This window comes from Lathyrus oleraceus, chromosome 5, assembly GCF_024323335.1.
Source record: "Lathyrus oleraceus cultivar Zhongwan6 chromosome 5, CAAS_Psat_ZW6_1.0, whole genome shotgun sequence".
Taxonomy (NCBI): domain Eukaryota; kingdom Viridiplantae; phylum Streptophyta; class Magnoliopsida; order Fabales; family Fabaceae; genus Lathyrus; species Lathyrus oleraceus.
In genome coordinates, this window is record NC_066583.1 from 243,794,892 (window position 1) to 243,866,980 (window position 72,089).

Genomic DNA, 72,089 nt, shown 5'->3' on the forward strand with positions numbered 1-72,089 from the left:
CGCTCTGATCTAGAAGCTTCTTTATCATAATCTCTAATCCCTTATCAGAAGCTTCAGCAGAAATTCAAGATTCTAAAAAGGGCCCATGAAGAAACTATTGAAGAATGTGATAAGCTTGAAATAGAAGTTTCTGAACTAAAAGGAAACACTTTTATTATAGAAAAAGAAAATGAATTTTCAACCAAAAAATGTTTAAAACTTGAAGAAACTCTATCCAAAGCTCCACCAACTTCTGACACCATCATATACAAGTATGAAGAGGCGTTTCAGAAATTTATGAAAAATGGGCTTGAAAGAAGCAAAATGACTTCTATGATTTATGGTGACAGTCACAATAATAAAAGAGGAATTGGATATGACTCTGATGAAGATAAGGAAATACCTTCTGCAGAGGATAATCCAAAAATCTCCTTTTTCATATCATTACACACATGCACAAACACAAAGTTTTACCAATGCTAGAAAACCCAAAGTTTCCAGAAATTTTGGGAGAACTAATCATAAAGGAACCAAAAGATAATGGGTACCAAAAGATAAAATAGTATATGTTGCAGATATCCTGTGCAGTGGAGTTAAAACATGAATCATGGTACCTGGGCTCTGGATGCTCGCGACACATGATGGGAAGAAAGCATATGTTCCAAATCCTAGAACTTAAAGACGCTGGCTTTGTAGGATTTGTAGGATTTGGAGGAAATCATAAAGGAAGAATTAGAGGATCTGGAACGGTTGGTAATGGATCTCTTCCCTCTATTTCCGATGTTCTCTACGTATAATGATTAATGCATAACTTGTTACCCATAAGTCAATTAAGTGATAATGGTTATGATATAATCTTTAATCAAAAAATGTGCAAGGCTATTAATCAAAAAAATGGCACAGTTCTTTTCACTGGTAAGAGGAAGAACAATATTTACAAAATTAAACTTTTAGATTTAAAAGATCAGAATGTAAAATGTTTAATGCCTGTAAACAAAGAGCAGTGGGTATGGCACAGACGCTTGAGCCACATTAGCATGAGGAGGATTTCTCAGCTAAATAAACTTGAGTTAGTCACAAGCCTACCTAAGCTGAAGGTTTTTTCAGATGCTCTTTGTGAGGCATGTCAGAAGGGAAAATTTTCTAAAACAACTTTCAAAAATAAATGTTGTTTCTACCTCTAAACCTCTGGAACTTCTTCATATTGACTTGTTTGGACCTATTAAAACAACCTCAATCAATGGTAAGAAGTATGGACTGGTCACTGTTGATGATTATAGTCATTGGACATGGGTAATGTTCCTTAAACACAAGAATGAGTCACACTCTATGTTTACTAGTTTCTGCTCAAAAGTGAAAAATGAACTTAACTCTAAAATCATTAGAGTCAGAAGTGATCATGGTAGGGAGTTTGAAAACAATTTTTTTTGAAGAACTGTTTGATTCTAATGGGATATCCCATGATTTCTCCTGTCCTAGAACTCCACAACAAAATGGAGTTTTATAAAGGAAGAATAGGGCCCTTCAAGAAATGGCCAGAACCATGATCAATGAAACAAATGTAGCTAAGCACTTCAGGGATGAAGCAGTGAATACAACTTGTTATATTCAAAATAGAATATTCGTTAGACCTATTCTGGAGAAGACTCCTTATGAATTATGTAAGGGAAGAAAACCCAACATTTCTTATTTTCATCCTTTTGGATGCTCTTGCTTTATCCTAAATGCTAAAGATTATCTGAACAAGTTTGATTCGAAAGCACATAAATGTATTATGTTGGGATACTCATAACACTCTAAAGGCTACAGAGTATACAATACAGAAACATTAATTGTGTAAGAATCAATACATGTCAGATTCGATGATAAGCTTGACTCGGAAAAGTCAAAGCTAGTTGAGAATTTTGCAGAATTGGAGATAACACTTGCAGGCTCTGAGGAAAAGGCTAAAAAAATTGAAGAAGCAGAAAAGGGAACTTCATAAGCACCTAAAGTCAAATTAAATAAGAAAAGATCAATAACTAGACAAAATGTATCTGAAGAAATAATTTTGGGAAACAAAGATGAACCTGTCAGAATAAGATCAATATTCTGGGATCTGAAGAAATGCGTTTGGGACTAGTATCTCTGATAAAGCCAACATCCTGTCAAGAAGCACTTCAAGACAAAGAATGGATTCTGGAAATGAAATAAGAACTTGATCAATTTGCAAAGAACAATGTCTGGGATCTTGTACGAAAACCTAAGGGAACCCGTGTAATTGGAACCAAATGGGTGTACAAAATTAAACTGAATGAAAAGGGTGAAGTGATCAGAAACAAAGAACGACTGGTAGCACAAGGTTATAGTCAACAAGAAGGTATTGACTACAATAAAACCTTTGCTCCATTCACCAGGTTAGAATCTATCCGCTTACTTATATCTTTGGTTGTAAATTATTCCATCAAACTATATCAGATGGATGTCAAGAGTGTGTTTCTGAATGGATATATTTCTGAAGAGGTGTATGTTCATCATCCTCCTAGTTTTGAAAATTCAAAATGTACAGAACATGTTTTTAAATTGAAAAAATATCTTTATGGTCTAAAATAAGCTCCCAGAGCTTAGTATGAAAGACTAAGTGCCTTTCTTCTCGAAAATGATTTTATCAGAGGCAAAGTTGATTCTACACTCTTTTGTAAAAACATCATAAACGACATCATGATATGGCAAATATATGTTACTAACATAATTTTTGGTTCTGCTAATCCTTCTGTCTGTCAAGAATTTTCTGAGCTAATGCAAGCTGAATTCAAAATGAGTCTAATGCAAGAACTAAAGTTCTTTCTGGGAATACAAATCAATCAAACATCATATTCAACTTATATTTATCAAAGCAAATACATAAAAGACATTATGAAGAAGTTTGAAATGTCAGAAAGCAAACCAGCAAAGACTCTTATGTGCCCCACTTGCATTCTGGAGAAAGAAGACGTAAGTCAAAAGGTTTGTCAGAAAATATCTCATGGTATGATAAGTTCTCTTCTCTACTTGATTGTTACACGTCCATATATATTATTCAGCGTTTGTCTCTGTGCCAGATTCTAGTCAGATCTAAGGGAATCTCACCTAACAATTGTTAAGAGAATCCTAAGGTATCAGAAAGGAACAGCTAACCTTAACCTGATGTATAAGAAAACATCAGAGTATAGGTTTTCTGGGTATTGTGATGCAGATTACACTGGAGATAGATTGGAACGAAAAACCACATATGGAAACTGTCAGTTTCTGAGAGGAAGCCTCATTTCATGGGCCAGCAAAAGACAATCAACCATTTCACTCTCAACTGTAGAAGCATAATACATTTTAGCTTCACTATGCACTACTCAGATGCTCTGGATGAAGAATCAACTAGAGGACCTTTAGATATATGAGAGTAACATTCCTATCTTTTGTGACAATACTGCTGCCATATGTTTAAGTAAGAATCCTATTTTGCACTCCAGAGCAAAGCACATAAAATTAAACATCATTTTATTAGAGACTATGTTCAGAAAGGGGTAATAACTTTAAAATTCATTGATATAGACCATCAATGGGCTGATATCTTCATAAAACCCCTAACTTAAGATAGATTCTCCTTCATTCTGAAACATTTAAACATGGAATATTTCCCAGAGTGATTCTAAACTTGTGCTCCTTCTCTGAAGCGTCAAAATAGGCTCTAACTTAAAATCTATCTGGCATCTGGTTCTGATTCTGATACTTCTACCAGTTAGATGTAATCTGAATTAGAAACCCTATGAATCAAAAATCTCTTGGTATTCTCAATTTCCGAAACATCAACACGTGGCCTCTCTAGCGTATCATCTTGGATCTTCTAGACAACTGTCTAGCACAGAACTCAAGAGTCAGACTATTGAGATCCCATCGAGTAGTGTGCATATTTTTGGGATTATACATCCATCATTAGCTACAATTAATTCTACTCTAGCATGTCAACTCAAAATTCTATGTCAATTTTTGTTGTTGTTTACTAATCTCTAATAACGTTGTTGTTTTGCATGCTAACTAATGTGTGTGTGTGTGTGTGTGTGTATATATATATATATATATTATATATATATATATAATATATATATATATATAATATATATATATATATATATATACATACTTGTCACAACTCACACTTTCATACTTTGCACTCACAAACGTACACAAATCCCTTGTACTCAAACTCTCTCCCAGTTCTTCAACAATCTTCATCTTCATCAACATTCAACAAATTATTCATCTTCTTCAAATGGACTCCCAACAACAACAAGTATACAACTACTCACAACAGATGGAAGCTACTGAATAACTTGCTAATGCTCCCCAGCAAACCTCTACTGAAACTGCTACAACATTTATCGCGGTCTACAAGGAACCCCGCGTTCTTTATTGTCCAGCTCACATCAACCTTGCAACACCCTTTGATAAACTCGAAGTTCTTTGTGAGTCTCTCGTGGATTTCGAGAACATGAAATGCAATGGTGTTGATCTCACTGAGGAACTAAAGCAACAAGGCTGGGAAAACTACTTTCACAGACTCTATGGTCGCATCTACAATTTCCTTGTCAAAGAGTTCTGGAGATTTGTAGACTGTGATGACCACTATATAGTATCATATGTTCGGGGTGTGAAGATGGTCATCACTGAAAAATCTATTTCCAGACTTTTGAACATGGAGAAAACTAGGGGCAGAAGGATTTAAAACATTAACCCTAAGGCAAGATACATGTCCTAGAAGATTGTTCCCATTATCTTTAAACAAAGTCTTGAAGGAAGATCCTCTAAGAACAAGGAACTTCACACGAATCTGAGAGTCTGGCTGCAGATCATTCTAGGTACCATCCACCACCGTCCAACCTCAAACTGAAGTGTACATCAACATAAATCAGAAGTGTATTTTGTACTGCCTCCACAAAGGACTCAAGCTGAATCTGCCATCACTACTATTCAAATATCCGAGGGATTCAGTTCGGGATACTAAAAATCATATGAAGCCCATAAACTACATTCCTTTGGGAAGACTCGTCTCTAATGTTCTAATTGAAAGTGGGTTGGTGGATCATCTGATATCCTATAATCTGATGGAAGATGTGACGGTAAACACTAGAAAGCCTCTAAACGCAAGAAATCAGAAGAGTATGGGAATCATTGGAGGAGTGTTGGTCAAGCTAACTCTGGACACCTCCTGGGAAGCATTGAAGGACCAGAGAAAGATACCCAATGGTCTCTATTTGTTCTCCAAGATAGATCCTCCAGAGGTTATCGCCCATTATCTTCAGGACTTGGCATCTCAAGGGGTGGATATCTCAGAGTTCTTAGTGGACTGACTCCTAGAGCATCCACCTAACTTTATGAAGAGGAAAAGAGAGCCTTCTAATAAGTCCAATAAGTCAAAGAATCTGAAGTTGGGTGAACCGTCCGCAGCCAGATCACTTGTGCCTCTGGACTCTTCTATCCCAAGTAAGTCTCATCCATAGGGACCTCCTTCTACTTCGATTTTAAAGCAACTATCTTCCTCCTTACCTCAACCTTCTTCCACCTATACCCACTCTGAACCTACTATATCAAATCTACCTAACTCTAAACATCACAACTCTAACTCTTCCTCACCCTCTCCAAGACAAATTAACCTTACTACCATAACATTCCTCACATCTGATCTCTCACCTCTAAATTAATCCTTCTCATCCCTCGCATCAACTCCCTCCTCGCCACCTTACTACAATATATCCTATGACTCTAAAAACATTGTCCCTTCTTCCCTAACACTGGCCCAACTTCAAGCCACTGCACTATCTAAATCACCTCCATCTATCCCAGATACCTTTGTACCTTCTCCTTCTGCACCTCAAGCAGAACCACCATCTGAACCCCAAACAAAACCACCCTCTAAATGTTCATATGAACCCCCAATTAGACATCCCTCTGAACCTCCCACTGAAACAACCCCCACCTCACCAGAACCCATCAATCCATCTTCTGACCCTAAACCAAACTTCCCCACCCTGGAAGAGTGAGTTGCTTTATTTTCTGAGTCCTCAGCTGTGAAGCTCAGATCATTGTCTGAAAAGTCCAAACTAAGTGATAATCTCTCTAAAGTGAGGAATCACTAGAATGGATTTCTCAGATGGATGACATCTGAAGTATTCAAGATGAAAGGCCTATCTGAACAAGTCAGAAATGACTACATCAGAGAAGCTGGGGAGAGGCTAGAGGCTCGTTTGGCCAGAGAAGCTGAAGAGAAAGCTTGTCAGGAAGCTGAAGAAAAGGCAAGACTGGAAGTTGAAGAGAAAGCAAGAAAATAAGCAAAAGAAAAGGTTGCCCCTGAGGCTGTTGCTACTGCTGAAGCTGAAGCCAAAGCCAAGGCTGACGTTAAAGAAGCAGTACCCATTATTGCGGAAGAAGCTGCCAAGGCAAAGGAAGTGGCTCTGACTCAAGGTGACTCATCTAACTCTAATCTTGCTCCATTGGTGCTGAAGACTCTAGAGGAACTCCAGAAAGAACAACCGATTGTAAGAGCCAAATTGGATCAACAGGACTCTGTCAACTCCAGGATTCAGAGTCTCCTGACTCAACTTCTTCAGAGGATGCCGCCTCCTCCAAACCCTTAGGTACCTTAAGATCTCTGTTATGTTTTTTGTTCTTCTACGTGCTTTTAGCTTCTATGTTTCTTCTTGTATGTGCCTGTTTACCTTATCCAATGAACTCTTATCTTGTTAACTGTTTCTTGATTATGTCTTTTTGAGTCTGACAAAAAGGGGGAGAAATAATTAAACAACCTTCTGATGAAATTAATATCTAAGCCTCATAATGCCTTGCTTACATTCTAAAAATATTACGCAGTCTAAGTTCTCGTTGGAAGTATCCGAGTAAAACATCTGAGAAACAAGCTAAGCAACATAAGAAGATTTGGTAAGAACCTCTAAACCTTTTGAAGTATCAGATTTAGGGGGAGATTGCTTATCTCAGGGGGAGTCACATTACATCTGACTCTGTAACTACTTTCCCTTTATTGTTATGAAGTATTATTGTTTCATCAACAGTCTGAAGTTTTGTCATCATCAAAAAGGAGGAGATTGTTAGAACAAGATTTTGGTTCTGCAATTTATCCTTAAGTTTTGATGATAACAAAGGATGAAACATTTTGGTACCCTGATAAAATTCTCTAAGTGTGAAGGGCTCTGTGTTAAATGCATCTGATGTAATAAACTCTAAATACCAAACAAGTCCATGACAATTGACTGAAAGCTAAAAGTGTTCGCTCTGACGACTCAAGACTCTAACATTCTGCATCTAAAGGATCCCTTATCGGAAGTTTCTAAGGATCACTACATCTGAGGAATGTCAAGATAAAGATCAATCAAGAACTTCTAATGAAAACTTCAGGCAACTATCTGAAGAATACAAGATCTGAGTGAAGTATCTGAATTCCGCGCACTCTGACTCTCACCAACCAAATCAGATCAAGACTTAACAAAAAAGTATTCCAAAAATGGTACAAATCTAGATATGTTGAAAATTGAGTATTTCCTAAACTGCTATGGAAAGGACAATAATTTTAATGTCAATTAAGTCCCGTCATTGGCAAGATATCAACATCAATGCTTCATCCAACGGTATCATCTCCAAGCACTATAAAAAGGTCCAATCATCATAATACTAATACACGAAGTTATTCAATAAGATATTTGTTCATCAAAATTTAATTATTCACTAATTCTTGCTCCACATATTCACACGAGTTGTTTCTCTTAGTGTGAGATTCAATTGTTCTTATCTTGTTCATTTTGCTTACCTAGAAGCACTTAACACCTTCTTGTATTTATATGATTGTTGTTGTACAATTCCTCAAGTGACTTGTGAAGTATGTTGACTTGAGAGGGCTAAGATACCTTTGTACTCTTAGACGTTGTTGTAATCTTTCAAGATTAGTGGGTTAAGTCCTTTTTGAAGGCGAAATCACCTTGGTAGGGTGGACTGGAGTAGCTTTAAATTTCAAGCGAACCAGGATAACTTATGTGTTGTTTATCTTTGAATTGTGTGTGTAGAAACTCCAAAAGTTTTTGTTGATTCTAAGTGTTGGCAGCAATTTTGGAAAAACAAAGAGTGTTCACAAGATGTCATGTGTGATGTCTTAACATGAGATATCCTATGTACCTGCTGGAGTTAAAGAACATGTGCAAGCAGGATTGTTTCAGAATGCCACATACAATGACAAGGCTTCTGATATTGGTTGTACCTGCTGGAGCTTATATGGAAGACATGTTCATGCAGGATTGTTTTAGATGACATACACAATGTCATGGTATCTGATATGGCTGTACCTGCTATAAAAGGAAAATGGATTATGCAGGATTTTTCTAGGATGTCAGACCCGATGTCATGACATCCTGTACACAGAACATTCAGTATGAATGTCTGGTGTTTTGTGATTGCACAAGTATTGGCAATCATTGGTTGATTGAAGATATGGCTAGCTGGCGCATTCAATCAGGGATTTCAACCAGATTTGATTATTTTCCAAGGAGATCTATACAGCTGTTATAAAAAGATTTGATTGGAAAATATATTTAGGGTTTTCAAGATATCCAAGCCCAGCAGATTACTTCTATAAAAAGGGGCTTAGAAAACCTGTTTGAACACACAACCAAGACTGAGCGAAATTTAGAGAGAGAGCTAGGGTTTGTGTCTGTAGGTCATTCAAGTCATCCATTGATGATTGAATTGGACTAATTTGTTTTCTTGATCAAAGCTTTAAAGCAAGATCAAGAGTGTGTCTTCTTGATTGAAACTGTGAAGTAAAATCAAGAGTTTGTAACTGAAAAGTATTTTCTTTTCACAAGGATTGTTGTTTAAAATCACGGGTGTGTGATTGTAAGGGAAGTGAGTGGGTTCTCATATCTAAGAGTGCTTAGGTAGAAGTTTCACGGGTAGAGATTAGGTGAGAAAGACTGTAACTTGTTGAAGTGTACGGATAGTCTTTGAACTAATTATATTATAGTGAACTTCCTTCCTGGCTTGGTAGCCCTCAGACGTAGGTGAGTTGCACCGAACTGAGTTAACAATTGCTTGTGTGATTTGCTTTACAATTCTGTTTTTATTTCCATTGTGTATTAACAGATATTAGTGTCGTAACATCACCTTCGACATCTTATATCTGATACCAGAATTTCAATTGGTATCAGAGCAGGCATCCTGCTCTGGCTCTGGGTGAGATCTAGGGAGAATACTTTCTGGTACAATGGAGAGGGATGGAGGATTTTTTCATAGGCCACCAATTTTGGATGGTTTTAACTATGACTATTGGAAACCAAGAATGGTAGCCTTTTTAAAATCCCTTGATAACAAGGCGTGGAAAGCTGTCTTGACAGGCTGGTGCATCCTTTTGTTACTAAAGAAGGAGAAGCCATTACTGAGAAAAAGCCTGAAGAACAATGATCCAAGGAGGAGGATGACCTAGCCCTTGGGAATTCTAAAGCTTTGAATGCCATCTTCAATGGAGTGAACACGAACATCTTCAGATTGGTTAGCAATTGTGAAATAGCTAAAGATGCTTGGGACATTCTCAAGACCACTCATGAAGGCACATCCAGGGTAAAGATGTCTAGACTACAACTACTCACCTCCAAGTTTGAAAACTTAAGGATGAAAGAAGAAGAGAATATTCATGAATTTCACAGGAGTATCCTTGAGATTGCTAATGCCTCAGGAGCCCTGGGAGAAAAGATGACAGATGAAAAACTGGTAAGAAAAATTCTCTGGTCACTCCCCAAGAGATTTGCTATGAAGGTAACTACAATAGAAGAATCTCAAGACATCTCCAACATGAGGGTAGATGAGCTAATTGGTTCCCTCCAAACCTTTGAGTTAGGGTTGAATGATGGTGTTGAAAGGAAAACAAAGAGCATTGCCTTCATGTCAAACACAGAAGAGGATAAGAGTCAGGAGGGTGATGAAGATCTTGTCAATGAAGTAGCTATGTTGGGAAGGCAGTTCAATAAACTGTTGAAAAAAATGGATGTAAGATCAAAGGCAAATGTCAAGAACATCTCATATAACATCAGTAAATCCATCAATGCTGGAAGAAGAGCAAGAGAAGATGAGAAGCTCAAAGAAGGAAAAGAGGTTCAGTGCTATGAATGTGATGGGTATGGACACATCAGGACTGAATGTGGTACCTACCTCAAGAAGCAGAAGATGAGTCTTGCTGCCACCTGGTCAGATGAGAGTGATACAGAGGAGGCTGTAAATCTTGTGACTGCTTTGACAGGAAGATGTGAATCTGATGAAGAATCAAGTGATGGTGAAGTAACCTTTGAGGAATTGGCCTCTACCTACAGAGAGTTGTGTCAGAAAAGTGTAGAGTTGAACAAGCAGTCTTTAAACCAGAAGAAAGACATAACTCAACTTGAGAATGAGAAGGTAGAATACTTGGAAACCATCTCCAAATTGAAAACAAAAGTTGTGGCTCTAAAGGTCAAGCTAGATGAAGATCAACAAGTTGAGAGCCAGAAGATAGTTCAACTGGAGAAAGAAAAAGCAGAACAAGTAGAAACCATCTTCAAGCTAAAAACTGAAGTTGTGCTTTTAAACTCAAAACTAGAAGAGACAACCAAGTATGTAAGGATGCTGAACAATGGATCTGACTCCTTAGACAGGATTCTTCAAACTGGACAAACCACAGGAGTCAAATCTGGAATAGGGTACCATAAAACTAAGGCTGAAAGTAGTTACACTGGCTGCAAACCTAAAGCTAAACCCAAATACAGCAATAGTAAGAGCAGTTCTAAGATGTCACATCATATGTCACATCATCAGAAGAAAGAACAGCAGAAAGACAAACACCAAAGATGGAGATGTCATTACTGTGGGAAATTTGGACACTCAAAGCCCTTCTGCTATAAGCTGTATGGTTACCCTACCCCCTTTCAATACTGTGGGAAATCTGGACACTCTAGGTCTTCCTGTTATAAGCTGTATGGTTATCCTAGCCATGTTCATCAACAGAGTCACTATCAACCCAGACCCACACATTACAGGCTTATCAACAAGAAGCAATGGGTTCCTACGACTAATGTTACAAGTCTAATGGCTCACAAAGAAGAGTGGTATTTTGATAGTGGATGCTCTAGACACATTACTGGGAACTCAGACTTGATAACTGATCTTCACCCTCATGACTTAAGCTATGTAACCTTTGGTGATGGAGCTAAAGGTGAAATAAAGGGGATAGGCAAGCTTGAGTGTCCTGGAGCTCCTAAACTTGACAATATTCTACTGGTCAAGGGCTTGACTTCAAATTTAATAAGCATCAATCAGCTAGGGGATCAAGGTCTGAATATCATCTTCACTAAAACTGAATGTCTGATTGTGAACAAAGACAGTGAAGTAATTATGAAAGGAATCAGGACCAACAACAACTGCTACATGTGGAGCTCTCAAATGGATAACCCCTCTAAGATGAGTACACTTGCAAGAAGAATCATCAAGGGAAAGGAAAAGTGTCAGATAAGGATGCTAAGACCTAACCTCAAGGAAGAAAAGGTCATGATGGTCCAAACACCTGAACATATGACTGGTGGTACGAAGTCTGAAGCTAGAACAGAGACACAAGGGACTATTGAGATAAATAAAATATCAGTTGAAAGCAACAATGCCCAACCAGGGTGGATAAAATTACTGATAATTGTTTACAATGTCACAATCGATGCTATGACATTGTATTATGACAACCTGTATGACACATCTATGTCCAAAGATCATATTCAGCACAGCTGGACCAAGTACATTATTTGCTTTCATCACTCATGTAGAAAATATGTGGAAAACAAACTCATAGTTCTACAGCATGAAATACAACTAACCAACAGGACTGCAAAGGATTTGTATGATGTCCAACTGAAAGATGAAAAGGGAAAATTAGGGGCTTGGCTTCTTGAGAAAATATGGCAATTAATGTGGAGTGGAAAAGGCAGGAAAAATATTGTCTGCCCAATGAAAAGAAAAAGCCACATTAATAATGAATCATCTCCTAGTATTGGAAATAGCATCCATTTCATTAGCACGCCCTGCTTGAATACAATTTTTTCTATCTTCATCATTCTACTCAGAGAACCTCTGCTAGGGCAAAGAAACTCTTCTCAGAAGTTCAACAACATGTCTCAACATCCATCAACATCCAGCTCAAAACCCTTTCATATAAGAACTTCCTCCATGGAAAGTTTAGATGAAGATCTGATGGACGTAACCCCTCTGCGCATGATACCAGGAGACGTTTCTGGCTCCCCTTCCATGGCCGAAGCTAAGCAAGGTAGCACTCCAGAAAAATCTCCTGATAAAAAAGACATGCACTCTACTGATCACATCATAAGAAACCTAGTTACTGAGATACTGAATGAAGAGCATAGAGTCAAGGACATTTTTACCCCTCTGTCCAGAAGGGACCCCTCTCCTGAGGAGGAAACCCAAGCTGAAAAAGATGATGACTCATCTAAAACAGAGAAGGAAGTAGCTCCTGAGGGACTATGTTCTCTTAGAAAAAACTTACCTAGCATGACCCCTAATACTGCTCAGGACATTGAGGAAGAAAGGTCTGAGGAAGAAGATGACACGTTGGTCAATCTTGTGAAAACAAGTGTAGCAAAAAGACTGAGAAAAAGGAAGAGTATTGCTGAGATAAGAACAGATAGGAAAGAGAAAAGGGTTGCTGGTATAGGTCCCTCCAAAGCTTGGAGTAAAGTAGAGGTCAGGAAGAAGAAAGAAAGTGAGAGTTCTGAATCTGATGAGAATGTCGAAGACGATATCCCAGACATCTCCTTTGACAAAAGAGAGGCTGTAAAGAAGTCTTCCAACAGAATTATTGCTGAGCACCTAAACAAATGGATGGGTAGATCTAGAGACCACAGATAATAAGATCTATAGGATGATCACAGCTGGCCAGGTTAAGGAATGGCCTAGTAGGAAACACCTATCAGCTAGTAAACTAATTGTCAAGTATGCCATCTTACACAAGATTGGTTCAGCAAATTGGGTACCTACTAATCACATATCTACCATCTCCATTTCTCTTGGGAAGATCATTCATGCCATTGGAACTAAGATGAATTATGACTTTGGAAAGTTTATGTTTGATCAAACCATCAGACATGCCTCCACCAACGCTGTAAACTTGCCCATTGCATTCCCTTCCAACATTTGTGGCATCATCCTGAGTCAACAACCAGGAATCCTAAGTGCTAGTGATATTCCAAGAAGGAGGAAGACCCCTCTATCAATTCACTATAAGCTTTTTGAGGGTAGTCATGTCAATGATGTTGTCATGACATCTGCAAGAAGGGAACCTGCATCTCAAGGGAACCTAATTGACCAACTAAGAGAAACCTGGAGGGAATTGGAGAATGGTACAAATGTGGCCAAAGCAAGAAAAGAAGCTTTGGAAGCTCTTATTTATAGCCTGGAAAAGGAGGAGATAGAAAAAGCTGGTAAGGACTCAGAGGCAAAAGTACAGTCCTGTACCAACTCTGAAAGCTCTGATGACTCTGAAGATGAAGAAGAAGGCGAAGATGATACTTCTTCCTCTGATTGATGGTTCCTCCTCTTGTTTGTTAAAGATGAAGACGGTGAAACTGGTGGGTCTAATGTTCTGGGAGATGTTCTGCTGCTACTGCAATATGGAGTTATTTGTTTTTGTATTTTGTGGCAGTCCTCTTGATGCCTGTTATGTAATATTTAGGGCTCTTAATGAGTTCCTTGGATTTGTTCATTATTCCAGCTATCACAGCATGTTTAATGTTGTTGTGTACTTCCTGAATATTCTGTTTTAACATGCTTAATGTTATAACATCAGTTTTAACTTTCTCTGCTAGGCTAATAGACATTTATTTTGTCTGATTGGTCACCTTTGGTCAATTTTGACTAAAAAGGGGGAGAAGTGCTTGATATGGAAGTTGGATGTGGACGAACAGAAGTACATCTATTATTGAAAGAGGAGCACAAGTGCTGATGTTGAAGCAGATGTCAGTATGACATTCTGGCTGGTACAGGTGCTGGAGTTACAGTAGCTGTTATATTTGATGCATGCACAGATTTAGGGGGAGAAGAAGTACCCTGGTGCATTGTGCATTTGTGTGTCTTACTAGTTGCATCCATAACTAGTAATTCTGTTGATTGTTGCACAGATTTAGGGGGAGGAGAAGTACCCTTGTGCATGTGTGCATTACTAGTAGCCATAGCTAGTAATTGTTTTGCTTCTGCTGCTGATTAAACTACTGTTAAGTTGTTTAAACTGCTGATAATTTGCCTTGTGAACAAAAAGGACAGATATATGTTTTAGCCAAAATTTGCCAAAGGGGGAGTTTGTTGATTCTAAGTGTTGGCAGCAATTTTGGAAAAACAAAGAGTGTTCACAAGATGTCATGTGTGATGTCTTAACATGAGATATCCTATGTACCTGCTGGAGTTAAAGAACATGTGCAAGCAGGATTGTTTCAGAATGCCAGATACAATGACAAGGCTTCTGATATTGGTTGTACCTGCTGGAGCTTATATGAAAGACATGTTCATGCAGGATTGTTTCAGATGACATACACAATGTCATGGTATCTGATATGGCTGTACCTGCTATAAAAGGAAATTGGATTATGCAGGATTTTTCTAGGATGTCAGACCCGATGTCATGACATCCTGTACACAGAACATTCAGTATGAATGTCTGGTGTTTTGTGATTGCATAAGTATTGGCAATCATTGGTTGATTGAAGATATGGCTAGCTGGCGCATTCAATCAGGGATTTCAACCAGATTTGATTATTTTCCAAGGAGATCTATACAGCTGTTATAAAAAGATTTGATTGGAAAATATATTTAGGGTTTTCAAGATATCCAAGCCCAGCAGATTACTTCTATAAAAAGGGGCTTAGAAAACCTGTTTGAACACACAACCAAGACTGAGCGAAATTTAGAGAGAGAGCTAGGGTTTGTGTCTGTAGGTCATTCAAGTCATCCATTGATGATTGAATTGGACTAATTTGTTTTCTTGATCAAAGCTTTGAAGCAAGATCAAGAGTGTGTCTTCTTGATTGAAACTGTGAAGTAAAATCAAGAGTTTGTAATTGAAAAGTATTTCCTTTTCACAAGGATTGTTGTTTAAAATCACGGGTGTGTGATTGTAAGGGAAGTGAGTGGGTTCTCATATCTAAGAGTGCTTAGGTAGAAGTTGCACGGGTAGAGATTAGGTGAGAAAGAATGTAACTTGTTGAAGTGTACGGATAGTCTTTGAACTAATTCTATTATAGTGAATTTCCTTCCTGGCTTGGTAGCCCCCAGACGTAGGTGAGTTGCACCGAACTGGGTTAACAATTTCTTGTGTGATTTGCTTTACAATTTTGTTTTTATTTCCATTGTGTATTAACAGATATTAGTGTCGTAACATCACCTTCGACATCTTATATCTGATACCAGAATTTCAGTTTTTATTATCTGTGAAAAACAATTCAAACCCCCCTTTCTTATTTTTCTCTACCTTCATTCTCTTCTTAGTTGTTTAGCTCATGTGTTCATATGGAATTATTTTTTTTGTGGTTGGTTATCTAGTATTTAGACTCATTTCGATATATCTCTTTTTGATGTTATTAAAGGGGAGAAGTTGTAATGTGAGTCTAGAATTATTTTATGCAGTTTATGATGTGTTGTTTGTGTGTAATATTTCATGGGCAGCACAAGTGTTTATTTGCTATGACTTAAAGTGGACTCAATACCTAGTGAAAGCTTGCCAAACATAAAAAGGGGGGGACTGAAGTTGCATGTCCCTAATACATGAAGGGGGAGAACCCCAATATGATTTAGACTTAAGTTGAATCGAATCATGTACATATCTTGACTCGAGTAAAATTAAATAGGGGAAATAGAAGATTTACAAACTTTGTGGCTCGAATCACAGTTTTAACTTGATTCGAATCAGGCAACTTTGTAACTTGAATCACAGGTTGCACTTGATTCGAAGAAAACATAACTTGTCAGCCTCAACCTCATTTGATTCGAATCACACTTTATACTTTTCTCGAATCACATTTTTTTTAAAATTTTTCTGTTTGGCTCTATCCAAATTGACTTGAATCAAGATTTATACCTGATTCAAATCATGGGCCTTTGTGACTCAAATCAAAGATGTAAGGTGACTCGAATCACAAGAAAATAGGTCAATTTCTTTATGAGATCTTGTTTCACTCTACTTGTTCATTTGACTCAAATCATGAAATGTTCTTGACTCGAATCTAACTAACTTTTTCAATCCATTTTTATGCTTAATCTCAAGCACATATAAATTCATCTTGTCAACTTATTTTCAAAAAGCAATTTCATAATCTACAATGTGATTTTGTGAAATCAACATCGTCTCTTTTATGAAAACTCAAAAACTTTTACAAACAAAATGTCTTTCATCTTCAACCTCTAGTATTGATTTCAGATATTGATCATGAGAGATTTGTAATTGTTGAGGGAGACATTGTCTTGAAACTAACTGTTCTTGAAGGTTTGCTAAATATTTTAAAAAAGCTTGAAAGATTGAGGTTGTTATAATTGGTGGTGACAAATTCTAGTGAAAAGAATGGGGTTTTTCTCCCCAACTAACCTTGGCAGTGAATGTGTGGAAGGCTAAAAACAAGGTGGATTTTTTCTTAATATTCGAACATATCAGCGCTCAAGAAACTGATGGGATTAATGGATGATTACCACACACAAAGAATGTGAGCATATTTGTGAAGCTGGAAGATTCAAGAAGTGAGAATCAAGTAAAGATTTCATATAAGAGTTTGACATTAAGCTATATACAAGTTAAGATCTAGATAGGAGATTTATTTTTCTTAGAATTATTATCGAGGGTGTTCGTATAACTCTTGTAATATTTGTCAAAGCATAGTGGAAGAAAACAGATTCCAATAGGAAACCATTGAAGAGTGGAGTATGCTCCTAAGAGGAGGATATAGTTGAACCACTATATATCCTGATGTACTCTCTCTCTCTCTCTCTCTCTCTCTCTCTCTCTCTCTTTTGCATTTTAATTTCCATAGGATAACTGCATGCTAAGGTTATCTATTCTTATTGTAGTTTATCGTTTATTTCAGTTGGTAGCGATTTATTACGTAAGGTTAGGTTTTGTTAGAATTGGCACCTAATTGAGCTTTAGTGTTGATTAAAATCTGGAAAACTAGTGTTGTTAGAATCCAGTATTAATTGATTCATTGTACATGACATATCCCGTGTAATCTAGAAATACTCAATTAATCATTGTCTTTGAAAAATCTGTGAGATTTATGAATTATGCATTTATCAACATGGTTGAATTCCATTAGAAGCATAAGATCTCCATTTTCTCTTTAAGACTTACGGGAGTTTTTTAAAAAACCTTTGATATTCTATTTTTGGAAAATTGGTCGAAATTTTTAATAAGGAGACATCCCCATCCCCCTCCAGACTATTTCTCTAATACATATTCTCACCCAATAGTCTTTCATTAATACACTATCCTAAGTGATTAAGGAAAACTTTTACATTAACCCAATCGATTGGGTATAGGTGCAAATCAATTGGACAATACAAATTTTGTCCAAAATTATTCAGATAGTTCCTGATTCAACTAGCACGACTTCAAAACATTTTTAGGAATAATTTTTAAGAAAAATAGGTTTGACAACATGTTTTTAGTGTGTGTGTGTGTGTGTGTGTGTGTGTGTGTGCATATGTGTGTGTGTGTGTCTTTGCTTGTTTGTTTGTTTATTTGTATGTGTGTGTGTGTGTGTGTGTGTGTGTATGTATGTGTGTGTGTGTGTGTCTGAGAGAGAGAGAGGGAGAGAGAGAGAGAGAGAGAGAGTCAAACTCTCAATAAGACCTCTTGGGGGACATGACTAGGCCAACGTTCGGTTAAACCTGTATATTTCTCGGGTGTAATCTCTCTAACCCTAACCTTTTAATTTATTATATTTATCATTTTAATTCGCGTTGCTATTTACTCTTAAAAAACTACTAATTTTTTTTTAAGTTTAATCAAAACAATTTAAAACTAATCACAAATTCTAAATGACACAACTCACCCCCCCCCCCCACACACACACACATACACACACACTTGTGATTGAAGTCACTTGTCTAATACCTATGGCGTCAAACATACTAATTGATAAAGATGAAAATGGAGTTGAGATAAAGATCACCAAATATCGAGGAATAATAGGATCTCTTCTTTACTTAACAGTAAGTAGAACTAACATTATGTTTAGTGAATGTGTGTGCTCGATTTTAAGTGTCACCCATGGAATCCCACTTAAGACCGTAAAAATAATTATTAGGTATTTTAACGGAACCTCCAATCATAATCTTTGGTTTTCTAAAGGTAGTGAGTGTATCTTAGTAGGTTTTTATGATTTTTATTTTGCAGGATACAAATTAGATAGGAAAAGAACTAGTGGTACTTGTCACATATTTGGAAATGATTTGGTTTCTTAGTGCAGTAAAAAACAAGATAGTGTTGCTCTTTCTACCTTTAAGGCCGAATATATAGTTGTTGGTAACTGTTGTGCATAGGTCTTTTGGCTAAAGCAACAATTACTGGATTATGATTTAAAATTTGTATGTGTTTCAATTAAGGGAGATAACACTAGCGCTATAAGCCTAAATAAAAATCCAAATCTACATTCATCCACTAAACGCACTGAGATTATGCACCATTTTCTTAGGTATCATGTTGAAAATGGCGATGTTATCTTTGAATATTTGGACAATAAAAATTAGCTTGCTAATATTTACAAAAAATTGTTCGCATATCATTTTCCAAAACTCGTATGGAGTTAGGGATCCTTGATCCATCTTCTTTTGAATAAGATTGATTATATTCGTAATTTCATTTTTTATATATACTTTATTGTACACTAACAATTTCTTGTGTAGAGAGTTACTTCTTACGAAGTCTATAGGCATGATCTCTCCAAACAATTTCATGGTATTATTTAATTCCTTATGTATTCTAATTTGTATATATATATATATATATATATTATAATATATATATATAATATATATATATATATATATATATATATATATAATATATATATATATATATATAATAATATATATGTTGTGGTATGTTGCTTATTCATCTTGTAGTTTAAATTTTGATTATATGTTTTTGCATTTAAGATCTTGTTAAGTGCAATTTTTTATTATGTCCATGTTTCCATCATTAATGTTATGTTCATGTATCATTTAACCTCTTCCATATAGTTGTGTGTGTCTTAATCATTATGTTTTGGTTCTGAAAATGTGCATGTCTTTGTTGTCCATTTTTGATGCATTTGGCATGTCTACTAGCTTGTTCAAATGTGATATAATTTTTCAGATTTTGTATATATATTTATTTATCTATTATTTAGCTTTGTATTCTCTAGATTATATTCTACTTTTGCTAGTTATTTGATTTTAGACTCCTTAACATCTATCTCTTTTTTATCTTGTCAAATTAGACAAAAATCCTGATCATATTTTGCTTAATGCTCAATTTAACTCAATTTCAATGCAGGTTGTCAAACATAAAAAAGGAGGAGATCGAAGTTTCTATGCTCTCCTAGGGTTTTTGTTTTGCTACTTGTCTTGTTTAATATCACAAAGTTTTGCAAGTTAGATCATTTGTGCATATCTTTGAATTGATAATTTTTTGCTAAATCATATTTTGCATGCATAAGTTAAAACCTCGTGTCACAAGTCATTGTGAAATGGTTCGAGTTAATCAGTCAAAAACTTGGGTCAATAAACGCATGAATGCATAATTCCAATTGTAGTAACTTTTGATTCAATCATAAATTTTATTTTTACTAAAAAAATCAATTTTTAGAAGTGTGTTTGGAATCAAGGTTATGTATGATTCAAATCATGGCATAATTGTGAAATTCAAAATTTTCCTCTGCCAAAGTTATTTGAATCACTAGTTTCCTTAATTTGAATCATGAGGGTCTTTTTACCTAAAAGGTTTATTCGATTCAAAATTGGAATTATTTTTTGGATTTTGTTATCAAAGTGATTCAAATCATGGTATTCCTTGACTAAAATCAATTACTCTAAATATTGACTCAAATCAAATATGCATAATTTGAGTCTTAAAGTTCTTAGTTAAAATCATTACCTCAGTTGACTCGAATCATCATATTTTCTTTTGACTCAAATCATGAGGGTGCTTTTACTCATTTTTAGTGATTAATTTCCAACATATATATAAATCATTCTTTCAAACTCTAGCATACACCAATCATAACTTTAAAATATATTCAAAAACCTTGAAACCATAGATGGCTTTATCTTTAATTTCTCATTTTAAATCATTTTAAGTCCTTTTTATTTTATTTCTAATTCAATTTTGTCATGCCTTTGACTTTCCTTGAGCTTTTGACTTGTTGACCAATGCTTCTACATTTCAAGTCATCCATAGATGATCTCTTAGGTTGATTCAATCTTCTTTAGTTCAATATGTTGATAGATGATTATTTGATCATATTTTTGAAAATTTGAGTTAGTGATAAGTCATCCCTAAGTTGTGTCATATGTTTGGGTCCCTTGACATGCTTGATAGTGGATCCTAAGTCAAACACTTGAGCTTTCTTTCATTTTACCGTTTGATTCTTGATCGTGACGGGCGTGTCTATCGGATGATGACTGCAAGTGAACATCCTATCGTGTAGTTTTAAAAGATTATCGAACCCACAGAGACTAACGGTCAAGCTAATGTTATCTATTTTTGTAGTGCAAAGCTAAGGCTAAAGGTTATAATGTTATAAACAGATATCAAAATACTAATTTTTAACGGTTTAAAAGTTATGATAACAAATGAGTCCGGAATATGGATTCCGCGCTCCTTCAGGCTTAGGTAGAATTTGGGCACTAAATATGATTTTAATGCGTTATGTAGAAAATACTGACTTAAAGATCTCGTCTTACACTCTCGCGCTATTGACAAATATCACACCTCCTAACCACAGGATTTTTCTCTCGCTCGTTCGTTCTAATTAGAAAGCATATTTTGAAAGTAAATGAGATCATAAACAATGCCTAAAGCGCTCTCGCTGTTTTTAGGGTCGATGCCTAGTTTACACTATCTGGTTCCTTCCTCACACTCTCACGCTATCGGATTGAACCTTAATTTATCTGACACTCTCGTGCTCTTGACAGTAAAACATACATTTAAAAACTAAAACCATAACATAGTTAAATCATAAAGTCATGCCTAATATTTCTACTGAGTCCCGTCGGTAACGATGATCCTCATACGCCAGACTCAGAATAATTTAGCAAGGCATGATATTACTTAAATACAACATAATCAAAGTATTCGAAACTAAGAGCAGCATGACGTGCAAGTAATTAAAACATACAAATATCAAAAGCGGTAAAAAGAACCTGAAATTGCGTAAAATAAATCTTGAATTAACTTGAACTTGAAAATAACGGAAGGCTTGTTCTTGATCCACGAGTACAATGAAGAATAAAATAAAATAAAATTAGTGTGACAATCCCTCGATGTGAGTTATTGTCACTTTTACAGGTAATTTATGCTTAACTCTAAAACGCGATTCGGAAGAGCTTCAGCACAACTTGGATGCTTCCAAAAACCTCCCACAGTCCTAGGTTTTGAATCCTCATAACTTCCTTTGATCGTGCAAGGAGAGTGGGGGGAAAATAGGTGAGGAAAAACGGTCCAGAACTGCCCACTAGCGCAGTTCTGTTACTGCATGATAATGGTGAACGCCATTAGGGGAATAGCAAACGTCATTCCGTCAATATTTAAATGATGTGGAGGGCACTGAGGATGGCGAACGCCATCTACACAGAATGGTCAAAAATGACTCTTTTGCTCCTTTTTACCTCCTATTTCGCTCCTTTTCCGTGAGGCTTCCAAAACTCCAATGAAATCGGATAGCAACTACAAAATAAATAAAACGTAAGTAAAATGCGATAAAATGCATAAGAACATAAACTTAAAACATGTGAAATAAGCCTAAAAACACGATACGATTTTTCGTTATCAAATTCCCCCATACTTAGACCGTCGCTTGTCCTCAAGCAATCGCCCAACGCACATGATAAACGATTAAACATGATGTCTGGAACATAGGCATGACACTCTAAGTAGTATGATACTGGTAGGATAATGCTAGATAAATAGGTATTAGATACCAATAACAAGGATATCATAGTGACACGCATCCGCATTTCACGGATAAAAACTCCCCCCTATGCAAAACTAATTTGAATCATGCCATTATAACTCGGCCTACATTCTTTGTTCTTTTTCAACCTCTTTTTCATTCTAGCGCAATCACATTAAGCCCGTTATCCGTACACATTCAAGGCATGTGAACCTGTTAGTGACTATGATCTCGTTTTCAATTTTATCGCACTTAGCAAATTTTTCTTAAGTATCAACTGAATTTTTAAGAGTTCGTACCGTTGGGCTAAATGATCGGGTGAGAATCACCTAACTTAGAAGGGAAAAATCTTATCACAGATTTTACTCATTATATGTATATTTTTTATTTTTGCTTGAGATCATACACTTATTTGCATCGGCTTCCTTACTCATGTGTGTTTTAGGATGGCGTTGACTGCTAGTACAAACTACTCAAGGGGTTACTTAAAGAAACTTAGAATTAAGGTCTTGGCATAATGGTTATTCAAATCAATTTCGCATACTTAGGGAATTTAGGGTGTTATGACGGTACCTATATTATCGACACTTTCCCAAGTCTATCTAACAAAGCCTAAAAATTAGAAATAGACTATACTAAAGGTGTGTCATGCCATTGAATCATAACAAAATTTTCATCATTGGGGGTCAAATCTAAGGGAAGTTTCAAAGAAAAGAAAAATATCACGCAATAGGACTCGACATCACATGTATGACTCGACCAAAAGCTAAAAATAACTAAGAATGAAAATAAAACAGTAAATAATAGAAAAGCGGTAAAGCTTATCCCCCACACTTGAACCAAACATTATCCTCAATGTTTTAGTGCAAGGCAGAGAAAGGAATAGAGAAACCTGGTAGGGGGCTCAATGATGTCGGTCGCGGCCTTTGTGTCTCACAAAACCTCCTCTACCCAATGCAGGATTGGGCACATGTTGCATGTACTCCCTCATACTTGCCACCTATGCACTTCATTCATATTCTCAATGAGGTCAGCTATGTTGAGCTTCGTCCGCTCGACAAAGTCAAGCTGAGTCTGTCTGATCTGATCAATGGAGACCCACATCTCCTCCTTCTGCCACTGAATGTTCCTAAGCAGGACATGACGGTATGCTTCATCATCATTCTGATGTCTAATCTCATTTAGGACTTCATCAAGAGCTGTCATCATGGTGGTGTAGTCATACTCCTCACGGGGCTGATATCCGGATGAGGTACCTGCAAAAGAGTCAGGAAAACCAGGTGCAGTGTGTGCATGACTGCCAGGGTGGGGAGCATATTGCTCCACGTGATCGATCTTGGGGGCGTTAAGATCAAAAGTCCAATTAGCGCTCATTTGCACGTCGATGTGTGCGGCGCAAGGTAAAGTAACTCCCCTAACCTCTCGGTTACTAATCATTAAGAAGTATTTACCGTCAAGCTTATTTTTAATGAGACGCATGCTACAACAATAATTAAGGTCTACAAATGGAGTCTCTAATGGCTCAAGCGTAGCCAACTCCGTGCCTAGGTTTAAAGCGATGGCTATGGATATAATCATCCCTCTGAACACTGGTGGACTGGAAGTGTGCGATTAAGAATGGTGTCGGGTTAACTTTTGTTCCAGACAATGCACATTAAATAAGAAAAATGTCTCTAGAATTCATGTTTCGGGTATTCTCTCGATCAAAAATAGTGTTGGCTAAAATGCGGTGCAAATGCCGAGTGGCCGAGTTTTGGATAACGGTAGCTTTAAGGCCTTCCCAGTCGGTGGTGGTTTTTCCTGTTAGTTGCTGCCAAAAGTCGAGAGTGTTGGATTCCCATTCGCTCTCTAAAGGTTATTGGCATGCAAAATCGTCTCCATGAGGGAACGAAAGTAAATCGGCCAGTTGGTCTTGGTTAATAGCGTAAGTTCTATTGAACATCCTAAAATGTGCAGTTTCGGTGGTACGGGATCCTCCGATAGGGGTGGTGTACCGAAAAGAGCTTAAGAACTCGTAGGTAAGTCTAATAAATGTAGGACTAGTTAAAGTGAGAAAATGAGACATACATAAGTTGTTAAGCATCCAATGGACACTGTCAGATAAACCCAAATCGCGAAGAGCAACATTGTCGGGGTACCATGTTGCTAATACGTCCCTCTTGAAGAGATTGTGGTATCTTCTCCTCTGATTCTCTCTATCAATTCCCTCAGTGAAAACAATCCCCATGTAGTCCATATCTCATCTTGGTCTAACAGCTCTAGGTGGCATTGTGAATGAAGGAAAAAGGAATAGGAAGAAAATGTTATGGTGTTTTGAGAAGAGAATAGTGAATAGAAAGGATTGTGAAGTGGTTGTGAATTTATAGTGATTGGGAAGAAGTGGAGTGGTTGGGAGATGAAAATTTTGAGTTAGTAATGTTTAGAGTATGAAGTTCAAAGGTTTTAAAGGAATGGGGTTTGAAAAACGCACAGGAGGGAGAAGAAAAGAGAGGAAATTTTTTGTTTTCCTAATATGGCGATCGCTATTAGGCTTATGGCAAATGCCATCTACCTAAATCGCTAGGACTTTTAAATTCGAAGCGAATGGCGAACGCCATTAACCTAAAATTCGCAATTTTGGCATTTTTTAAAGTTTAAAGCAGGGAAATCCTATTAAGGCTATAAAGCAGTGAATTAAAATAAATAGCTATAATTAAAAAGCATGAAATTTATAAGAAAGAACATAATAAGCGATTAAATAAAATAATTGACTGAAATGCAAAGTACATTAATTAAATGTAGGAGTAACACAAGTTCATGTCGATATATCGACTGTAAAGTAAGCACAACCTGAAAAATAACAACAAAGGGAAAAAATACCGATGACAATTAAAATACTAAACTAGGAAATACGAAAACTCTAGTACAATCTATCTATACTAGCTATCACTTCGGTCCAAGAGAGTGCTCAAAGGAATGCATTTGCTAGAAAACATGATCGAACTGCTCATTAACAACATCTATAAATCTGAGGAGATCCACTCTAAGAGAATTCACTTCTCCCTTGATGAAATCGACTTCAGATTGCAAAGCATGTATAGCAGTGCCGAAATCGATAGGAGGAACGACGTGATAAACACCAGAGGCGTGTGAATCAACATCAGAAAAAATGGCTTCTGGGTTCTCATAATGCTGAGGGTTGTAAGGTGGTGTAGGAGACTCACTTTGTCCCTCTAAGTTGTAAAACCAATTATCACGGTTGTGGACATTAGTTTTCCCATGTTTTGGCAGTGTAAAATTCTGGACTACTTCGTTATCAATTAACAACTCTAACTCCGTTGGTCCTAAATTGGTAATGATGCCTCGGTTGAAACAGAAGTTCAGGTGCATGACACGGATACCTCCAAAAGTATGTAAACAGTTAAGCGGGTATCTCAAGCCTATAGCATCAGCAATCATGGTTATTAACCCACAATTGATAATAGTATTGTGGGTTTCTCTGACAATCTTGTCTAGGTTTGCTAACATGAAGACAACGACATTTACTGGTCTCCCTTGGGAAACACATTACAAGATGAAAAGTTCGTCCCTCGAAACAACGATGATGTTCTCTTCCTTACTGAACAGGGTATGGGCTAGGATCTTATGAAAGTAGCGGATAGCAGGGTTCTGGATATTTTCAGAAAACATGGTGTGAGGTTCAAGATGATAATTTTTGGTTATGGTTCCCCAAAAAAAGTCAAGGTCCAGGTCTGTAAAGGCATCATCAGGGTTAATGGTATATGTATCAGGGCCACTAGGAAATCCTAATAATTCGGCCATCTCATGGTGGGTGAAACGGTACTTTGTTCCGAAAAGCCTAAATGTAGTCAGGCCTCTACCAAATCATATTCCTCTGTTAGGGTTATAATAAAGGGAACTCGGGAATTCAAGGGTGAGCCTAGGGTATTGGCTATACCTCTTTCTCACAACAAAATATCCCAACCTACTTGGTTTAGAAGATACATAACAATGTCTCTTAGTCCTAAGGTGGTCAGGATCAGTCCATCTGGATAAATAGAAAGTGTCATTTCCCTCTGTGCTAACATGTCAAAACGGCACCTCTGATTTTCGCTCTTGAATATAACCTCCATATCGTCAACAAGCTCCATACTCCTAAGTTAGTGATAAGCTATCCTAAGCTATGTTATCCTGAAAGTAAACAAAGATTATACTATTAGTAAAAAGTATTGTATTTAAGTGTTAGAATAGGCAGTACTAATTATAGTAATAGTAATAATAATAATAATAATAATAATAGAAAAGAGAAAGAAATAAATAAGTGGGAAAAAACATAGAGTGAAAATAATAAAAATGAAAACAACTAAAAAGAAAAGATAAAAATTAAAGGTCGTGGGTTGCCTTCCACGTAGCGTTTCGTTTAATCTCGGGAGCTCGACATCAATTGGAACGGTGCTAATATTTCGAAAGAGTGGGTAGCTCTTCTAATTTGTAGCTCATGCAGAAATCCTTATTTTCTACATTATGGTAGTGCTTAAGTCGCTGCCCGTTTACAATGAATGGTTCATTGGTTTAACCCCTTATTTCCACAGCTCCACTTTGGAAAACTCTCGTGACCTCAAAAGGGCCAGACCATCTAGAACGAAGTTTTCCTGGAAATAATTTGAGTCGAGAATTAAAGAGAAGGACTATGTCACCCTCATTGAATTCTCACCTTGTAATTTGTTTGTCATGCCACTGTTTGGTTCTTTCCTTATAAATACGGGCATTCTCATAGGTATCTAGTCTAAGTTCTTCTAGTACATGGATATCCAAAATTCTTTTCTCGCATGCATCTGTGTAGTTCATGTTAAGGGTCTTAATGGCCCAATAAGCTTCATGCTCGAGTTCCACAGGCAGGTGACATGATTTACCATAAACCAGTTTAAATGGTGTTGTTCCTATCGGGGTTTTGTAAGATGTCCTATAAGCCCACGGAGCTTCACGAAGTTTTGCAGACATGTCTTTCCTAGAGGCTGCAACGGTTTTCTCCAAAATTTGTTTTATTTCTCTATTGGAAACTTCAACTTGCCCATTTGTTTGAGGGTGATATGGCGTTGCTACATTGTGTCGGACTCCATATTTCAACAACAATCTTTCAAAAAATTTGGAAATGAAGTAAGATCCTCCGTTGCTAATCACGAGTCTTGGTACACCTAATCTGGGGAAGATTTGATTCTTGAAAATTTTAATCACTACTCGTGCATCGTTAGTGGGAGAGGCTACTGCCTCGATCCATTTTAATATGTAATCAACAACAACGAGTATGTATTTATTACCAAAAGAAGACGGGAAAGGACCCATGAAATCTATACCCCATACATCAAAGACTTCTAACTCTAAGATACATTTTAGTGGCATCTCATCGCATCTAGAGATGTTGCCAGTATGTTGGCACCGATCACAATTCTTAATCGCGATGTGGACATCTTTCCATACATTAGGCCAAAAGAGGCCATATTGTAAGATCTTCGCACAAGTCTTCAAGGTGCTTGCATGCCCTCCATAAGATGAAGAGTGGCATTGATATATGATGTCATTTACTTCTGATTCAGGGACACATCAACGGAAAATACCATCGGCGCCCCTCTTGAAAAGTAGTGGTTCGTCCCAATAATAATGTTTAAGATCATGGAAAAATTTCTTCTTTTGTTGGTATGTTAGGTCTGGTGGAAGTACTTTGCCGACTAAGTAGTTGACAAAGTTAGCATACCATGGCAGGGTGGTCTTGGTGCAAATAGATTCCACAACTTCATTGGTTTATGTGTCATTATACATTAAATAGCACTCAATCGTTTCGCTTTCAATTTCTAATTGGGCTACAAGTCGATCGTAGGTGATGTCGTCATTGATGGGCACTTGTTCGGGTTTTAGATCCTCAATCCTAGAGAGATAATTTGCTACTATGTTATCGGTGCCTTTCTTATCTTTGATCTCTAGATCGAATTCTTGTAAGAGTGGGATCCATCTTAAAAGTCTCGGTTTAGCTTCCTTCTTACTTAACAGGTACCTAATTGTGGCGTGGTCGGTATAGACAATTATTTTTGCTCCTACTAAGTAGGAACGAAATTTATCTAAAGCGAATACAACAGCTAGGAGTTCTTTTTCTGTGGTGGCGTAGTTCACCTGTGTGTCGTCTAAGATTCTACTTGCGTAATAAATAGCATGTAGCTATTTTTATTCTCTTTGTCCTAAGACTGCGCCAACAGCGTAATCACAAGCATCACACATTATCTCAAATGGCTTAATCTGATCAGGTGGTTTCATAATGGGTGTAGTAATACGATCACTTTTCATATGTTCAAACGCTTTTAATCACTCTTATCCGAATATGAATTCAGTGTCTTTCATTAATAAGCTCGTTAGTGGTTTTGTTATCTTAGAGAAATCCTTAATGAATCGTCGGTAGAAACCGACGTGTCCTAAGAAACTGCAAATTTCTCTAACGGTTTTGGGAGGTTGAAGATGTCCTATAATTTTGATTTTTTCTTTATCCACCTCAATCCCTCGATTGGATACGACATGGCCAAGTATAATTCCTTGTCGGACCAAGAAATGGCATTTTTCCCAATTTAATACGAGATTGACCTTAACGCATCTCTCAAGTACCATTTCTAGGTTCGAAAGACATCCTTCAAATATCTGCCCATAAACATAGAATTCATCCATAAATACTTCCATCATGTCATCTATAAAATCAGCAAAGATCGATATCATGCATCTCTGAAATGTTGCAGGGGCATTACACAGTCCAAACGACATTCGTCGATAGGCAAATGTACCATAAGGACATGTGAAAGTAGTATTTTCTTGGTCATCAGGATGGGTAGGAATTTGAAATAATCCTGAGTATCCATCTAAATAGCAAAAGTAAGAATGTTTAGCCAGTTGTTCAAGCATTTGATCAATGAAGGGTAATGGAAAGTGATCTTTACGAGTGGCTTTATTTAGTTTTCTATAATCTGTGCACATTCTCCATCCAGTTTGAGTTCTTTTTACAACGGATTTTCCCTTCTCATTACTAACAACGGTAGCACCTCCCTTCTTTGGAACGACATGTACCGGGTTAACCCAGTTACTGCCGGATATCGGGTATATCATTCCTGCTTCTAATAGCTTTTGTACCTCCTTTTTTACTACATCACTCAAGATGGGATTTACTCTTCTCTGATGCTCTCTAGAGGTTTTACAGTCCTCCCCTAGCATAATGTGATGCATACATATAAAGGGGCTTATTCCTTTTAAGTCGGAGATATTATAGCCTAGTGTTGTTGGATATTTTCTTAAGACATGGAGTAACTTTTCGATTTCTATCTGTCCTAAGTCAGCGTTGACTATAACTGGTCTTTCAAGCTCGGTATCTAGGAATTCATACCTTAGATCTTTGGGTAGTGTTTTGAGTTTTACTGAGTGTTTCTCGGGGCATGGTATTGGGTTTGGTGTTAGTGTTAGACATTCTCTTAAATTGTCATCTACGCATGGCTCACGCGAATTATCGTCTTCGAATATAAGAGGTGTTGGAATCTTCAGTAATTTCAATATACTTAAATGGTTCCTTCTCCATTTCTTTCACGCATAAGTCGATGACGTTTAAGAAACAACATGATTCGTCTATAGCTGGCGCTTGTAGGAATTTAGCTAAGAGAAATTCAACTTTTTCTTCTCTGACTTTGAATGTCAACCTTCCTTTCTTCACATCTATGATGGCTCCGACGATGGCTAAAAAGGGTCTTCCTAAGATGATAGGGATGTGGGAATCCTCCTTTATATCCATTATTACAAAGTCGGTAGGAATATAGAATTGTTTTATACGAACAAGAATGTTCTCTAGCATACCTACGGGAAATTTAATGGAACAGTCAGCTAGTTGTAGAGACATCTTTGTTGGTCTTAATTCTCCGAGATTGAGTTTTTTGCGTGTGGATAAGGGCATTAAACTAACACTGGCTCCTAAATCGCATAGATCTTTGTCTATGATAAACTTTCTGATTAGACATGGTATGGAAAAACTACTAGGGTCTTTCCGTTTAGGAGGCATGTTGTTTTGAATGATAGCGCTGCATTCTGCAGTAAGCATAATGGTTTCATCATCCTCAATATTTTTCTTATTGGATATAATCTCTTTAAGGAATTTAGTATACGAAGGAATTTGCGTAATGGCTTCTGTGAATGGTATGGTTATGTTAAGTTGCTTCAGAAGTTCTACGAATTTCTTGAGTTGTCCTTCATTTTTGGATTTAACAAGTCTTTGGGGATAAGGTACAGGTGGTTTGTATGGTGACAGTGGCACATAAGGTAGTTATTTATCTTTTGCCTCTCCGCTTTCGTCTTTCTTTCCATCATTGGTTGGTTCGCTTACATTTTCGGATCCCTTACCAGAATTTTGATACATGGCTGGATTTTGGATTTTGGGGTCAGTTGGTTCATCTATTTTTGTTCCACTTAGAAGGGTGATAGCGTTAGCATGGCCTTTTGGGTTTGGTTGTGGTTGGCAGGAAATGCTCCAGCTGGGGATGCTATTGCGACTTATTGTTAGCCTACTTGGGAGATCTGGGTTTCTAACATTTTGTTATGGGTAGCCATAACATCAAACTTATTTGACAATTGTTTCATCAGTTCACTCGTATGAGCACTTTGACTTTCAAATTCTTTATTTTATCGAGCTTGGGCATTTATGAATTTTTCCATCATGATCTCCAAATTTGACTTTCTAGGTGCTTATGGAGCAACATGGGCTCCTTTCTGATAGCCATTAACTTACTTGAGCATAATTTACTTGGTCGGTGGCAACACCAGCCAATAACTGACAGTCAGTATTAGTGTGCCCAGGGGTTCCACATAATTCACAGTTTGGTGTTATGGCAGCAACAGTAGCTGCTGGTGTTATGGCCAAGCTTTCAATCTTCTGAGTAAGCGCATCCACTTTAGAATTGATGCGGTCTATGCCATTAACTTTATACATTCCGCTTTTCGGAGTTGATTTTTCTACAACAGCACGTTCTCCTCCCTATTGGAAATGCGGTCTATGCCATTAACTTTATACATTCCGCTTCATAATAAGGTTTGTCCATTAGAGTTCCACCAGCATAAGCGCTTAAACTCATCTTAGTGTTATACAACAGACCATTATAGAAGGTATGGATAATCATCCATTCTTCAAGTCCATGGTGTGGATAAAGTCTCATCATCTCCTTGTATCTTTCCCAAGCATCAAAAATATATTCATTGTCCTTTTGCTTAAATTCGTTGATTTGAGCTCTTAGCATAATTGTTTTGCTTGGTGGAAAATATCAGGCTAAGAAGACTTTCTTCAACTCGTCCCATGTGGTTACTGAGTTTGAAGGTAGAGACTAGAGCCAAGCTCTAGCTCTATCTCTTAAGGAAAAAGGGAAAAGACGTAGTCTAATCGCTTCTTGATTGATACCATTTGCTTTCACAACGTCTGCGTACTGCACAAACACTGACAAATGTAAGTTAGGATCGTCTGTAGGACTACCTAAAAATTGGTTTTGTTGAACGATTGATAATAGCGAATGTTTCAACTCGAAATTGTTCCGATTGATGGCAGGGGAAACAATGTTGTTATGTGGTTCTGCTTGCAATGGAACAACGTAATACTTCAACGGACGGTTTTATGGTCTTTCGGCCATAATCAGTTCCGGTTCTGAAATTGGGATTATACGATCTGGAAGATCGTATTTAATACGATATATGTTGATTCGACGTCTTAAATTAATATAACACTTGATATCGTCAATTGATTGCTCTAACTCCTTGCTCTGAGAGCGAGTGTTTGGCATACAATCGACAAAGAAAAAAAGAAAATTTGTTGCCTTAGTCTATACTGCACAATAAAGGAATCACAATATTGACTAAATTAGTCCCCGACAACCGCGCCAAAAACTTGATTGTGACGGGCGTGTCTGTCGGATGATGACTGATCAGTCACCAATCGTACTTGTTTTATGACACTCATTCGGCACAATTTCACGAAGTCGGTAACACATTAGTTTACCTGCTTTATTGTTCTGTTTAGTAAATTAGATGGTTTGTATTGTCTTTCAATATGTTTATTATATTTGGTTTGCATCGTTATACTCCATTTTATGTCTCTTTGTGGTAGTTTTACTGGTTTCAGGTGTAAGCAAGAATACTGGAGGAATCGAGGGAAATAGATGTTCCTAGCATGTTGGAAGAGGAAATTGGAGGACACAGTAGCCCTGACACGGCCACCCGTGTTGCCCAACACGGCCTGTGTCAGGAGAGGAGAGTCAGGGCACTAAAACAGGGAGCTGACACGGGTGCACGTGTTAGCTGACACGGCCCGTGTCAGCCTCCCTGGAAGGGGCGTGTCAGCCCTTGTTGCCAGATAGCCAACACGGCCTGTCGTGTTGCCTGACATGGCCAGTGTTGGCTTGGACACCTCATTTTCCAGTTTTTGCTATATTTTGGCACGGCTGATCCCGGAGGGCATTTTGGACTTTTGCTACATCAAATTAGTGATCATGAACTATTTATGGGATTTTTGAATACGGAGAACGGGACTTTTACACGTTTGACAGATTTGGTACGATTAAGATTGAAGCGATCAAGAGCGACGAAGAACAGAGGTCTTTCAAGAGCGGATGCGATTGAAGATCAACAGAATTCCCTGACTTTTTGTAATGTCTAAATTTTATTTTGTATCTTATTTGAATAATATGAAATGCTAAACCCCCCAATGCCAGGGGGTCTCCCTGAATTGATCGTGTAATGACTCTGAATTGATAATTTCCTTAATATATGATGTTTGTTGTTAATTTCACTTTGCAATGTTCGTAATGCTTTATTTATCAGAAAAATTACAATTGTTGTATGGTTAACAATTAGCAGGATTGCAATTGTTAAGGTTTTTGTACAATGAAACTATAGTAGATATCACCTAGGGCTAGGGATACCCTATGGTTACCAGTTTATTCTTGTTAATTTGTAATTGTTTGGTTTCATCATAATCGCCTAAGGACTTAGAGATTAGATTAAATGACCAAAGGTTTCCCTCTGAGGTCTTAGGGGGAAACAATTTTAAGATTCGGTAATTGAACATTTTGCATTGATAAGGAGATATACACTCAAGGGTCATTACAGGAGATATTCATACACCATCCTTGGCATATTATTATAAACTGTGAAAAGATTTATTCTATTTTACTTTCTCTTATAATGACTTTTTACAAAACCCCAACTATTTGTTTTGTTCAATTGAGTAACAATTTACACTTATATTGTTGCGCGATCCTCGAGATCGATCTTTGGGAAACACCCATATTATTACTACATTGGCAAAACAGTACACTTGTTATTTTCCCGATCAAGTTTTTGGCGTCGTTGATGGGGATTACCAAATATAAAGTTTAAATTATCTCAATTGAAATTTTGTTGCTCTGCAAATAAAATTTATTTTCCGTTATTTTAATAATTTATTTCGATTATATCAACTAATTTGTGTCTGATATTTGTGTGCGAGGTAAGGCCTCAGCTGATTTTCCTTTTGACGCAGAAATCGAGAGAACCTTACGGGCAAGACTCAGACACTGGCAAGTCTGGAATCAGACGAAGAAAAACCTTTCATTCATTCAGGTTCAGAAAGAGAGATCGAAACAATGGTTGATAATCCACTGCCACCAGAAAGATTGTTGGGTGACTACGGAGGTGCAAATGCATCAACCGATAGATTAACTATTGTCAACCAACCAGTGAACATGGCTAATTTCCAGTTAAACCCGAGTATTATTAATCAGCTTGAAAGGAAGCATTTCACTTGAAAGTTAAATGAAGATGTAAACAAGCATTTGCAGAGGTTTCTGACCATGAGCAACACTCTAAAAATTGATGGTCACACCGAAGAAGCTAAGAAATTGATAATGTTCCTGTTCACCTTACTAGAAGAAGCCGAAGAATGGTTCTATTCTTTATCTGCCGATAGCATCACATCTTGGGAAGAAATGGAATAAGCCTTCATGAATGAGTATTTTCCAGCGTCGGTTTTTCTGCAGAAGAGGTATGAAATTCTAAATTTTAAGCAGAAGGACGGGGAAACTTTGGGAGACACCTACAAGAGATTCAAGAGAGTCCTAGTCGCCTGCCCAGCTCATAATATGGATCCGACCGAACAGATGCAGATGTTTGTGAATGGTCTCAAAATAAAGACCAAACAGTTGATTGATACCGCAACCGGTGGCTTCACTAATTTTTCAACAGCCACTGGTATCAAGAAGATCATTGAAGCCATTGCTGCTAATGAGCACTTGGAGTTGTACGTAGATGTCAAAGCAAACCAAAAGGGGTTATAGATATAAAGCTGGAAACCAATAAAATATGTATCGAAGATACTAAAGTCGCGGAAATTGAGAAGAAGCTGAAGGCGATGAATATAGGTACCCAACAGGTGGCACAGGTCCAACTGGCTCCTACTGTCTGTTGTGAAATTTGTAATGGTCAGCACCAAACTTTGTATTGTTTTGCAACTCCTCAATAAGTGGAGGAAATCAAATTTTTGAAGCAGAATAATTCGTATTCCAACACGTATAATCTGGGTTGGAAGAACAATCCCAACTTCTCATGGAAAGACCAGAAAGGAACCACTCCTCAACACGGTCAATACCAAACTCAATATCAACAACTGCAGCAACAACAAGCCCCTAAGAAAGCTGATTGGGAGATTGCCATTGAAAGAATGGCAGCTCATAATGTTCAATTCCAAGAAGAAACCTGTAATAATCAGAAAAATAGCACATCATCCATAAAAAATCTTGAAGTCCAAATGGGTCAAATCACTCAGCAATTAGCCTCGAGCTCTCAAGCACAAGGTGCTCTACCTAGTGCAACTGTGACAAATCCTAGAGAGCCTAATAATGTGAGCACTGTGACAACAAGAAGTGGTAAATCTGATCAAGTAGTCGAGGAGGTGGATGAATAGGAAGATCAATTGATCGAAGTGGATATTCAGATCAAAGAAAATGAAGTTGTGGGGGAAGAAGTGGTAGCACAAAAACCAGTAGTGAAAGGAACAGCCATTGAGCCTAAGTCGGTTGTTAAGCTTCCCTTTCCCCCCAGAAACAAGAAAAAGGGACAATATAAGAAAAACTTTGAAAAGTTCCTCGAGTTGTTCAAGAAGCTAGAGATTAACATTCCGTTGTTGGAGGCACTTGAACAAATTCCTAATTATGCTAAGTTCATGAAGGACATCATTTCTAAGAGGCGTACCGCCGACACCAACTCGATTATTCTAACCGAAACTTGTAGTGCTATTTTGCAGGGTATGAAGATTCCAATAAAGAAGAAATATCGAGGAGTTGTCACTATCCCTTGTACTATTGGAGATAGGTCATTCAACAAAGCTCTTATTGATCTAGGAGCTAGTGTGAGTCTCATTCCGTTATCCATTTACAATAATCTTGGTATAGGGTATATGCAAGATACCAGGATGACACTCAAATTCGCCGATCATTCGGTCAAGAAACCGTATGGTATTGTTGAAGATGTTCTGGTGAAAATTGACAAGTTTGTATTTCTGGTGGATTTTGTAATTCTAGAAATGCCGGAAGATGAAGAGATCCCTTTCATTCTTGGGAGACCCTTTTTAGAGTCGGGAAGGTGCTTGATCAACATAGAAGAAGGGACCATGACGTTGAAGGTTTATGATGAGGAATTGAAGATCGATGTTCGAAACACCATGAGGTACAAGGATGATATTTGTACCAGTCATACTATAGAGGTTATGGATCAGGTGATGATGTATGATAGTCCTTTGAATGCACCACAGTCACCCTTGGAAAGAGTGTTGAGTTTGTCCATTTTCGATAGTGATAAAGAAGTGCACAACGGGGAATCCGAAGTGCTAGCCTTGTTGGACGTATAACCCCCGTGGAAAGGATCTCGACCACACCAGTGGGAGGATTTACAACTACCTCAAACTAGTGAAGATGATGAAGAGCCAAAGAAGGGAATGAAGTTGAAAGAACTTCCTGAGAATCTCAAATATGTCTTTCTCGATTCTGAAGGAAAATGTCATGCTATCATAAACAAGAGCCTAAAGAATATCCAAGAAGAAAAGTTCATCGAAGTCCTGAAAAAATACAAAATTGCTATTGGATGGGCATTTGAGGATTTGGAAGGTATTAGCCCTACTGTGTGCATGCATAAAATTACCATGGAAGAAGACCACAAACCGGTAGTCCAACCGCAGAGAAGACTCAACCCAACAATGAAAAAAGTAGTTCAGAAAGAGGTGGTAAAATTGTTAGACGCATGTCTTATATATCCTATTTCTGACAGCCCTTGGGTGAGCCCGGTGCATGTTGTCCCTAAGAAAGGGGGCACCACAATAATAAGGAACAAAAAATGAGTTAATTCCTACTCGGACAATTACCGGGTGGCGCGTTTGCATTGACTACAGAAGGTTGAACACATCAAGTAGGAAGGACCACTTCCCATTGCCATTTATTGACCAAATGTTGGAAAGTTTAGCTAGACATGATTACTATTGTTTTCTAGATGGATACTCCGGGTATAATCAGATTGCAGTTGCTCCAGATGACCAAGAAAAAACAGCATTCACATGCCCGTATGGTGTGTTTGCATACCGAAGAATGCCATTCGGGTTATGTAATGCTCCAGCCACCTTCCAATGCTGCATAACTTTCATCTTCGCCGACATGCTCGAAAAGCATATGGAAGTGTTCATGGATGAATTTTTGGTCTTTGGATCTTCATTTGATAACTGTTTAACTAATCTCTCTCTTGTTTTAGACAGGTGCCATAAAACAATTTTAATTCTGAACTGGGAGAAATGTCACTTCGTGGTGCGAGAAGGGATAGTATTGGGTCAAAAAATTTCCTACAAGGGAATTGAAGTTGACCAAGCAAAGGTGGAAGTGATATCTAAGCTCCCACCTCCTGTTAATGATAAGGGTATCAGGAGTTTCTTATGACACGCAGGTTTTTACCGCAGTTTCATAAGAGATTTCTCAAAAATCGCAAAACCGCTGACCACTCTTTTGGTTAAGGATAAGGCGTTTATGTTCGACAAAGAATGCCCCACAGCCTTTGAGACATTGAAGAATAAGTTGATTTCAGCACTAATTGTTATTGCCCCAGATTGGTCTCTTCTGTTTGAGATCATGTGTGATGCTAGTGATATTGTTGTAGGGGCAGTCCCAGGACAACAAAGAGAGAAGTTGATGCATGTCATTTACTATGCTAGTCATGTGTTGAACCCGACACAGATGAACTATGCAACTACTGAGAAAGAGTTGTTGGTCATTGTAGCGAGGTTTTCATTACCTTTAGGTTTATTGACTAAACCAAAAGTCAACATACAATTCGAGTCGCCACCGCACTTTTATTTGTCCAAAGGAAAGGCTAAAAAGCGAACAAAAGCCAAGTAAGAAGTTTTATCAAATCAAAAACTAATAAAAATGTCAGAGATCTAGGTAAGGGGGTTGGTTATGAAATGGGAAGGTTTTACGCACCCAAAACATCCTTAGTACTCTAAGGGAACCTCTTTTTGCAAACATGTGTTGTAGGTTGGTATTTATGAAAACATGTGCAAAAGATTGGAGGGGTGAGAAGAGAATAGATTATATTTACAAATTTTGTTGTTTGAATGGATGAACCCATTGCCTACGTACCATCACAAAGGTAGGATCAAAACCTCGTAGTTTGGGGTAAAAATCACAAAAAGATATTGGTGAATTAATTTGATCAAAAGCCTTAAGGTCTTTTGTTATCAAAGGGAGAAAACTCAACCTAAACCAACAATCCACCACGTGAGGAGGGCTTCAACATACTAGTGAGGGGTTAACCCTATAATAAGTATGGAAGACTTATAATCCAATCACTAAGGATGAGGTGAGATTTACATCAACCACTATGAGAACTCAAACCTATGACTAATGTTTTTGAAAAGATTTTAATAAGGTGGCCATTGAAACCACAAAACAACTTGAAGTGGGTTATATTTACAAGTTAGATGTATTTACAAAAATGAAGTCAAAGTAGGGTTAAGATTCATTTACAATGAGTATTAATGAAAAGATTTTGAAAAGTCAAAGGCATAAGGCCTAGGTTTCTAGTTTGAAAACAATGTCAAAGTTTGAAATAAAATATTTTTTGCTTGGTTAGAGTGGTAAGAAGAAGAGAAGGGCTAGTCCTAAAGCGTACAAAGATAAGGGGAGAAAGATAAACCCTTGGAGTTCCTTTTCTTGAAGTCATAGAGATGACTCAAGATGCTCCTTTCCTTTGGACTTAGCAAACAAACAAGCAATCACACAATTTGAATTCAAGCTCCTAGGATCTCCATTTGGCTTGTCTCTCTTAACTTGGCTACTCATTACAATGGTCCTCTTACACAATCTCAAGGTGGAATCCCTATCACACAAGAGCAAACATCAAAAAGTTCACAACACAATAAGGGGAATGGACAAAGAATAAGTTTAGATGAGAAGTCCTTTAAAGTCAACTTTGAAATTTAGCATTCATCAATCAATTTAATTCAAACTCAATTGGTCAAATATGAACCAAATCATCATCAATCAATGTTAAACAAAAAAGAAATGAAGATTACAAGTCAACAAACCAACCATAATTTTTTGGTAATTTTTGAATTAAAAATAAATGCAAAATAAAATAAACAAAATATGGTCAAACCTCAAATTTAATTCAAATCAACTTCAACAAGTCCAATTAAATTCTCATAGGTCTAACATGGTCAAACAAGCTTTGACAAATTTTCTCAACAATTTTTGAAATCAGAAACTATTTTAAAACAATTAAAAAATAACACAATATGAATTAAAATCTCAAATAAATCTCAAATCAAATAAGAAATTGATGAGACTATTTTTCATTGACTTATCATGATCCATAAGTGTTAGGAAAATATTTTTGGATTTTTCAAATATCAGAAAGTATTTAAAAATGAATTAAAACTATTAAAAACCAAATAATTCACAAAAAATATTAAATGAAGTCACAAAAATAATTAAAAATCAAAATATGAAATTAGATTTTTCAAGAAAATTTTTGGCATTGGTCTCATATTTTTGTGACTTCAAATAAAAATTTTATGAATTTTTGAAAATAAAGGGAATTAACTGAAATTAAAAGAAAATGAATTAAATGGAAAAAACCACAGCCGCGTGATGCACCTCATTAATTGACGTGGCATCAATGGACTGTCCAGATCTGAGGGCGCATAGTGTGACCAGGTCAAACGCACTGCATGATGATTTAAAATAAGTAAACATAACCAACGCATGCGATTATAACGTGGAAGCATGATTCAATGGTTCTGAAGATGCACACATGGTGTAGGTGGTGGAAAACACCATCTTCTCTGGTGATCCAACAATCTCCGCCCACCAGTTGCAGAGAAAAAATTTATCACAAAAATCAAAAAACAAGAACATCAAAATGAAGCTCAGGTGATGTACATCACCACTGTATCCATGGATCATCCTCACTCTTCCTATTTAGAGAGAAATGTGAGATGGAAGATCATGGTGTGTCAACCGAAATTACACGAAATGAATAATTGAGACCACCACTGACCTGCCTCTAGTGAGAGGACTTCAGAAAACAAAATAAACCAAAGAAAATCACATTGAATTACAAGATCTAGATCCAAAAAGTTTGAGATGCTACCTCTGAAATGAAGCTTCAAATGCCACGAATTCTTCAAGATCTTGATCTGCTTTTACTCTGGAAGTCTGATGGAGATGATAGGTTAAGAAATTGAGCTTAGAAAATCAACTAATAATGTTGAATTTCAAGGTTGAAAAAGAGAGAAAAATCTGAAAATTCCTTTAGTGAGGGTTGGGATTTCAATTCTGCAGCACTCCAGGTCTCCACTTGGTTGAAAAATGAATGGGATTGAGCTCTTATTTATAGCTGAAATGTGGCTGAGATCATGCTTCCCTCGTGTGCATGGGACTTGAATCTTCCTTGCATGGGCCTGTACAGGCGCATGTAAGGCCCAAGGATGGGTGATAAACCATGCTGAGACAACTGGAATTGAATTGGACGTGTAATTGTGATGGAAATAGCTTGCACATGAAGTTTCAACATGAAATGCAAAAATGAACATAAAGAGAAAGCTCTTCGAAACTCACACATGGAAAGTCCAAAAAAGTAATGTGAGTAATGGTTGGAAAGCCCTTGAAATAAGGAACAAAAGTCATGTTGGGAAAAAATTCATTTGGCATTTGGAAATTAGTGAAAACTGGCTGTGAAAGTTTGGGCACAAAACATGTCTAAGTCACCCTTTGAAAATTTTCACTAAAAGCAAGCCTCTTCAAGCCCTTATGTTTCAATGATTCAAGCTTCAAATGAAAACACCTCTAACATCAAAGTTGTAAATCGTTTCACAATGATCAATTTAGACTCAAATTTTGAATTATTTGGATTTTTCATGAAAACGTTATGGGCATTTGAAGTTGGGCACTTTTTCAAATTCAATGACCTAGGTCCAAGGTGATCTATAATGTTTTGTATTATGACATGTATTTATTTTAGGATTATTAAATTTTGTCCAACATAACCTATGAATTAGACATCTTAATCTTTCCAATGCATTTGCTCTCACCTCAAAATAATAAAAACTAGGGAAGTTAGGTCCTTGGGAAGTTGACCTAAAATTAGGGTTTCAGTCAAAATGACCTATAGTATTTTGAAATGAATGATGACCTTACAAGTTTCAAATGGATTTTTGATAAACATGAAAGTTATTTATATGGTTCTTAAGAACATTTTTTCTATTGGGGTCATCTTCATTTGACAAACACATTAAAAGTTGTATCTCAGTGATCTTCAGTTTAGTCAGATGACTTGACTGGTCAACTTTTCAAGGACAAACTTCCAATCTTGATGAATAAATGATTGAGGAGCCTCACATAGGCTCATATATGCATAAAATAATGAATGAAATAACTTCCCTTGATTGAATTTTATCATAGGTCGAGGTTGCTTCATGAGCAAGGCATAGTCAAAGCATAGTTGAATTAGGGTTTCCTTGGGAAACAATCCTTAAGCCTTTTGGGTTATCTTGATCAAATTAGCAAATTGAGGTACTTGGGATACATATATGATGATTAGGAACTTTAATTACCATTATCATGCTTCTTCTCAGTTTCATCTAGCCATTTCATTGAGCTTAACAGCCTCATAGGAGCATGGGGGCACATGATCACTTGAGCTTCAAAATAAAAAGAGTTAGTGACATATTTTTGTGCTTTTGGGTTAGTAATCAAATAAGAAAAGCAATAATATACAATACAAACATACTTGGTGGTCTCAAACCACTCACACAAGTCCCAACCCTAGGGTTAAAGAGCTAAACATGCTATGATCCTTGAGGCAATGCACTGAGCAATGATATGATGCCATGAGGGATCTTAGGGTCAAAATTAGGGTCTTACAGATGCCCCTATTTAAGGTCATTCTAGCCGGAGATATGTAGATTACAATCTTCATCTTGACGTGGTAGAATGGACTTAAATAATAACAAAGAGACGAATTTTGGTCCCTAAGAGACCTCATGATGCAAATGTATGTATGCAAAATAAAATCTTCATGGTGAATAATTACCACGAAGGAAAATAAATCAGAAGAAATTGAAGATCCATAGAAGTAACACACTCACTAGGGAGACAAAGACTCTAGGGGGAAATAAGGTAAAAATGCGTGAACAGGTCACGACTTGAAAACATGCTGGGAGACACAAAGGGATTCCACGAAAATAAATCGATGGAAAGACTCGAGCTGACGCAAAGATGCATGTATTGGGGAATATGCCAATACAGCAAAGATATCCATAAAGGAAACATCGGATAAACATCTAGACTCAGACGGGGATGTCCACAAAGGACTCAGCTGAGGAAGAAACAACGAGATATTACCGGCTATTAGGTAATAAACTCAAAGAGAGACATGTCATCAAAACACCGGCTACTGGGTGAGAGAACAACATGCTCAGGGAGAAAGAATATCTAAGACCGGTATAAGGGTGAAAGATATCAATCATCCGAAGCATCTGAGGAGGACCTAAAAGGCACATCTCAACTCAGGAGAATCTGACTCCACAGGGGACAAAAAGTCATAATAGGGAGTAGAAGGAAGGAACACCAGGGATACCGGTTACTGGGCCTATAATAAGCGATCAACCAGGCATGAATTGGGAACATATCCAAGACACTCATCATCCGAAAGAAGGGCTGAAAAAGCAAACTCGACTTACAGGATGGACATTCGATTCCACAAGGAAATACAAATCTTACTCCACTGGGGAAGAAAAAGACTTCGATTGAAGAGCGCATGAGATATATTATCTATTATCGTCATAACATAGATAACATACTCGTATGGAAGATTATCCATAACCGGTTACTGGGTTAATGAAGGATAAATCCACCGAAAAGAAAGGACATCGGGATACCGGTTACTAGGTATACAATGATGACGAATCAGAAGGAGAAACAACCATTACCAAACAAGGGTAAATGAAAGATGACTCGCAAGGGATAAATTGCCTAACAAAAGCAATTATCAAAGAGATATATCACCGGCTACTGGGTGGTATACTCAAAAATGAAGGAATACTAATACCGGTTACTGGGTAAAGATAACCAACAAATAGGGGATTACATCTACTAGTTACTGGGTAGAAAACCACAGCAAATAGGACTTACAACTACCGGCTACTGGGTAGAAGGCCACAAGATCCAATGGGGAAAAGGATGAACAATTACTGGCTATTGAGTAATTTAACAACTAAACCACAGGAAACTGCAGGGGATAACAAGAAAGGAGTCAATCTAGGAACAAACTAGAAAGACACAATTAAACAAGACTCACCCCAATGAGGATATAACTCAGGGGAGTAATTCCATCCCGATACGCAACTGGGGAGGAAACTGAAATAATAATCATCCACGAGGACTTAACTCAGTGGGGAATAAAGAAGGGAAGATAGACACTTTCTGCCAATGAGGCTGACTCTAAATGGAGAGATCAGACACAAACATCTGCTTGGGGATAGAGCATTTCACCAACAGCGGGAGATAACACACAAAGATATATGGCAAAGAATGCAACATGAATATCTGAATGCTTTGATTATGCGTGTTGTATGCATGGTTTGTGCATGATTAATGCTGTTAGACAGATATATCGAACACAAACAGGTTCAAGAATCACGAACGGAGATCCGGCGCAACATCTCAGCAAGAAAGGAAAGCCTACAGGAGAATTCAGCTCTGGTGAGGATGCAAGAAATACGGGAAGACATCGATCACCGCTGGGGATAGGCAAAGTCACCACTACCAACTGCCAGGGACTTCTCACCAATCCTCGGGAATAGGTGGCTGAACATTAATAAGATTCGCCATAGAAGAAACTCTATTGGGGAACTTATCAAGGAATGATGTGAAATTCCACGGGGAACAACACCCAACAGATACCCATCAATCAAAACATTCCCTTCTAACTGCTGGAGAGATATCTCTGCTAAGGGGAGAAAGAACAATTTGCTCCACTGTGGAAGGAAGCAACAAAACTTCAGACATGGAGAGGATACCAAATTATCAAACTCAGGTCAGGCAAACCCTGCTGGGGATAAACTGTAGGCAACCCTCAAAGGACACCGCCTTGGCTGAGGGAATCGGAAACGAATCCTTCGTCGACCCGTGACATGCTAGGGGTGGAAAGAGAAACAGATCCTCCACCAACTTCTCTAGATAACTTCCTGCTGAGGAGACAACATGAAAGATGATGAAGAGGATATAAACATGCCAGAATGTGAACAAATGTCTTACCTTTTGGAAATCGTATTATCCTTGGGAAAGCACTAAGGACATTCCATTTATCTTTTTAGTCATTGTGAATGTTCATTTTGTTTAAAACAATTTGTAAAAATTTATTTGTTTAAAACAATGATATTTATCAATTAAAACATGCAAACATCTGTTAATAGAAACAAGTAAGAGTGCCAAGAATTGGATAAAGGCTCAAATTTATTTCATGAGATGGTAGCCCGCAAATGGCGAGACTCCATGGATCTTTACAAAAATTTGAAATTGGTGATATACATGGAAAAAGGGCTACATTGAACATAATGACCGTTTTCTCCACCAACTCTGAGTTTACTGTATTTGACGCTTCGGTTGACAATGATCGAACGAGAATCTTTGACAAATGACAGCTGCAAAACAAAGTCTTGTCAGGATGCAGTTACTTGCTGAATCCCTAATTTTTGCCTAGATTGCCCCAGGGTGAAGTACTCAATCTAGCGGGATATATATATTCATTTTTTTTCATGTCTCTAACTTTTGCCTGGACCGTCCTTTCGGGTTTTCGATCCACCGAGACACTCATTTTTGCCTAAGCCGCCCTTTTGGGTTTTCAACTTAGTGAGCTATTCTGTTTTTATTTTTTAGGCGAAGTATTTCTTGACTGCATCTGAATTCACAGGACGAGTGAAATCCTCCCCATCCATAGTTGTAAGCAACAAAGCACCGCCTGAAAAGGCTCTCTTAACAACATATGGACCTTCATAGTTTGGAGTCCACTTGCCCCTGGAATCGGGCGCGAAAGACAAGACTTTCTTGAGCACGAGGTCACCTTCTCGGAACATACGAGGCTTGACCTTCTTATCAAAGGCTTTCTTCATCCTTTGCTGATATAACTGACCATGGCACATGGCAGTTAATAACTTCTCTTCAATCAAATTCAATTGGTCATAACGACTCTGAACTCATTCAGCCTCAGTCAACTTGGCTTCCATCAAAACCCTCATCGATGGGATCTCGACCTCTACGGGGAGTACAGCCTCCATGCTATATACAAGGGAGAAAGGGGTTGCCCCTGTTGAAGTGCGGACAGATGTACGATAACCATGCAAAGTAAATGGCAGCATCTCATGCCAATCCTTGTACGTAACAACCATCTTCTGGATAATCTTCTTGATGTTCTTGTTAGCAGCTTCAACGGCCCCATTCATCTTGGGTCTATAGGGAGAAGAATTATGATGCGCAATCTTGAACTCACTACACGGCTCTTTCATCATCTTATTGTTCAAGTTAGATCGATTATCAGTAATGATATTGTCTGGCACACCATATCGGCATATGAGTTGGTTCTTGTTAAACCTCACAACCACCTGTCTGGTCACACTTGCATACGATGTCGCTTCAACCCACTTGGTGAAGTAATCAATAGCTACGAGAATAAAACGGTGACCGTTCGACGCCTTCGGTTCAATCATGCCAATCATGTCAATTCCCCACATGGAGAAAGGCCATGGTGAGGAAATAACATTCAGAAGTTTCGGGGGAATATGAATCTTATCCGCATAAATCTGACACTTGTGGCATTTCTTCACAAACTTGCAGCAGTCAGACTCCATTGTCAGCCATAGTAGCCTGCTCTCAATATCTTCTTTGCCATGGCATGTCCATTGGAATGAGTACCAAATGAACCCTCATGGACTTCGGTCATCAACAAGTTTGGTTCGTGTCTATCCACGCATCTGAGCAGAACCATGTCAAAATTCCTTTTGTAAAGCACATCACCATTAAGGTAGAAACTGCCAGATAATCTCCTCAAAGTCTTCTTATCTTTAACAGATGCCCCAGGCGGGTAAGTCTGACTCTGGAGAAAGCACTTGATATCATAATACCACGGCTTATCATATTTCACTTCTTCAACTGCAAACACATGAGCTGGTCTATCCAAGCGTATCATAGTAATATTGGGGACTTCATTCCAATACTTCACTACAATCATTGAAGCAAGCGTAGCAAGAGCGTCCGCCATCCGATTCTCATCTCGAGGAATATGATGGAAGTCAACCTTAGTAAAGAAAGTTTAAATCCTCCTCGCATAATCTCTGTATGGGATGAGGCCAGGCTGATTCGTTTCCCATTCACCTTTAATCTGATTAACAATAAGGGCCGAATCACCATAAATGTTAAGATGTTTGATCCTAAGATCAATACACTCTTCCAAACCCATAATACAAGCCTCATACTCTGCCAAATTATTCATGAATTTGAAAGTTAGCCTCGCTGTAAAAGGAAAGTGTGTGCCTTGAGGAGTAATAATCACTGCCCCAATACCATTTCCATACTGATTGACAGCGCCATCAAACACCATACCCCATCGTAAACCAGGATTTGGTCCTTCATCGAGCGTGGGCTCATCACAATCTTTCATCTTCAAATACAGAATCTCTTCATCCGAGAAGTCGTACTGCACAGACTGATAATCTTCAATTGGTTGATGTGCCAAATGGTCAGCCAAGATACTACCTTTAATAGCTTTTTGAGCTCGATACTCAATATCATACTCAGATAACAACATCTGCCAACGGGCAATCCTCCCAGTTAAAGCAGGCTTCTCAAAGATATACTTGATCAGATCCATTTTGGATATCAACCAAGTTGTATGATTCAACATATATTGGCGTAAGCGCTTAGCAGCCTAAGCCAAAGCACAACATGTCTTCTCAAGCATTGAGTACCGAGACTCACAATCAGTGAACTTCTTACTCAAGTAATATATTGCATACTCTTTCTTACCTGATTCATCTTGCTGACCCAGGACACAACCCATGGAATCATCAAGCACAGTCAAGTACATAATCAAAGGTCTCCCTTCAACAGGCGGAGACAGAATCGGAGGCATAGACAAATACTCTTTGACACTATCAAAGGCTTTTTGGCAATCCTCGGTCCAACCATGATGCTGATCTTTTCGGAGGAGCTTGAATATAGGCGCACATGTGGCAGTCATGTGGGACATAAATCTCGAAATGTAATTCAAGCGGCCAAGAAAGCCTCGAACTTGCTTCTCAGTTTTGGGCGCAAGCATCTCTTGTATTACTTTGACCTTGGCAGGATCAACTTCCATACCTCTCTCGCTGACAATAAAGCCAAATAACTTGCCGGAACGGACTCCAAATGTGCACTTGTTCGGATTCAGGCGGAGTTTATACTTCCTCAAACGCTGGAAAAGCTTCAACAAGTGTTCTACATGTTCAACTTACGTTTTCGACTTCGCAATCATATCGTCAACATACACCTCATTCTCCTTGTGCATCATATCATGAAACAAGGTGGTCATAGCACGTTGATACGTGGCTCCGACGTTCTTCAAACCGAAGGGCATCACTCGATAACAGAATGTTCCCCAAGGTGTGATGAATGTTGTCTTCTCCCTATCCTCGAGTGCCATTTTAATTTGATTATAACCGGAAAATCCGTCCATAAACAAAAAGACATTGAATTTAGTCGTATTGTCTACCAACATATCAATGTGTGGTAGAGGAAAATCATCTTTTGAACTAGCTTTATTCAAGTCACGGTAATCCACACACATTCGAACTTTTCCATCTTAGGCACGGGCACAATATTGGCCAACCATTGAGGATATGTAGAAGTCACCAGAAACCCCGTATCAATTTGCTTCTGAACTTCTTCTTTAATCTTCACTGCCATATCAGGATCAGTTCTTCTAAGCTTCTGCTTCACAGGCACACACTCAGGTTTCAATGGCAAGAAATGTTGCACAATATCAGTATCCAGACCAGGCATGTCTTCATATGACCAGGCAAAGACGTCGACATATTCTCGTAGCAACTCAATCAACCCCTTCTTAACAGATTCTTCAAGGAGTGCCCCAATCTTTACTTCGCGAATGCAATCTTCAGACCCCAAGTTGATTGTTTCCAGATTCTCAAGATGTGGCTGAATGATCTTCTCTTCGTGCTCAAGCAGACGGGTGATCTCATCAGGAATCTCTTCAACATCATCTTCTTCTGCCTCAAATACAGGGAACTCAAAGTTGGGAGATGGTGTTGGATCATTATGTTCAATGGGTTTGATTAACCTGCATAATGATTTTGAGTATAAAAGAGATTTTAGAATTCAAACAAGGAAAATCATTATGCAGATGAAAAGATTGATTTTATTCTCTTTTTTTAAGGTTTTATAGTGATCACCAATTTCATGCAAAAAGCAAAAAGGGGAAATAATTTGAGAAAAACAAACATTTAACATGCGATTATTGAATGAATATCATTGTATTAATCAAATTATGCCAACAATGTTTTCACTTCTCCTTTTGGCATGGGAGAAGGGTTTTTGAACAAAATGAACACATTACGTTGACTTGTGGATAACTGTTGGAACATCAACAACGACCCAATTATTGCAGAATCCTCCGGGTATGACAAAATTGCCAAGGTCTTCCTCTTCATCATCTTCGACAATGGCAGCAGCTTCCTGATCTTCAACGGTGTGGATGAAACCTCCACTCTGGAATAGCCCGCGATCATTAGAAACACCAGAAGAATACCCTATGCCAACTTAATCATTTTCCCTAAATCAGTAGTTGCACCATGCTCAATGGCCAACTTTGCATCATTATAGGAGACAAATGAAGAAAGTCATTTCCTTGAAGGCTCAGCAATAGATAAGGCTTGGAACAGAGTCCCAACCTCATCCTCAGTGTCAATATAGGAGAAGGAAGATAAATGACTGACCAAGAGAGCCTTCTCGCCCCCTATCACCACTAACTTCTTGTTCTTCACGAACTTCAATTTTTGGTGCAGGGTGGATGTCACGGCGCCTGCCTCGTGAATCCATGGTCTGCCTAGAAAACAGCTATAAGACGGATGAATGTCCATGACCTGAAAGGTGATCTGAAAATCACTAGGTCCAATCTTGATCGGGATTTCTAATTCACCGATCACAGTTCTACGTGATCCATCAAACGCCTTCACAACCACTCCACTCTGCCTCATGGGAGGCCCCTGATACAAAAGTTTAGCAAGAGTGGACTTTGGCAACACATTAAGGGATGACCTAGTGTCCACCAACACATTGGACAAGGCATCGTCTTTACAGTTCATAGATATGTGTAAAGCCAAATTGTGGTCTTTTCCCTCCTCGGGAAGATCAACATCACATAAGCTCAAGTTGTTACAAGCGGTTATATTTGCAACAATGCTATCAAACTGCTCAATTGTGACATCGTGGTCCATGTATGCCACGTCCAACACCCTCTGCAAAGCTTCACAGTGTGGCTCGGAATTCATCAACAAAGATAAGACAAATATCTTTGATGGAGTTTGTAGCAGCTGATCAACAACATTATATTCACTCCTCTTGATGAGCCTCAGCATCTCATCACCATCCTCTTTCAAAATGCCAGACTGGCCAACCAGGATAGGAGTGTTATTATTCTTAACAGCAACAGGGTCAACAATAGCAACAAAATTATTTTGAGAAGAAGTCCCCATGGGACTGGCAGGATTAGCAGCAGTTCTCTTCATGACATCTTCATGGGATTTCGGCCGAGCCGAGAAAACACGACCACTACGGGTCACACCACTGACATCTGAAATGCTCACCACAGAAGTTGAGGGCAACAACACCTCCTTTCCATCCTCCAGCATGACTGTGTTATATCGGTAAGGAACCACTTTCTCTGATACATACGGGACAGGGCCCGCTGGCTTTATCACAAGAGTTGGCGATACCTTCTTCTTGCTTCCATCATATTTGATAACAACAGGCTCAGGAATTTTAAACACAAGGGAGATAACATCGACTTTGTCCTCATTATGATTCTGAAGTATTTCAATCATCCCTTGATCTATCATCTCTTGGATGTCCCTCTTCACTTGGCGGCATCCTTTCTCATTGATAGTGCACACCTGGCACCTATCATGGTCATGCTCGTAGTAGCTGTGTTCACACAACAGCTTATGCATCTCAACCAAGGATTGCCTTATGTCATTCACATAAAGGACTTTGTATTTTCCAGGGCATCCCTGAACCATGTTAATAGCTGCTTTCCCATGCTCGGGCAATGGGTTCTTCTTTACATTTGGACCTACATCCTCAAAAAACAATATCCCACTTCTCACAAGGTCTTGCACCTTGGTCTTCAATGGATAACAGTTCTCCACGTCATGTCCGAGAGCCCCAGAATGATACACACAATGAAGCTCGGGCTTATACCACCACTGAGGATTGGTTGGTACAGCAGGAGGATCTCGTGGAGTTATTAGCTTCCTATCGATCAAGGAAGGATAAAGCTCCGCATATGTCATCGGAATCGGGTCAAAAGTTACCCTCCTCCTCTCGTAGTTGCTAGTGCTGGTGTTATTATTGTTGCGAGGCTGGTAGACCTGTTGTTGTTGACGATGTTGTTGTTGTTGTGGTTGTTGTTGATGAACTTCTCTGAAAGCAGGGGCTATATGAGCCACCTGGTGTTGGTTGACAGTCTGACGGACTTTCTTCCTCCTTACAAAGGGCCTTCTTTTGACGTGAGAGGACACAACATGAGTCTCTCCCTCTTTCTTCCTAGCAAAGCCTCCATACTTCTTTGCTGAGGAGCCATCTTCTCGAGATAAACGTCCTTCATGGACCCCTTCCTCTAGTCTCATTCCCATATTCACCATTTCTGTGAAGTCTGAGGGTTCACTAGCAATCATTCTCTCGTAATAGAAAGAGCTCAAAGTCTTCAGGAAGATCTTTGTCATCTCCTTCTCTTCCAGGGGTGGCACGATCTGAGCTGCCAGTTCTCGCCATCTCTGGGTGTATTCCTTGAAGGTCTCCTTATCCTTCTGCGACATTTCCCTTAACTGGTCCCTGTCTGGAGCCATATCCACATTATATTTGTACTATTTCACAAAGGCCTCGCCTAGATCATTGAAAGTGCGGATGCTTGCACTCTTCAACCCCATGTACCACCGGAGCGCAGCACCTGTCAGGCTATCCTGAAAGTAGTGAATCAGCAGTTGGTCGTTGTCAGTCTATGTTGACATCTTGCGAGCATACATCACAAGATGGCTGAGCGAGCATGTATTTCCCTTATATTTCTCAAAGTCATGCACTTTGAATTTAACAGGGATTTTCACGTTGGGCACCAGGCACAACTCAGTAGCACTTTTCCCAAAGAGGTCTTTACCCCTCAAAGTCTTCAGTTCCTTGCGCAACTCAAGGAATTGATCTTTCCTTTCATCCATTTTTTCATATACGTCCGGGCCCTCAGATGGCTCGAAATGATAAATTGTGTCTTCAACACGGGGAAGGGTGTGCACAACAGGAGGTGGCACAGACAGGACCGGGCTAGACGCCGGCATAGAAGCGAGGGTAGGAGCGAAACCCTCTGGCATGAAATTGGGAGGCATTCCCCAAGGGAATCCGGCTGGCATAGTCGGAGCGAAGTGGGTTGTTGCAACAGGCACAGTTGTAGTAGCTATCTCAGATATGACCGTCCTCGCGGGAGGAGCTGCAGGAGTTGGTGAAGCTTGACTCTGTACGGCCAAGACTGACTCCATCATGGCAGTCAGCCTAGCAATCTCTTCCTTCAAGTCCCTGTTTTCGTGTTTGAGATGTTCCATTATCTTCGGATGATTTTCTCTGGTATTATACTGGTGGGTCAGCTTGTCTTCAAAATAAATGAAGAGCGAAGAGTTAGACCACTGATCAAGAGCTTGGAACAAAACCTGCTTATGCATATGATGCATGCAATGCTTGTGCATATGATTTGTTTTTTTATTTGTTAGAGGAACTTTATAGAGATGTATTTGCAAATATTTGAAAATATTTAACTTTTAAGATATATATGGAATACTCATAGTAACAATATTTGGAAACTTTTTACAACAAAGAAGGAATACAGTTTTGGTAACCAAATACAATGCAAGAGAAAAGGAGAATGAACATCCTATGGAGCCCTAGAAATAATCGTCCAAAGCCTTCGAGATCGAAAGATAAGCTGTACGAAGCCTCTTCACCTCTCTCTCATAAGCTGCTTCCATATCGGCCTTCTCCTTGGCGAGCTGATCATACTTCCTCTTCCAAAACCTAGATGAGTAAGGAAGAAGGGAAGTAACCACATCATCAGGCTCATCGATAACCTGATGCTCTAGAAAATCTATCACTGCATCTTTATCTTTGAGCTGCTGAAGAAGTTCCTCACGCTCACGAACCCATGCACGCGAACAGTCTTCATCTCTCAACTCCTCTACTCCTTGGTTAGGGAGGGTTGAAGGCCCAACCATAACCATAGGGGTAGGTCTCGAATATTCATATGGCATGCGGTACTCAAGAGCTCTCTTCCTCACCCAAGCGGTGTAAGGTTCCAAAGCAATGCAATTCTTCGGACCAAGCTCATTCCTCCCTTTCCTATGAACTTTGCGTCAGGCGCGGAGGATCATATCCTTCAAGTTTTGGGGATCTTTACCCTCTTGAAAGAACAAGCCTTCCAACAAAATGTTGTTAGGTTTATCCTTTAAGGGGAACCCAAGCTGACGACGCGCCAAAACAGGGTTGTAGTTAATCCCACCGCATGTACCAAGAAGAGGTACATTGGAGAATTCACCACAGGAGTCGATAATCTGCACACCATCATACACCCGGTTGTACCAAGAGATATCATCATTAGTGAGAGACATGAGTCTCGTGGACCACCGTAGACATCCCTAGTTCTCCTTGAAGGCGACCGTCTGCGGTAAGTGAGAAATAAACCACTTATACAGCAGAGGCAAACAGCACACAATTGCACCACCACCCTTTGCATTCCTCATATGCAAAGAGAAATAGGTATCACCCAACAGAGTCGAAACAGGATTAAGAGTAGAAAAGATCCTAATAGCATTCATATCCACAAAATTGTCGATGTTGGGAAATAACACTAGCCCATAGATGAGGAGTACAAATATGGCCTCAAAAGCTTCCTCACTCATGGCCTTTCCAAATAAAGTAGCTTTGGCAATCAGAAAATCATATGGGAGACCTTGAATTCCACCTTTGGTAGTCATATTAGCAACAATGTCAGATACATCCACATGAAGCATATCAGCAATCTCTTGAGAATACGGAATCTTCTCCAAGCCACTGAACGACAACTGGTCAAGAATAGGTATACCCACATGATAGGCATACTCCTTAAGTGTAGGCAAAAGCTAGAAATCTGGAAAAGTGAAGCACCGATACAGAGGATCGTAAAACTGCACCAACACACTCATCAGCCCTTCATCTACTTTAGTAGAAAGAATAGACAGAAGCTTCCCATGGCGAGCTTTGAACTCCAATGGCTCTAATACATAAGATGTCAAACTCCTTAACTCTTTCAAGTCAGGTTGTCGGAAACTGTACTTCTTCGTATTCCTTCTTTGCTTATCCATGTCTGAAAATTTACAAATAGATCTCTTAAGTTCCTTGAAAAACTTTATTGTTGATGATATGGATGCATATGAATGCATGAATGCATGGATGCAACAATCACACTCAAGGATCAAGCAAGTCACACTACACAAAGGTCACGGGATGGCTCAAGTCATCGTCAATATCAATCATCCATTTTGGTGGATTATGGTTTACACCTTATCAACACCCAAGTTCCATTGATATTGAGAATGTATCAGAACGGATCAACCGCGAATCAAGGGTTTGTTGTAAGTCACGAGCATGGAGTCTCGGTTAAGAACCACCCAATTGGAGTGTACTATGGTTAAACCTGACAATCATGTCTTAAAAAGTGTCCCCATAGTCATCATCTCATCTTTCGGATATTATCGGATAAAATGACTACTCGTTCTCCAAAAATATTCTCAAGAGGGACTCTTATAAGTGTAGTATCGCGTAACAATCGTATCAAATCTTACACTTGAACGACCTTCGTGCTACGTCCTAAAATAGGCCAAGACGGGCTAGGTATCTAAGGTCCTTGGATTCTAAGGTTTATATTGGAAAGAGTAATGCCTAACCACGACTACTCGTGTGACATTATTGATCCCAACAAGACCTCCACCAAGTGAATGGGCTTGCAAGTCAACTTGTTAAGGAATAACTCCACACAAGTTAACAAGACTATGCCATTCTCCTATCATAATTGCACTCGAGTTCGGGTATAGAACTCATCTCACAAAGAAACCACCAAGCATACCAGCAATTAATATCAAGCAATTCATACATTACAAACAATACAGTCATCCCAAATTTGCACAAAAATATGTCACCAATAAATATAAACATACAACACATACAAGCAAAAAGTAGGCTAAACCCACTAGAGAACAGTTTGTCCCCAGCAGAGTCGCCACTTTTCTGTAGCGGGGTTTTCATTACCTTTAGGTTTATTGACTAAACCAAAAGTCAACATACAATTAGAGTCGCCACCACACTTTTATTTGTCCAAAGGAAAGGCTAAAAAGCGAACAAAAGCCAAGTAAGAAGTTTTATCAAATCAAAAACTAATAAAAATGTCAGAGATCTAGGTAAGGGGGTTGGTTATGAAATGGGAAGGTTTTACGCATCCAAAACATCCTTAGTACTCTAAGGGAACCTCTTTTTGCAAACATGTGTTGTAGGTTGGTATTTATGAAAACATGTGCAAAAGATTGGAGGGGTGAGAAGAGAATAGATTATATTTACAAATTTTGTTGTTTGAATGGATGAATCCATTGCCTACGTACCATCACAAAGGTAGGATCAAAACCTTGTAGTTTGGGGTAAAAATCACAAAAAGAGATTGGTGAATTGATTTGATCAAAAGCCTTAAGGTCTTTTATTATCAAAGGGAGAAAACTCAACCTAAACCAACAATCCACCACGTGAGGAGGGCTTCAACATACTACTGAGGGGTTAACCCTATAATAAGTATGGAAGACTTATAATCCAATCACTAAGGATGAGGTGAGATTTACATCAACCACTATGAGAACTCAAACCTATGACTAATGTTTTTGAAAAGATTTTAATAAGGTGGCCATTGAAACCACAAAACAACTTGAAGTGGGTTATATTTACAAGTTAGATGTATTTACAAAAATGAAGTCAAAGTAGGGTTAAGATTCATTTACAATGAGTATTAATGAAAAGATTTTGAAAAGTCAAAGGCATAAGGCCTAGGTTTCTAGTTTGAAAACAATGTCAAAGTTTGAAATAAAATATTTTTTGCTTGGTTAGAGTGGGGAGAAGAAGAGAAGGGCTAGTCCTAAAGCGTACAAAGATAAGTGGAGAAAGATAAACCCTTGGAGTTCCTTTTCTTGAAGTCATAGAGATGACTCAAGATGCTCCTTTCCTTTGGACTTAGCAAACAAACAAGCAATCACACAATTTGAATTCAAGCTCCTAGGATCTCCATTTGGCCTGTCTCTCTTAACTTGGCTACTCATGACAATGGTCCTCTTACACAATCTCAAGGTGGAATCTCTATCACACAAGAGCAAACATCAAAAAGTTCACAACATAATAAGGGGAATGGACAAAGAATAAGTTTAGATGAGAAGTCCTTTAAAGTCAACTTTGAAATTTAGAATTCTAAAGGCATGAGGCGTAGTTGCTCTTGAACTCCTTTAAGCATGGGTATATCCTAATTCTAAGTCCTTTCTCCTTTTTGCATTAGCTTTACCCAAAACAAAACAATCACAAGACAACAATATATTTATATACAATAATGAGCTCAAATGAGCAAAAGGAAAATGACATAAACATAAAATATGTGCTCAAGTGAGCAAAATGAAAAGCAATATGAATAAATGAGCAAGAAATAAATTGCATTAAAGTAAAAGGGTAAGAAATTAAATGCTCAAATTAAAGTTAGTAATTAGTGAAGTTATGTTAGTTTGTCATAAGACAGTGTAGCGCTATGTTAAGCAATCGTAAGTGGACTAATGTAGTAGTCACACCTATCTGAGGTCGGTCAATAAAAATATAGGCAAATAAGCATAAGTTAGAGGTCATGATTAGTAAGCCAAACTCCACAAACTTGCCATGCCAAAACAAAAGGGGAAGGCCTTGTATGGACTTTAGGTTTTTTGCTTGACCAAGAAGCAACCTATCTTGGACACAAAATAACTCACTTGATCTTGGATCAAGTTGAGTTTGGTTTGGATCAAAGAAGGTTAAACCTCTCACTTGTCAAGACCAACCATAAGACATTAACTCATTGGCCAAATGATGAAAAGAATGGGATGAAGGTGAAAGGGAGGGAAAGAGAATTCAAATGTCAATCTCAATTGGTCAAATATGAACCAAATCATCATCAATCAATGTTAAACAGAAAAGAAATGAAGATTACAAGTCAACAAACCAACCATAATTTTTTGGTAATTTTTGAATTAAAAATAAATGCAAAATAAAATAAACAAAATATGGTCAAACCTCAAATTTAATTCAAATCAACTTCAACAAGTCCAATTAAATTCTCATAGGTTTAACATGGTCAAACAAGCTTTGACAAATTTTCTCAACAATTTTTGAAATCAGAAACTATTTTAAAACAATAAAAAACAATAAAAAAATAACACAATATGAATTAAAATCTCAAATAAATCTCAAATCAAATAAGAAATTGATGAGACTATTTTTCATTGACTTATCATGATCCATAAGTGTTAGGAAAATATTTTTGGATTTTTCAAATATCATAAAGTATTTAAAAATGAATTAAAACTATTAAAAACCAAATAATTCACAAAAAATATTAAATGAAGTCACAAAAATAATTAAAAATCAAAATATGAAACTAGATTTTTCAAGAAATTTTTTGGCATTGGTCTCATATTTTTGTGACTACAAATAATTTTTTTATGAATTTTTAAAAATACATGGAATTAACTGAAATTAAAAGAAAATGAATTAAATGGAAAAAACCGCAGCCGCGTGATGCACCTCATTAATTGACGTGGCATCAATGGAATGTCCAGATCTGAGGGCGCATGGTGTGACCAGGTCAAACGCGCTGCATGATGATTTAAAATAAGTAAACACAACCAACGCATGAGATTATAACGTGGAAGCATGATCCAATGGTTCTGAAGATGCACACGTGGTACAGGTGGTGGAAAACACCATTGTAGCGGGGTATTCGTTACCATTAGAGATATTGATTAAATCCAAGGTAAATCATACAAAGTTGAGTCGCCACCGCACTCCTATTTATCCAAAGGAATGGTTAGAAAGCGAACAAAAACCTAATAGTTTTAACAAAAACTAGTAAAAGGAATAGAGATCTGGGTAAGGGGGTTGGTTATGCAATGGGAAGGTGTTAGGCACCCAAAACATCCTAGGTACTCCTAGGGAGCCCTTTTCATACTTGTTGCAAAGGTTGTTTGTTTTGTGAAAATTTGTTTGTGCAAACATGATTGAAGAGATGAGAAGAGAATATACAAATTATTTACATTTTGTGTTTGGATGGATAAACCCATTGCCTACGTACCATCTTGAAAAAGATTAGGATCAAAACCTCATAGTTCGGGGTAAAAATCTCAAAACAAGTTGGTGAATTGATTGGTCCAAAAGCCTTAAGGTCTTTTGTTATCAAAGGGAGAAAACTCAACCAAACCACAAATCCACCATGTCAGGATAGCTTCAACATGCTAGTGAGGGGTTAACCCTATAATAAGCATGGAAGACTCATTGTCCATCACTAAGGATATAGGTGAGTATTACATCTACCACAAAGATAACTCAAACCTAATAGCTAAAGGTTATGGAAAATTTGATTAAGAAGTGGCCATTGGAACCACAAAAAGAAATTTGAATGGGTTATATTTACCAATTATAAGTATGTACAAAATAGTCAAAGTTGACTTAAAGATTCAATTCAAAATAAGTATTGTGAAAAGAAAGTTTGAAAATCAAAAGCATAAGTCTTAGGTTTCTAATGTTTGAAAACAATAGTTAAATGTTTGCACAAAAAGTTTTGGCTTGGGTTAGAGTAGAGAGATGAAGAAGAATGGCTAAGTCCTAAGCAAAACAAAAAGGTGAGGGATAAGAAATGAAACCACACTAGGAGTTCCTCTCTTGAGATCATATTGATGATCCAAGTAGCTCCCATCCTTTGGAATAAGCAACCACAAAGCATAAGCAATCAAATAAGTCTCACAAGAGATCCTCAATGTATCTTGTATCTTCCACTTGGATGCACATGGCAATGGTCCTCCAATCAAGCTCAAAGGGAAACTCCTATCACAAAAGCACACACATCAAAGATTCCATGAAGTAAAAGAAGAATGGACAAGAGTGGGTTTAGAGATTTGGTTCTTCTAACCCATCTTCATCATTAAGATCCCTTTACTCCAATTTTGCATAAGGAAGGTCCTAGAATCTAAGTCCAATTCTCCATTTCATTGCATAGAGAAAGTCCTAGAAACTAAGTCCATTTCTTTGCATTTGGTCCACAACAATCAAAACAAAAACACAAGCATAATAATATATACACAATTATGTCCTCAGGTGAGCAAAAGGCAAATGGCATTAACATAAACATGTGCTCAAGTGAGCAAAGAGAAAAGCAAATGGATAATATGTGCAAGAATAGTAAATTGCATAAAAGTAAAGTGCATAAGGTAAATGTTAATTGTCAATAGTTAGTGTTAGTAGTTAGTGTGCCATAAGGCAAATTTAGCGCTTTGTTAAGTAATCGTAATTGGACTTATGTAGAAGTCACAACTATCTGAGGCCGGTCAATAATAATGTAGGCAACAAACACAAGTTAGCAGTCTTGATTAGTGAACCAAGTCCCAAAAACTTGCCATGCCAAAAAGAAAATGAGAATTGATCTTGTATTGGTTTAAGCCTTTTGCATGATTTAGAAGACAACCTATCCTTAATGCAAAGCCATTCACTTGATCAATTGATCAAGATGAATTAGATTTGAATCAAGGAAGATTAAATCTCCCTAACCAATGTTAACTTATCAACCTTCAACTCATTGATCAAGAAGAAAAGAAGTAGAAAAAGAAGAAGGAGAAGATGGATAAGAGAAATGGAAATGGCAAAATTAAAGTGCATTAAATGAAATACAATGTACCAATCTTCATATGTTGACCCATAACATTGAAAGTCAAGGTCAAACAATCAAAAACAGAAGTGAGATGAAGATTGGGAGTCAAGAAAAAAATAAACTATTTTTGGCATTTTTTTTAATATTTAATTAAACTTGAATTAAAAATAAAATGGAAAGGTCAAACTTCAAAATCACTTCAAATCAACCTTTAAAGGTCCAAGTAATTTATCCTAAGTTCAACAAGGTCAAACAAAGTTTGACAAAAAATTTCAGCATTTTTAAAAGTCAGAAACTATTTTTAACCAATTAAAAATGAATAAAAATAACCTAATTGAATTAAAATCTCAAATAAATCTCAAATCAATTTAAAAATTGATGAGAATATTTTTCATAGATCCATCATTATTCAAATAGGTTAGGAAAATATTTTTGTATTTTTTGAATATCAAAAACTATTTAAAATGAATTAAAAATAACCAGAAAAGAGAAAATTCATGAAAAATATCAAATGTCAAAATAAATAAAAATAAAAATCAGAAATAGAAACTAGAAATTATTTGGGAAATAATGCAATTGGTCCCATAATTTTTGGATTAAAAATGAAAGAGATATTGATTTTTGAAATAAAAGGAATTAAAGAAAATAAAAATCAGAAAATAAAAATGCAAAAAAACATGGAGCGTTAGATCTGAGCTCATTAATTGAGCTGGCAGATAACACACTCCAGAGATGCGCGCCTACCATGTGCCTTGGTCAACTGAAGCGCAGGATGCATTTAAAAAGGTCATAACATTGGACGCATTGGATCAAATCTGGAAACACCATCACACGGTCCAGATTAAATCTGGCAATGAGGCAGCCACCAGAGCCACCGTCTTCTCCGGTGAGCATGCAGTTTCCGGCCAGATTTACAGAGATTCAAACCTTAACCAAATCGTGCGATCTATACATCATTAGAAAGCTGGGATGATGTACATCATCCCTATACCATCGATTTTCATTCTAGATTTCTATGGTTTGAGAAATCAGAAGTTGAAAAATCTGGTGTTCATCATGAACTCAATGAATTTCAGAAATTAAAAGCATAAACATGGTGCCTCTATTGAGAGGACTTCAGCCAACACAAGATCCAAGCAAATAGGTCCATGGATGATGAGAATCGAAGAAAATACCAGTTGGAGTGTAAGCTTGAGTTCTGGTACTTTGAGCATGATGCCTTGCTTGCTTTGCTAAAACAGAAGTTCAATGAGATGAATGATGAAGGCTTAGAAGCTTAAGATCCAAGAATTCAACCAGATGAAGTTGAATTTTGGATCTGAAAAAATTGAAGAAAATGCAATTGCTTCTTTAGTGATGGCTATGGAAAGAATTCTACAGCATTTCAGGTTGAATTAGGCATGTGAAATGAGTGGAATGAAGTCTCTATTTATAGAGGAAGTGGCAAGGAGAGTGTGAAATGATCCGTGTGCATGGCATGTGAAGCTTCATTGCATGGGCTTGCATGATCACGCACAAGGCCCAAAAACAATGCCAAATGAATTCTGAGCATCAGCCAAATGGAATTGGACGTGTGACTTTGCAAGGCAATTGCTTATGCACCAAGTTTCCAAGTGAAATCCTCATTTGTACCTAAACAATCATCTCTTCGAAAGTACCATTTAGAAAATCCAAACATAGGCATATGGGTAATGGTTGGAAAGGTCTTTGTATAAGGAACAAATGTTATGTTGGACAAAAACTCATTTGAAGTGTGGAAATTTATGAAATTTGAGTTTAAAGTGCAAGGTGCAAGATATGTCAAGGCAAGGTTTCTAAAATTGGCCAACTTTCAAGCCCTTCTGCTTTGATGATTCAAGCCTCAAATGGAAACACCCCCAACATCAAAGTTGTAGATCTTTTCAAGACAATAAAAATGGACTCAAAGTTTGAATCATTTGGATTTTTGATGGATGAGTTATGGGCACTTGAAGTTGGACTTTTTTGACTTTTAATGCATTTGGTCAAAAAGGACCTATAATGTCTTGCATTATCATATGTATTTCCTTTGAGATTTTGAAATTTTGTTCAACATAAAATTTGAAGTAGACATCTTAATATTTCCAATTCATTTTATTCCACCTCAAAATCATAAAAAATGAATGAGTTATGTCCTTGGGAAGTTGACCCACAATTAGGGTTTTAGTCAAAATGACCTATAATGTATTGGAATGGCAGATGGCCTTCCAAGCTTCAAATCAATTTTTGATGAACATGAAAGTTGTTCATATTGTCCTTAAGAACATTTTTTCATTTGGAACCATCTCCATTTGACCAACACATAAAAAGTTAGGTCTCAGTGCATTTCAAAATAGTCAGATGAATTGACTGATCAACTTCTCAAGTCCATGCCTCATATCTTGATGAATTGATGATTGAGGACACCCAAAGGCAAAGGGAACCAAGATGCTGAAGATCCTTGAGGCTATGCAAATGCAATATTATGATGCCATGAGGGATCTTAGGGCCAAAATTGGGGTCTTACAGATGCCCCTATTTAAGGTAATTCTAGCCGGAGAAGTGAAGGTTAAAATCTTTGTTTCGACGAGGTAGAATGGGCTTAAATAATAGCAAAGAGACGAATTTTGGTCCCTAAGAGACCTCATGATGCAAATGTATGTATGCAAAAAGGTAATACTCTGTGGAGATATGTATCCACAAAGGAAAAGATTAGGAGGATTTGACAATCCATCTGAGTAGTACGCCCAACGGGACAGAAACTCCGGGGACTCTCATGGGGATAAGAAGGAAATGTGTGAGCAGGGCACGACTCAAAGCTTGGGGGACAGAATTCCAAAGGGAGTAAATCCAATGGAAAGACATCGAGCTGACTCGAAGGTGCATGTGTTGGGGAATATGCCAACACAACAACATTATCCACAATGGATACATCAGATAAAAAATCCGGACTCAGGTGAGGATAATCCACTAAGGAACCTCACTGGGGATATCCAAAAAGGAATCTCCTGGGGAAACAATGGGATGAGGTATTACTGGTTACTGGATAATAAGCTCAAAGAGACGTGTGATCTGAACACCGGTATAAGGGTGAGAGAACAACATACTCGGGAAGAATGAATATCTAAGACCGGTATAAGGGTGAGAGATATCAATCAACCAAATCATCTGAGGAAGACCTAAAAAGGTATATTTCGACTCAGGAAAATCTGACTCCACAGGGGACAAAAAGTCATAATAAGGAGCAGAAGGAAGGAACACTAGGGATACCGGTTACTGGGCATATAATAGGTGACCGACCAAAGCGTGAATTGGGGAATATTCCCAAAACGCTCATCATCCGAAAAGAGGGCAAAAAGCAAACTCGATTAAGGGATGGACATTCGATTCCGAAATAGGGATGCGAATCTTACTCAACTGGGGAAGAACAAAAGGCTTCGACCAAAGAGTGCATGAGATATATTATCTATTACCGTCAAAACATAGATAATATACTCGCATGGAAGATTATCCACAACCGGTTACTGGGTTAATAAAGGATAAATCGACCGAAAAGAAAAGGCATCGGGATACCGAAACTAGGTATATAATGATGACCCATTCAGGAGAGAAACAATCGTTACCAACAACAGGGTAAACGAGATGACTTGCTGGGGATAAATTGCATAATTAGGGCAATTATCCAAGCAAAAGAGGGAATATCAACACCGAATATTGAATGAAGATAATCACCAAGGAGGGGATTACACCTACCGGATACTGGGTAGGAAACCACGGAAAAGTAACCGTCATCCACTTAGGATGAACAAAAAAGTTAACTCTGCAAAGGGGAGCAAATAGGGTTTACAAATACCGGTATAAGGGTAGTAAACCACAGGCTCCGCCAGGGATAAAATGAATGATTACCGATTACTGAGCAATTATTCATTTATGCCACAGGGAAACACAGGAGACAGTTACAAGAAGCCAATTTAGGATCAAACCAAAGAGGCAAACTGAATCAAAACTCGTCCTAATGAGGATATAACTCAATAGGGAAGCCCATCCCAATATATGTATTGGGAGGAAGCGAAAACAACCGTCGTCCACGAGGATATAACTCAGTGGGGAATGCGGAAGGAAAGATAAACACTTTTTGCTTAAGGGGCTGACTCTCTATATTGAGGGATCAGACACCGACATCTTGCTTGGGAAATGTATTACCAACTAGCAGAGGAATAACAAACAAAGATATATGGCAAAAAATGCAATATGAATATCCAAATGTTTGAAAAATATATATGCACACATGCGTGGTTTATGCTTGATGAATGCTGACAGACAGACATTTCTAACACAAACAGCTCCAAGGAGTACATACATCCGGTACTACATCTCAAGAGAGAAATCCAAAATCACCGGAGAGTATCCAATCTGCCGGGGATCAGAGATGCCAGGAAACAACAATACCTCTGCAGGGGATGAATCATCAGTCACAGCTGGGGAAAAGAGTTTATTGCACAAGTAGAATCTGCCACATAAGCAACTCTATTGGGGAATCAATCCGAGGGATAAAGGGACTCTGGGGATCAACCACCAACTACCGTACCCACCAAGGGGGTCACATCTGCTGAGGAGAAAAGGGTGCTACCTCGCTGAAGGGGAGAGTGGTAAATATCTCAACAAGCATACTACTCGGGTTCCGGAGAAAGAAAAATACAGGCATGCCAGGAATATGAACAAATGTCTTACCCTGTTGGAGATCATACCAACCTTGGGAGAGCATTGAGGATCTCCTAAGTATCCTTTTCATCATTGTGAATGTTCACCTTGTTTAAAAACAAGTTATGAAAAATTCATTTTTTTCAAAACAATGATATTTTCTCAATTAAAGGCATGCAAAACGTTTGTTGAATAGAAACAAATAAGAGTGCAAATAATTGGATAAAAGGCTCAAATTTATTTGATGGAATGGTAGTCTGCAAATGGCAAGACTCCATAGATCTTTACAAGTTTGAAATTGGTGATATATATTGGAAAAGGGATACATTGAACATAATGACCATTTCTCCACCAACTCTGAATCCGATGTATTTGAGGCTTCAGTTGATGATGACTGAGCGAGATTCTGACAGATGACGGCTGTAGAACAAAGTCTTGTCAGGATGCAGTTACTTGCCAAATCCCTAATTTTTGCCTAGATTGCCTCAGGATGAGGTACTCAATCTAGCGGGATACAAATATTCATTTTTTTTATGTCTCTAACTTTTGCCTGGATCGCCCTTTCGGGTTTTCAATCCACCGAGACGCTCATTTTTGCCTAAGCCGCCCTTTCGGGTTTTCAACTTAGCGAGCTATTCTGTTTTTATTTTTGGGCGAAGTATTTCTTGACTGCATCTGAATTCACAGGACGAGTGAAATCCTCTCCATCCATAGTTGTAAGTATCATCGCACTGCCTGAAAAGGCTCTCTTAACAACATACGGACCTTCATAGTTTGGAGTCCACTTGCCCCTGGAATCAGGCGCGAAAGACAAGACTTTCTTGAGCACAAGGTCACCTTCTCGGAACAGACGAGGCTTGACCTTCTTATCAAAAGATTTCTTCATTCTCTGCTGATACAACTGACCATGGCACATGGCAGTCAATCTCTTCTCTTCTATCAAATTCAGCTGGTCATAACGACTCTGAACCCATTCAGCATCAGTCAACTTGGCTTCCATCAAGACCCTCATTGATGGGATCTCCACCTCTACTGGGAGTACAGCCTCCATGCCATAAACAAGAGAGAAAGGGGTTGCCCCTGTTGAAGTGCGGACAGACGTGCAATATCCATGTAAAGCGAATGGCAACATCTCATGCCAATCCTTATACGTAACCACCATTTTCTGAATAATCTTCTTGATATTCTTATTAGCAGCTTCAACAGCCCCATTCATCTTGGGTCTGTAAGGAGAAGAATTATGGTGTGCAATCTTGAACTCACTACACAGCTCTTTCATCATTTTTTTATTCAAGTTAGATCCATTATCAGTAATGATCTTATCTGGCACACCATAACGGCATATGAGTTGATTCTTGATAAACTTCACGACCACCTGCATGGTCACATTTGCATATGATGCCGCTTCAACCTATTTGGTGAAGTAATCAATAGCTACGAGAATAAATCTGTGTCCGTTAGATGCTTTGGGCTCTATCATGCCAATCATGCCAATCATGTCAATTCCCCACATGGAGAAAGGCCATGGTGATGAAATCACATTCAGAAGTGTCGGGGGAATATGAATCTTATCCGCATAAATCTGACACTTATGGCATTTCTTCACATATTTGCAGCAGTCAGACTCCATTGTCAGCCAATAGTAGCCTGCTCTCAACATCTTTCTAGCCATGGCATGTCCATTGGAATGAGTACCAAATGAACCCTCATGGACTTCAGTCATCAACAAGTCTACTTCGTGTCTATCCACGCATCTGAGCAGAACCATGTCAAAATTTCTCTTATAAAGTACGTCACCGTTGAGGTAGAAACTGCCTGACAATCTCCTCAAAGTCTTCCTATCTTTTACAGATGCCCCAGGCGGGTAACTCTAGTTCTGAAGGAAACACTTGATGTCATAATACCATGGCTTGTCATCTTTCACCTCTTCTACCGCAAACACATGAGCTGGTTTGTCCAAGCGCATCACGGTGATATTGGGAACTTCATTCCAAAGTTTAACCACAATCATCGAAGCAAGTGTAGCAAGAGCATCTGCCATCCGGTTCTCATCTCGAGGAATATGGTGAAAGTCAACCTCAGTAAAGAACGTTGAAATCCTCCTCGCATAGTCTCTGTATGGAATGAGGCCAGGCTGATTCGTTTCCCATTCACCCTTAATCTGATTAACGACGAGGGCCGAATCACCATATACGTCAAGATGCTTGATCCTTAGATCAATGCACTCCTCCAATCCCATAATACAGGCCTCATACTCAGCCATATTATTCGTGCATTTGAAAGTTAGCCTTGCTGTAAAAGAAATATGTGTGCCCTGAGGAGTAATAATCACTTCCCCAATACCATTTCCATACTGATTTACAGCGCCATCAAACACCATACTCCATCTGGAACCAGGCTCTGGCCCTTTATCGAGTGTAGGCTCATCACAATCTTTCATTTTCAAATACAGAATCTCATCATCCGGAAAATCATACTGAACTGACTGATAATCCTCGATCGGCTGATGTGCCAAGTGGTCACCCAAGATACTACCTTTAATAGCCTTCTGAGCTCGATACTCAATATCATACTCAGATAACAACATCTGCCAACGGGAAATCCTCCCAGTTAAAGCAGGCTTCTCGAAGATGTACTTGATTGGATCCATTCGGGATATCAACCAAGTCGTATGATTTATCATATACTGGCGTAGGCGCTTAGCAGCCCAAGCCAAAGCACAACATGTCTTCTCAAGCATCGAGTATCGAGACTCACAATCTGTGAAATTCTTACTCAGGTAGTAAATAGCATACTCCTTCTTCCCTGATTCGTCTTGCTGACCGAGGACACAACCCATTGAGTCTTCAAGAACAGTTAGATACATGATCAAAGGTCTTCCTTCCACAGGCGGAGATATAATCGGAGGTTCAGACAGATACTCTTTAATACTGTCAAAAGCTTTCTGACAATCCTTGGTCCAATCATGAGACTGATCTTTCCGAAGGAGCTTGAATATCGATGCACATGTGGCAGTCATGTGGGATATGAATCTAGAAATATAATTCAAGTGGCCAAGAAAACCTCGGACTTGTTTCTCAGTTTTGGGCGCAGGCATCTCTTGTATAGCTTTGACCTTCGTAGGATCAACCTCAATACCTCTTTCACTGACAATAAAGCCCAATAACTTGCCAGAACGGACTCCAAATGTACACTTGTTGGGATTCAGACGAAGCTTATATTTCCTCAAACGCTGGAAAAGCTTCAACAAATGCTCTACATGTTCAACTTCCGTTCTTGACTTAGCAATCATATCATCAACATACACCTCGATCTCCTTGTGCATCATATCATGAAACAAGGTGGTCATAGCTCGTTGATACGTGGCTCCGGCGTTCTTCAAACCGAAGGGCATCACTCGATAACAGAATGTTCCCCAAGGTGTGATGAATGTTGTCTTCTCCATATCCTCGGGTGCCATCTTGATCTGGTTATATCCGGAAAATCCATCCATAAATGAGAAGACATTGAATTTAGCTGTATTGTCTACCAACATATCAATATGTGGTAGAGGGAAATCATCTTTCGGACTAGCTTTATTCAATTCTCTGTAGTCCACGCACATCCGGACTTTTCCATCTTTCTTTGGCACGGGCACAATATTGGCCACCCATTGAGGATATGTAGAAGTCACCAGAAACCCCGCATCAATTTGCTTCTAAACTTCCTCTTTGATTTTCACTGCCATATCAGGATGAGTTCTTCTGAGCTTCTGCTTCACAGGCACGCACTCAGGCTTCAAAGGTAAGAAATTTTGCACAATATCAGTATCTAGACCTGGCATGTCTTCATACGACCAAGCGAAGACGTCAACATATTCTCGTAGCAATTCAATCAACCCCTTCTTAACAAATTCTTCAAGGAGTGCCCCAATATTCACTTCACGAACACAATCCTCAGACCCCAAGTTGACTGTTTCCAGATTCTCGAGATGCGGCTTAATGATCTTCTCTTCATGCTCAAGTAGACGGGTAATCTCGTCAGGAATCTCTTCAACATCATCTTCTTCCGCTTCAAATACAGGGAACTCAAAATTGGGAGATGGTGTTGGATCATTATGTTCAATGGGTTTGATCAACCTGCATAATGATTTTGGATATGGAAAGCTTTTAGAAATTAAACAAGGCAAATCATTATGCAGATGAAAAGATTGATTTTATTTTGTTTTTTTTAGGTTTTATGTGGTCACCAATTTCATGTAAAAAGAAAAAAGGGAAAATAATTGGAAAAACAAACATTTAACATGCATTTATTGAATGAAAATATCATTGTATTTATGCGCCAACAATGTCATCACTCTTCCTTTTGGCATGGGAGAAGGGTTTTTAAACAAAGTGATCATTACGTGGACTTATGGATAACTGTAGGAATATCCACAGCGACCCAATTGTTGCAGACCCCTCCAGGGATGATGAAATTGCCAGAATCCTCCGTATCTTCTTCCAAAACAGCAGCAGCTTCTTCATCCTGACCAGCGTGGATGAAACCTCCACTCTTGAATAACCCTTTAGTGTTGAAGACCCCAGAAGAAAAGCCTATGCCAGCCCGAGACTTATTGTCTTCTAGCTCAATCATTTTTCCTAAACCAGCAGTTGCGCCACACTCAATGGCCAACTTTGCATCTCTATAGGAAACAAATGAAGGAGTTCTCTTCTCAATAGGCTCAGCTATAGATAAAGCTTGGAAAGGAGTTCCAACTTCATCCTCAGCATCTATATATGAGAAGGAAGACAAATGGCTAACCAGGAGAGCCTTTTCTTCCCCTACCACCACCAGCTTCTTGTTCTTCACGAATTTTAGTTTCTGGTGTAGGGTGGATGTCACGGCGCTTGCCTCGTGAATCCATGGTCTACCTAAGAGACAGCTATACGATGGGTGAATATCCATAACCAGGAAGGTAATCTGGAAATCACTCGGTCCGATTTTGACTGGGAGATCAACTTCCCCAATCACTATTTTACGCGACCCATCGAAGGCTTTCACAACTATTCCACTCTGCCTCATGGGAGGCCCTTGATATGACAGTTTCGAGAGAGTGGTTTTTGGAAATACGTTTAGCGATGACCCAGTGTCTACCAGCATATTGGACATGGCGTCGTCTTTGCAGTTCATAGATATATGTAAAGCCAAGTTGTGGTCTCTTCCCTCCTCAGGGAGATCAGAGTCACAGAAACTCAAATTGTTACAAGCAGTAATGTTTGCAACAATGCTATCGAATTATTCTATTGTGACATCATGATCTACATATGCCACATCCAATACCTTCTGTAGTGCCTCTCTATGTGGTTCTGAATTCAGAAGTAATGATAACACAGATATCTTGGATGGTGTTTGTAGAAGTTGGTCTACAACATTGTACTCACTTTTCTTGATGAGCCTCAGCATCTCATCGCAGTCTTCTTTCACGTTGCCACTCGGGCCAACAGAAGTAGGAGTTATCAATGTAGAGGAGGGCTTAACAACAGGTGCCGGATTCGGAGTGCTCACAGCATTCCCAATCGGGTGTTCAGCAAAATCAGCATTAGCCTGGGGCTTGGGAGGTGCTGAAAACACACGACCGTTGCGGGTCAAACCACTAACATCTGCGATATTAACAACAGAGGAAGATGGCAAGGACACCTCTTTCCCATCTTCTACAGCAACAACATTGTAATGGAAGGGAATTGCTTTTTCGGAAGAATACGGCATCGGACCAGCAGGCTTAATGATAAGAACAGGAGAAGCCTTCTGCTTGCTACCATCATACTTGATGATAATAGGCTCGGGAATCCGGAATACCGGGGAAATCACATTGACTTCAGGCTCATCTTCATCAACATTCCTATTCTGAAGAATCTCAATGACTCCTTCATCCAGCATTTCCTGAATATCCTTGCGCATCTGGCGACAACCCAATCGGTTAACAGAGCATACTCGGCATCTATCATGGTCGTGCTCATAGTGACTGTAATCACATAGCAGACGATGCATTTCGACAAGAGACTGTCGAATATGACTGACATATTTGACTTTGTACTTGCCAGGGCAGCCCTGGACCATGTTGACAGATTTCCCATGCTCGGGCAATGGGTTCTTCTTTACATTAGGACCTACGTCTTCAAAACACAGAATGCCACACCTCACAAGGTCTTGAACCTTGGTCTTCAAAGGGTAACCATTCTCCACGTCGTGGCCGGGAGCACCAGAATGGTAGACACAATGTAACTCAGGTTTATACCACCACTGGGGGTTAGCAGGTATAGCCGGTGGGTCTCTCGGAGTAATCAACTTCCTCTCTATCAAAGAGGGATATAATTCTTCATACGTCATTGGAATAGGATCAAAGGTGACCCTTTTCCTCTCGTAACTCGTGCTAGTTTGATTACTGTTTCGAGGCTGGTAGGCCTGCTGTTGTGGACGGTGTTGTTGTTGCTGATATTGTTGATGTGATTGTTGATTGTTGCTATGTTGCTGATACTGTTGATTGTCTCTGAAAACAGGTGCAATATGAGCCACCTGGTGCTGGTTACCGGCGGGACGCCCGGTCTTCCTCCTCACAGAGGGTCTTCTAGATTTCACATGGGAAGTCACAGCATGTGCCTCTCCATCTTTCTTCTTTGCAAATGTCCCATAACGTTTGGCAGAAGAGCCTTCTTCTTTGGTTAGACGTCCTTCTCTAACCCCTTCTTCTAGACGCATCCCCATATTCACCATCTCGGTGAAGTCAGAAGGAGCGCTAGCAATCATCCGCTCATAATAGAATGAACTCAAGGTCTTCAGAAAGATCTTGGTCATTTCCTTCTCTTCTAGCGGAGGCACGATCTATGCTGCCAACTCTCGCCACCTCTGGGCGTATTCTTTAAATGTTTCCTTGTCCTTCTGGGACATGGCCCTCAATTGATCCCTATCGGGAGCCATATCCATATTATACTTGTACTGCTTGACGAAGGCCTCGCCAAGGTCGTTGAAGGATCGGATGTTCGCACTGTCTAAACCCATATACCAACGCAGGGCGGCACCGGACAGACTGTCCTGAAAGTAGTGGATGAGCAACTGATAATTATCGGTTTGAGTTGACATTTTCCTGGCATACATGACCAGGTGGCTGAGAGGACAAGTATTTCCCTTGTACTTTTCAAAGTCAGGGACCTTGAATTTCACAGGGATCTTTACATTGGGAACCAAGTAGAGTTCGGCAGCAGACTTGCCGAAAAGATCCTTTCCTCGAAGAGTTTTCAATTCCTTGTGAAGCTCAAGAAATTGATCATTCATAGTGTCCATCTTCTCATAGACATCTGGTCCCTCAGATGGCTCAGAATGATAGATGGTGTCGTCTACCCTGGGCATGGTATGCACGACAGGAGGAGGAACAGCAAGGACCGGGCTAGATGCCGGCATAGAAGCAAAGGTTGGAGCAGGACCCTCAGGCATGAAATTGGGAGGCATCCCCTACGGGAATCCGGCTGGCATGGCCGCTGGAGAAAAATGTGCACTGGCTGTAGGCACGGTTGAGGAAACAATCTCAGAGATGACTGTCCTCTCGGGAGGAGTTGAAGGCGTCGGAGAAGACTGGCTCTGGGCAGCCAAGAATGATTCCATCAAGGCACTTAATCTGGCCACTTCCTCTTTCAGCTCACGGTTCTCTTGCTCTAGGTGATCCATCAGTCTTGAAGTGTTGGCTCTAGTGTAGTACCGGTGAGTCAGCTTGTCTTCAAAATAAATGAAGAACACAGAGTTAGCCCACAGGACAAGAGACCGGAAACAAAACCTGCTTATGCACATGATGCATGCAATGCTTGTGCACATGATTTATTCTTATATTTCAGAGGAACTTTAGGGTTTTATTTGCAATATTTTGGGAACATTTAACATTTATCGCATATGGAAATATCTCATCAAATAATATCAAGGAAAAGAAGTACAGCATTGTCAATCATATAAAAGAGAAAAGGAAAGTAATCATCCTATGGATCCCTAGAAACAATCATCTAAAGCTCGGGACACAGGAAGATAAGATGCACGAAGCCTCTTCACCTCCCTCTCGTAGGCTGCCTCCATATTTGCCTTCTCCTTGGCGAGTCGATCATACTTCCTCTTCAAAAACTTGGAAGACTGAGGAAGTAGAGAAGTCCATGCATCATTAGGATCATCAATAACTTGATGCTCGAGGAACTCAATCAAAGCATCCTTCTCCTTAATCTGCTGAAACAACTCTTCCCTTTCACGGATCCAGGCACGTGATAGGTCTTCATTTCTCAACTCCTTTACTCCTTGGTTAGGGAGGGTTGAAGGCCCAACCATAACCAAAGG

At 38.6% G+C, this 72,089-nt stretch overlaps 1 protein-coding gene and 1 non-coding gene across 2 annotated transcripts; both read left to right on the forward strand.

Moving 5' to 3' along the window:
* Window positions 1-31,382: 31,382 nt before the first annotated feature.
* On the forward strand, window positions 31,383-31,489 carry LOC127089141 (small nucleolar RNA R71). Its single transcript, XR_007790915.1, has one exon. It is a non-coding gene; the product is annotated as a small nucleolar RNA R71 (small nucleolar RNA).
* A 2,373-nt stretch (window positions 31,490-33,862) lies between these two features.
* LOC127079991 (uncharacterized) lies at window positions 33,863-36,120 on the forward strand. Its single transcript, XM_051020333.1, has 4 exons — window positions 33,863-33,986; window positions 34,739-35,115; window positions 35,209-35,728; window positions 35,795-36,120. The coding sequence occupies exons 1-4, from the start codon at window positions 33,863-33,865 to the stop codon at window positions 36,118-36,120; spliced, it is 1,347 nt and encodes a 448-aa protein (XP_050876290.1).
* Window positions 36,121-72,089: the final 35,969 nt, after the last annotated feature.

Bases quoted from the DNA above. Each gene is read 5' to 3' on its own strand.
- LOC127079991 (XM_051020333.1), top strand. From the start codon at position 33,863: ATGGTTGATAATCCACTGCCACCAGAAAGATTGTTGGGTGACTACGGA. The intron at 33,987-34,738 runs GTATTATTAATC...CTCCTCAATAAG, and splicing joins TAATTTCCAGTTAAACCCGA to TGGAGGAAATCAAATTTTTG. The intron at 35,729-35,794 runs GTATTGTTGAAG...TTGTAATTCTAG, and splicing joins TTCGGTCAAGAAACCGTATG to AAATGCCGGAAGATGAAGAG.